The sequence below is a fragment of the Phacochoerus africanus genome, chromosome 11, assembly GCF_016906955.1.
Source record: "Phacochoerus africanus isolate WHEZ1 chromosome 11, ROS_Pafr_v1, whole genome shotgun sequence".
Classification (NCBI taxonomy): Eukaryota; Metazoa; Chordata; class Mammalia; order Artiodactyla; family Suidae; genus Phacochoerus; species Phacochoerus africanus.
Genome location: NC_062554.1, coordinates 125907845 through 125979933, shown reverse-complemented (window position 1 = coordinate 125979933; position 72089 = coordinate 125907845). Strand labels below are relative to the sequence as shown.

At 40.6% G+C, this 72089-nt stretch overlaps 1 long non-coding RNA gene across 1 annotated transcript; it reads right to left on the bottom strand.

Annotated features, from left to right (window-relative positions):
- Positions 1 to 28918: 28918 nt before the first annotated feature.
- On the bottom strand, positions 28919 to 45634 carry LOC125111556 (uncharacterized). Its single transcript, XR_007130887.1, has 4 exons — positions 45560 to 45634; positions 42255 to 42306; positions 41453 to 41629; positions 28919 to 29249 (listed from the first exon to the last, which is right to left on the bottom strand). It is a non-coding gene; the product is annotated as an uncharacterized LOC125111556 (long non-coding RNA).
- Between the last annotated feature and the right edge of the window lie 26455 nt (positions 45635 to 72089).

Here is a 72089-nt window from a genome sequence, read left to right as displayed (position 1 = left end):
AGAGGGGAATTTCTAGCTTTGAATGCTTATGTTAGAAAAGAAGAAACATTTTAAAATAATGATCTAAGCCTCTACTTAAAGAAGCTGGAAAAAATGGGAGTTCCCATGAGCTGAGCTGTGGTGTAGGTCGCAGACGCAGCTCGGATCCCACGTTGCTGTGGCTCTGGCGTAGGCCAGTGGTTACAGCTCCGATTGGACCCCTAGCATGGGAACTTCCATATGCTGCAGGAGTGGCCCTAGAAAAGGCAAAAAGACAAAAAAAAAAAAAGCTGGAAAAAAACAAGCTAATTAAACTCAAATTAGCAAAAAGAAAACATAAAAGAATATAAAATAATTAAAGATAGACAAGCAATAGATGTAATGTAAAAATCAAAAGCTAGATCTTAGAAAAGATTTTTTTTAAAGTGATAAATCCTGTCAAAACTGACGAAGAAATAAAAAGGAAGAAAGAAAGCCCACAAATTACCATATCAGGAATGGAATAAGGTCATCACTAAAGATCTTAAGAAAATAATAAGGGAATATCATGAAAAACTTAATGCCAATAAATTTAATGCAAGTAAATCTTCCAAATTAGATGCCATCAAAATTGATTAAAAATACAAAATGTAATAGAAATAATTTGAATCGCACTATAACTGTTAAAGATGTGTACTTTGTGTGGGAATATTTAAACATTTTCAAAAGGAATCCAAAGCATATCAAGAAACTGAATAAAAAAAATCCAGAAACTGAGAAAATATTTGACACATATATCTGAAAAATGACTTACAACCAAAATATATAAAGAAGTACCACAAATAATAAAGATAACCCAATTTTTTAAATAGGTAAAACTTGAAAACATATTTAACAAAAGAGGAAACACAAGAATGACAAAGAGATACTATCACTCAAACTGATTATAAATATAAATATAAATATTTGAGGAGTTTCCATTGTGGCTCAGTGGTAAGGAATACGACTGGTATCCATGAGGATGTGGGTTTGATCCCTGGTCTTGCTCAGTGGGTTAAGGATCCGGCGTTGCTGTGAGCAGTGGTGTAGATTGCCAACATGGCTTGGATCCTGTGTTGCTGTGGCTCTGGTGTAGGCCAGAGGCTACAGCTCCGATTAGACCCCTAGCCTGGGAACATCCATGTGCCGCAGGAGCAGCCCTAGAAAAGGCAAAAAAAAAAAGACTAAAAATAAATAAATAAATAAATATTTTCAAGGATACAAAAATATTGGAACTCTCACATTACCGGTGGGAGAGAAAAAGGCAGCAACCACATCAGAAAATCGTGGTTTCGGTTCTCTGTAAATCATGAGTGTCCCTATTCCATGGCCCAATAATTCCACTCTTGAGAATTTACCAGACTGAAGGAACAATGTAAATCAAATATACTTTAATAAAAATTTTTTTGAGAATGTGTGCTAGTTACACAAATATAGGATACCGATGGACAATGCTTTTATATGGACATGTACTGATAAATACTATGGCAGAGCTTCATTTGAGAGGAGCTGGACCTCAAGCCTTCAATGCCTCAGGAAATCACTGAGATATATGATGTGGGCCTGTGCTTGAATGTGGTCTACCACTCTGTGAATTTGGTGAAATCGGCAGTCGTACTTCCTCCTCCTCCTATGTAAGAGAATGAAATACTTCTTGACACTGGATATCTTGGCTAAGAGAGTAAAGCTGATGTCTATGGGTTGGCTTCAATGGGGTCTGAGGTTAAACCTTGAAGTTTACTACCTACTATTTGGAGACTGGAGATCTTTAACTTGAAGTTTACCAGAATTTTAATAATTTCTAAATTTCTGGAGATTTTAGAGTAGGTTCAAGTGAACTGACATTTCTCAAATGCAACATACAGCAATGTCTAGGAAGTATTGCCACAGCCTCTCTTTGCGATATGTCATCTCATTTATTAAAATAAATACTCCATTATTTTTAAAAAAAGAATTTACCCAGGACTAATGAAAACACTTCCACACAAAGACTTGTATAAGAATGTTCATGGCAGTTTTATTCGTAATAGCCAAAAACTGGACACTAAAATGTCCATCATTTGGAGTTTCCGCTGCGGTACAATGCGATCAGCAGCATCCCTGCAGTGCCAGGATGCAGGTTCGAGCCCCGGGCTGACACAGTGGGTTAAAGGATCTGGCATTGCTGCAGTTGTGGCATGGGTCGAAACTGTGGCTCGGATTTGATCTCTAGCCTGGGAACTCCATATGCCATGTGGTGGTCCAAAAAACCCGAAAAACAAAAAAACCCACAAATGGTTAAAATGTCCACCAATAGAAGAATGGTTGAACAAATCGAGGTATAATCACCAAATGGAATGTTTCACAGCAATAAAAAAAATAATGAACTGCTAATACCCATAACAACACAAATAAATCTCTAAAACATTTTGAGCAAAAGAATCCAGATACAAGAGAATATTCCATTTATAGAAAGTTCAAGAATAGGCTAAACTAAACCATGGTAATAAACATTAGAACAATGGTTGGGAGGGAGGAAGGAGACGGACTGCAAAGACACATCAGGAAATTTTACAAGTTGTGGAAAGGTTCTACATCTTTATTGGGGTGTGGGTCACGTAGGTGCACACACTTGCCAAAACCCACCCAAACGTACTGTTAACGTCTGTGCACTTTATACATTAATAAATACAAATCTAGTATTTTCAAAACCTTATTTTGGTGAAATATAAGCCAGGTGTGTCCTTTCAAAAATAAATATAAAACAGCTAAATTGGGTTGTGATTGGAGTACACGATGATTTTTGCTCTAAATATTTGCTTGGGAGTTCCTCTTAATAAGATCCCTTCAAGAAAAAAAAGACAAAAAAAAAAAAATGGGAGTTCCCGTCGTGGCGCAGTGGTTAACGAATCCGACTAGGAACCATGAGGTTGCGGGTTCGGTCCCTGCCCTTGCTCAGTGGGTTAACGATCCGGCGTTGCCGTGAGCTGTGGTGTAGGCTGCAGACGTGGCTCAGATCCCGCGTTGCTGTGTCTCTGGCATAGGCCGGTGGCTACAGCTCCGATTCGACCCCTAGCCCGGGAACCTCCATATGCCGTGGGAGCGGCCCAAAGAAATAGCAAAAAAAGACAAAAAAAAAAATCCCTTCATGCACTGAAATCATTAAATTGATACATAGTTTAAAACAGCTTTTAGGGACATATATGCTGCACATAATCAGCTCAAAATTTGGAAACTGTCTCAGTCATTTGGTTCCAAAGAATTTCTCAGGCATTTGACTTAATACTCCCAGGAAGCATAGGTAACTTCAGATCATTTTCCAAGGAAAGAGTCCTCATAGTAGGCATGCCATAACTGGTGAGCTACTTATGTGAGTTTTCTTAGCACACAGGGAAATAAACACATTTCAGAGGATTCAAGAAGTGTTTGCATTTATAAGTCAATCTGGCCACATATGACATTTTCCTGCATGGGCGAAGCATCTTCAGTTTTATCTTGATATATCTATTACCATCTTTCTAAAAGCCGCTTTTGCACATGAAAAATCACTATTTCACAAATAGCAAAACACTTTAAAGTCTCCTTGACATATAAAAAAAAAGTCATATGATCGAGGGAAAATTGGTTGTATTTTTATCATTACTGAGAACTGGTAAAATTAAAGTATAGAACTTTATTTTTATAGTAAATTTACCCATAGCCTTGCCCATTATCTTATTAACTAGGAAGGGTAAATACTGATCAACACATGATAAGTACAGTATAATCAGTATGTTTCCAATTATCTGCTTTCTCCATGAGCTTCTCAAGATTTAAATCCGTCATACCATGGTTCTCATCAAAAGAGAAAAGAGAAGGTCGAAAAGAAATAGTCAAGACTCTGCTTCTTGAAGCAGTGCATTTCCTCCTCAGGAACAGAAAGACATGGCTCTACCAGTGGCTGTCCCTTCCAAAAATCAGTGCGTTTAGGACACTTCTCCTTGGAATTCAGTATAGCTCACTACTGCCACCGGCCCTCCGCCACTGCCATGGCCACTGTCAGAGCTCATGGCCGAGCTTGGACGAAAAGAAGGAAACCAACAGGAGATCCATGAACCTGGCAATAGTCCTGGGCTGAGTTTGGTCAGGCAGTAATACCTGCAGTGCTACTCCCAACAAGTGGAAGGTTTACTCCATAGTTCGCTAAAACTGAGTGGGGGGACAGGGCAAGTGACTTAACCTCACTGAATTAGGACACTACGTTGAAAAATTAGTACTTATTAACAGGTGCATTTGGCATATACGTGGTCCATCTTGGGCCAAATTCAACTTAGTTACTGCAGAATCTAGGGGTGTTTTGTAGGAAATTTCATTGTTAAAAGCAAAGTCACCTACTTGGCCTAAATTCTAAAAGGGAAGTTAGGGAACACTTCAAGCAAGTCCTGACATATAATAGGCTATATTTGTTGAGTGAATGAATGAATAAATGGCTTAGGGCTCTAGTACACTACAAAGCAATCCAAAAATTATGCATAAAGTTAAGCATTATTTACTGGTTTCTTTTGAAAAGGTGTATTTACACAAAATAATCAGAGTAGTTTGTTATCAAGTATCTGCTACATAGCTGGTGGCACAGGGATAATATTTTGAAAATATTAAGCCAGTATATTTGCCTCGCTGCTCCCCATGCAGCAAAATCAAGAACATTTAACACTCTCAGAGGAGAGATAAAGTAGTTATTGTTCAGCTCTAGCTTGCAAATTAGACTCGTTAGTTCCATTTTTAGTTTCGGTCATCAGGTTCTGTTGAGACAGCATGGAATTTTACAAACTCAAAAGGCTTCCTGGAAATACTAAGAACCAGAGCCTGAAAGGTAAAGGAGGGAAACAAAGCCAGGAAGAACAGGATATGCTAGAACTTCCAATTCAGAAGAAGGAAGAAAAAATCTTTGTCATTTGGGAAGCTGAAGATGAGAGGAGGATGAGGTGGGGGGGGGCGAGGACAAAGTTCAGACTCAAGCATCCTGACTCTCCTCTAAGGGTCAGAATCCTGGGGTGGGGGATGCAAGTGGGAAAGAAACACCCAATTAAGCCTAGAGGACTCCAAGAGAGGGACTTATTCCTCATTTCTCAAGAGAACAGCCTTAAAAAACCACAAACTCCTTAAAGAAGATTAGCATTTAACATGCTATTTTCAACACGGTATAGGATTAACAGTGTAGGAATGGTAGAGGACAGTAACTCAAACCATAAAATGTAGAGATAAAACAGATGGAAATTCTAGGCATTCCGGGAAAATTGAAGCCAAGTAGCCTGGAGTCAAGATGAAGGGCTATAATGAGCAGGGACTTTGTATCTGGAGGCTGGAGCAGGACCCAAATTCTTTAGGGGAAGATAACAGCATGATGCCCCAAACAGGCAAGACCAGCCATACTTCAATGGCCACTAGCTGGGGACAAGCACACCAAGTCAGATGGACATCTGAGAAGATACAGCAGACAGCCGAAATGTCATCCCGCCACCAACATGACCTACATTTTCCTCCTGCATTCCAGTTCACATTAGGGAAGGAAAGGCTGCGGGGGGGTGGGGGAGAGCAGGGTGGGTGAGACCCTATGGAAGGGGGAGACAGTTTCATAAGGAGTTTGAGTTTGACACTTATTGCTTTTGTATCTAAAAAATATTACCTATTTAAATTACTTCTTACTAGCAATTTTCAGTCCACCCCCCAACCCACGCCCCACCACCATTAGCAGAAATAACAGTTTGAAAACTAGATTAGAACAGATATACAAAAATAATTTTAGGAGTTCCCACGTAGCACAACAGGATCAGCAGTGTCTCTGCTGTGCTGGGATGTGGGTTCGATCCCTGACCCGGCACAGTGGGTTAAGGATCTGGCATTGCCACAGCTGCAGCATAGGTCACAACTACAGTTCAGATCTGATCCCTGGCCAGGGAACTCCATGTGCTGTGGGGTGGCCAATAATAACAATAATAATAATAATAATAATTTAAAATCCATTTCTTGGTGTCTGAATTATAATAATAATAAATTATGGCCATTATTATATACCAGGCACTATTCTAAGCTCATTTTTTTTTTTGTCTTTCTGCCGTTTGTGGGGCCGCTCCCAGCAGCATATGGAGGTTCCCAGGCTAGGGGTATAATCGGAACTGTAGCCACCGGCCTATACCAGGACCACAGCAACAGGGGATCCGAGCCGCGTCTGCAACCTACACCACAGCTCACAGCAACGCCGGATCCTTAACCCACTGATCAAGGCCAGGGATTGAACCCTGAAACCTCAAGGTTCCTCGTCAGATTCATTAACTACTGAGCCACGACGGGAACTCCCCTAAGCTCATTTATTAATTTGTATTCATCACAGCTATTCTAAGTATATTCTTATACCCATTCTAAAAATGAGGGCATCGAAACACAAAAATCACCCAGTTAGTAGTGACAGAACCTGGACACCTACCAGGCAATCTGGCATCAGAATCAGGATTCCTAACTCCCCTGGTAAAATGCAGGAACATTTGAATAAATTGAACATTGTAAACTCGCAAGCAGTACAGCCAGGGTTTAACTCCGATAAGTCTAACTACCATCATAAGCGTCTCTTTTTATCAGTCTACAGCTGTTTTTCATTTTCTGCTTTGTCTGATAATTGAACCCTTTTCCCTTGGGTACCTACCTCTTTCCATAAAGGGCTTTCAGTCAAGGATCCCCACCCAAACCAGCTTATCAGTGAAGCTCTACTCACCTTAAACAATAATTGGTTACAGGGGTCCACAAAGGACCCAAACAAGGCCAATTAGAATCGTTCTCAGAGTTTGAAACAGGCCCTGGGAGACAGAATCGCCCCTCTTCTGGATGTTAAATGCGGTGGTTGACATTAGCTTATTATTTTTGGTGACCAGCAGCCGAATCACCTTCTTATTGCGAGAAATCCACTGCCTTGGAAGCAGTGCAGAAAAGTCAACTATGCCAGATATCCACTTTCTCAAGCTCCCTTGCAGCTATGGTGCAACCATAAAAGCCAAGCCAAGACAACCAGATATCTAGATGCCAGGTCTGGATTGGAAGCTGATGACCCAAAGAAATGGAGATTGCACAAAATCTAGGCCGAGAAAGGATGACACCTAATAGCCATTACATTCAGTTTCCAGAGAGGGGCTGTTCTAGCCACACTTTGGAGACCCAGCGTTAAACGTTGCTGCCAACAGAGCAAGCTCAGTGACTATGCCCTTGAGGAAACTGGGGCCGTTCTGGGAACCACGTCAGCTGGAAGAGCGTGGTATGACTTCGGCAGGGAGCCTCCAGGGCTTGTGCTCCAGCCCTCTCAGAGATTCTGTGAGCTCTCTGATAAACCTCATTTAATACATCCCCTACTTAAAAGCCATTTAGTTGCTGGTGCTTGAAACGAAGAATCTGCTTTGGATTTCCATTGCTGCTGCAATAAATCACCATAAACGCTGCAGTTTAAGACAACAAAAGATTATTTTCTTACAGTTCTCGAAGTCTGAAGTCCGAAAATCAAAGTATCAGCAGGGCTGCATTCCTTTCTGGAGACTCTAAAGAACCCATTTTCTTGGTTCCAGAGGCATCTCTTTTCTGTCTTTAAAGCCAGCAACATTGCCTCTCTCTAACTATTCGTCCCTTGACACACCTCCCTCTTCCACCTTTAAGGACGCTTGTGATTACACTGGGCCCACCTGCATACGGCCAGACTCATCTCCCTATTTTAAAGTCAGCCCATTATCAACATTAATTCCATCTGCACCCTTAATAATTCTTTGCCATGTAGCTTAACTCATTCACGGGTTCCAGGGATTAGGTCAGAGGTATCTCTGGAGCCAGTGCTCTGCCTGTTCCAGAACCTAAATGAGCAGGAGTTCCCTGGTGGCTCAGTGAGGTAAGGAAAAAGCATTGTCGCTTATGTGGCATGGGTTCAGTCCCTGCTTAGGAACTTCCTCATGCTCATGCCGTGGACATGGCCAAAATGAATAAGTAAATAAAGCTTTTTTTTTTTTTTTTAAAGAACCTAAATGTAGAGATATCTGTGTTAGGGTCACTTACAAGCAAGAGATGCTTAATGAAACAGAGGCAATCTGGAACTTACCATCTGACCTGACTGTAGCTAAAGAGAATAAGAACCCTGTTGGTGTCAATGGTTGGAACTCTGATAGCCCATGGCAGTCAAAGGCCAATGAGTAATCAGATTATTACTGGTGGTCAGCTGGAATGAAAGAACTCATTGAAGCCAGGTTTTGGGAGACCTAACGTCATATGACCATTGTATGAAAGGACTGAAGAAATGCATGGACATTTGATAGCTTAAAGAAAGGGAAGGCTATGCTCAAAGTTAAAAATTACTGTCTAAAAATACAGGCCAACAGTCAGGGGGATTTCTATGATGGTCCTATCTGAATCTCTTATCTCTTGCTTCTACTAGTCTCGTAATAGCCCAAAAACAAACTCGAAGACTGGTCTTAGATGCTGCTAATTTATAATGTTTGTTAAATGTTAAACTTACAGTGTAGGCAAATATCAGGTGAAGCTAAGGGCAGCAGTAGTAAAAGACTAGAACCCCAAGATTTGAGATGAAGACATAGGGGAAGATTCAGATAGACTGACTGAGCTGAGTAGTCTCTTGCCAGCGGAAGCCTCAAATCTCTGTTTAATAAAACTGTCCCTCCCTTGCTTGACAGTCTCATAAGACCTCACCTCGTTACTTTCTATAAGCTAAAGATGGGCTCTGCTGATTTCCGTGATAAGTACCAGGATTCTGGGATCTCAGAGGCTGAGTACTGGTATTTAATGATGAAATTCAAGGTACAAAAATGCAAGATAACATAATGGGCAGAACTGTCTGACATTCAATGGATGATCTTTTTTTGGTGGCTAATGAATTGTGGGTTCCCCTCAGGTTGAAACAGTGGGTAGCCCACTAAGGTCCTACTTGGTGTATTAAGAATTGCAGGTCTGGCAAACAGAGGGCTAATTTAAGCGATTACAATGGGAAACCACTCTCCTCATGCAATTCTCTGGCTGGAATCATTTCACAGACCTAGAAGGAAAGGAAGGACACTTTTGAGGAAGAAATCTGCAAGTACGGGAAAGCAGGTTAGTACATACAACCTCCTTCTAACTTTTCCCATGAAAACTGTGGGACGCAGGACCATTTGACTGGCATTGACCATGTGCAATGAAGAGGGAAATATCCAGTCGTTCCAATCTTTTTTGACATTGGCTCCAAAATGTGCTAATTCCTCAATACCCATCCTGTGGTACACTTTTCATAGTTAGATATTATAATGTCAGATAAGCCCACCTATTCATAGGCTCAGGATGGCCATAAACCTACAGTTCTGGGTATATAGTTTGGGTAGGCATACCCGGAATTGGGCAGACTCTACACATTGGTTTCCTGAACGGTGGAGTATTATGATAGAAATGGGCAAGTAAAAATTCTTGGAACTCCCACTGTTATCACAAAGACTAGTTCCACCATCAAAGACTGGAAAGATGCAGAGGTGGTGATTCTTATCACATCTTTTTTTTTTTTTTGTCTTTTTTGCCATTTCTTGGGCCATTTCACTGAAAGGATGTACCTACTGGGCTATTGGTATGTGATAGGAGAAACCATACCCTGTCCACCATTATATCCAAAATTCTCATGGATTTTGGCATATAGCGGGACTCAATAAATATGTATGGACTGAATAAATTAATGTTGAGGTTGTTTCTCTCTATTTTTTTTTTTTTTGTCCTTTTGTTATTTCTTTGGGCCGCTCCCGCAGGCATATGGAGGTTCCCAGGCTAGGGGTCGAATCGGAGCTGTAGCCACCGGCCTACGCCAGAGCCACAGCAACGCAGGATCCGAAGCCACGTCTGCCACCCACACCACAGCTCATGGCAACGCCGGATCCTTAACCCACTGAGCAAGGGCAGGACCGAACCCGCAACCTCATGGTTCCTAGTCGGATTCGTTAACCACAGCGCCACAAAGGAAACGCCTTCTCTCTATTTTTAGAGAAAAAATTACCTAACATTTTTGTCACTAATCTTTATCAGAATCCTACAGTAATAATTACTTCTTTGGGATAGATTTCTCTAAATATAGACACTAGCTCAAAGAAAAGGCAGATTTTAAGGCATTAATATTTATTTCCACATGAACCAAATGGAATCAATTTACATTCTCACTAGCTAATAAGATTTTCATGAATGCTTATTTCTCCACATACTGACAAAATTAGTATTTCATTAAAAAAATCTTTGCTAATTTCATGTGTTTAAAGGTTATCTAATTTTAGTAGCTATTTTAATTTATTCAGTGACTATTTAGGTTTGTCATTTATATGTTTTTGTTTCATTTGTTATCACTGAGCAATTGTCTATTACTATTATCTATTGTTTTGTGATTGTTCATTAATCAAATAGCCTGTGGGAACTTTTAACCCCAAAACGTTCATCCTATATTCATGCAACAATCCAAAGTTTAGACGGATATTTGTTTTTAATCATTGTTTTTCTACCACCATGTTTAAGTCAGTGCAAAACACGAGAGCTTATTAGCTAAACAATGGACAACATGTTCCAGGATCCAGCAGTCTGGTAGAATCAAATAGCAGAAAGAGAGAAAAAAATGTAATTAAAAGCACTTTTCACAGGTCAAAAGTGTAAGCTTATTAATGTTTTCCTGAGCAGATGGCATTAATGGGTAACCAAAGATGCATGTTCATCATTATTGCTCCACTATTATTTTTTTAGATAAGTGGCTCAGTAAATGCGAGGCACTTAGACAATCAGATTCAATAATTAACATGGTACCTGGTCTCTTTTTCTTACAAAAACATTTAGTGGGGTCCATAAATGAAGATGCACACTATTAAGGAGAAAAAGAAATATTTTTTCACCTTATATAGGAGATAATTTATCACACATTATTTATAATTGCAAAAATATCGGAAACTTCTAACATTATAGTAAATCATTACGTTATGGGACCACATCTAACTACAGAAATTTGCTGCCATTAAAAACCAGATGTTTCAAAACACTGTTAATGACATGGGAACATGTCCACAATATACTGTGAAAATTTTTTAAAAGCTAGACAACCATACATGCACTAAAATTACAATTTTATAAAATAAGTAGAATTATAAATATTCGCATAGATTAAAAAACTAGTAGGAAATACACTAAAATATTTATCTCTAGTGAGATCACGAGTGGTTGGTTTTTTTCGTTTTTTTTCTCTTAGAATGACAACACACTACTTTTTGCACCAGATAAAACAATACCAGAGGCCACTTTTTAAAAGAGAAAGACATGTACAAACTAATAAAAGCAGTCACCTCTATGCAGCAGCAGTGAACCTGGCACAAGTAAACGGAGACTTGCTTTGTACGGTCAGAATCCTTTAACACAAGAGTATACTCTGTTATTTGTATAAGGAAAATAACTTATTTTTTAACAAGAAAGAAATGGTGAAATATATTTTGGACATTTTCTTTATTTAGTTCTTTGCATCTTACATTCCAATGTAAGCCTCCATTTCAACATTGCAATTTAATATTGTGAAAGGCAGTCACTTTACTATCAGAGAAATACTTTGATCTCTAGCCCAGGTCTACCACTTACTAGCTATGTGTTCTCTGGGCTAGTCTCTACACTCTCTTTCCCCAAATCACCATACACAAAATATTAAATAGATACGTTCTTGCCCATCAATATGACATAATTTATAAGTACTTATGAGCCCTAACACTGCTCCTCCAATGCAAAGTGTCATTGGACCCTCATGTAAGTACACTGCCCCTGAAGAGAAAGGAAATTGTTCAAGTGATTTAACTTTGCTTTCTGAACAAGCAGAATTTAAAGAAAAAAGGTGGGAGAATTTAATGAAGCACAATGAAGGAAGCATGGAATTAAGAAGAAAAAGAAGAAAAGCACCCACCTCCCCCACGACAGACTGAAAAAAAGGAAGTGCAGCGAAATAACTTCACTTTGGGAAGTTCCCATGCAAGTGAGATAAAACCCTAGACTCCCGATGTCTCACACACTGAAAGCACCGCGCTGACATGACTGTGCTAGACATTAAAGGTCCACAGTGGACATGAAGCTCTCGTCCACAAAGCCACTGGACAGACGTTAGCTCAACTGCGAAACGGTCAGGCTCACACTCAGCGCAAACCGCGGACTTGACCTCTTTTCACACCAACCCCCATGTATTTACTACCACGTGCTCCTATTACTATGGAAAACCCACCCGAGCTGACGAGCAAAGCCCATCCCCTTAAGTGTGCAGACTAGCTCTATTCCTTTTATGCTTTACTACACAAACCTCATTCCTCGCTGCTATATTTTCCATGTTTTCTTTTCTACTTGATCATTGTCCAACTTGGGAGTGGGGGCGGGGATGCTCTTGACTTCACTTTCTCTTCAGCCATCACTTCATTTTTCTTCTCCTTATTAGAGAAAATCTTTTAAAAAGTTATCTGGGTTTGCTATCTCCAATTTCTTTCTGTCCATCCTCTCTTCACCTCAGGATTTTGGCCCCATGAATTCCCTGGTGCTAAATCCAATGATCATGGGGTTTTGTTTGTTGGTTTGGTTTTTTGCTTTTTTTTAGGGCTGCACCTGCGGCATATGGTAGCTCCCTGGCTAGGGGTCAAATTGGAACTGCAGCTGCCAGCCACAGCCACAGCCACAGCAATGCAGGATCTGAGATGAGTCTGAGGTCTACACCTCAGCTCACAGCAACACTGGGTCCTTAACCCACTGAGCAAAGGCCAGGGATCAAACCCACATCCTCAGGGATACTAGTCAGGTTCATTACCAATGAGCCAGCAGGAACTTCCCAACGATCAGTTCTAAATCTTCATTTCACTTGACCTACCAGCCCCAGATGGCTGCTCATGATGTAATCATTCTCGTCTCATTAATAAACATTCCTCTGTTTTCTCCCAAGACACATTTGTTTGGTTTTGCTCCTACCGCGCTGCCTGCTCCTTTTCAGTATCTCTTGCTGTTTCTCTCCCTTCTCTCTCACCTTCCCTTTCAGTCAGAACACACAGGGCTCAGTCCTTGGGCCTCTCTCCTCTCTGTCCACCATCACACCCCTGGCGATGTCACCGGGAACTTCCAAGTACATACCTCCAGGACACACTCTCTCCTAGACCATAGACTCCAATACCCTACGCCACATCTCTGTTTGGATGTTTAATAGATGCCTCAAACTTCACATTTCCAAAACTGACCTCCTGATCTTCCTCCAAAATCTATTCGCCTCATAGTTTTCCCAGCCTCATGAATAGAAATTTTATTCTTTCGGTTACTTAGGCCAAAAAAATTTTCATCTTTATTTTTATTTAGGAGAGGGAAGGATTTAGGATATACTTCTTGCAGCAAGTAAGAACACCAGGGATCTTTCTCAGAGCCGTGTCTCTTAAATTAATCTTTAGCATCTTTCATTCCCCTACCAAAAAGTCTTGTAGACTCCACCTTCAAATTGTATCCAGAATCTGACTTCTTATCACAACTTTCATTACCACCACTCCCAAACTAAAATCACCTCTGGTCTGGATTATTGCAATAGTTTTCTAACTGGTCTCCCCACTTTCATGCACATACTCAGAACTAGCATACAATTTGAAAAGATCACTCTGGCTGCTATGTTGTAAAGAATTGTAGAGGGGCAAGGGTATTATTTTAAATTTTGCAGATGAAAAAAATAAAGTCTTAGAGAGGTTAAGTAGTTTCTTTAGAATCACATAGCTAATAAATCATTAAAGACTGCTCTTTTTTTTTTTAACCCTATGTTCTCTACAATTATGTGGTATTTCCTCAATATGTAGGCTGCCCATATTTACTGCTTTGCCTGGGGCAGTCCTGTTGTCTTGGCATGATTTAATTGTGCCCTCCTTCCACCCTTAAACATACCCTGATCTGGATCACAAAGTATATGAGATAGACATATGACATACAGCATATTTAATCCTATAAATAAACAGGAGTAAGAGTGTGTGGGTACTAATACAGATCATCCCATTTGTGTCATTAACATCAAGTATTGAGTGAGGTAATATGAGATCAGTAACCGTCAGCTCCCCTAAGCTGCCAAGGAATCATTTAACTCTAGGAGATCAGTTAGAAATGGCCCAGTGCCAAGAGTCAGTGGCTCTTGGTCAATGTTTCACGTCAGAGTCCCCACATCCTCCCCGCTCATGAATCAGTGCTCACACAGTAGATTCCTCAACTCTACCATCACCTTCCTCTTGGCCCAGTTCTTTATTCCTACTGTCTGATGGACGTTGTGAATCAGATTTGCCGCTAAAATCTTAGGATGTCCACAATTGAATACGACCTCACCCCCAAACCTGCCCACCCTTCAGATTTCCTCAGTCATATGAACAAAGCCATGTGTCTCCCAGACTCAGGTTGCAAAGTCATCTTTCACCTCCTCTTTTCCTCTATCCTACCCCATGCATCACCCAGGCTTGTTCATAAATGGACTCTCTTGATCTATGTCACTGGGGAACAGTAATCCCCTCTGTCCCAGTCCCTGAAGGAGTTTTATTTGGAAAACCTCTCACAAGTATGCCTGTAATTACAGCATTCGCTCTTACAAAGAAAGCATCCTCCAGAGTCTAGCCCAGTTCATAACTTCTCCAAAGAGACCTTCCTCCTGCCAAAAGGCATTTCTTCCCTCTTCTGGATAGCCATCAAGCCTCCTATCTCTACCCCTTGCTCAACATGTCAACCACCTGGTACTCTTATCATGTCTCTTTAATTAGAGTATGGCATCCGGAGGGCCAGGATCCTATCTCCCACATTTTAAAAAGATCTCCCTCAAGTCAAACATAGTTCTTGATGCTAAATATTTTCTCTGTTGATAGCAGGGAAGCCGAAGGACAGCTAAATTAGATGAAGTGTACACTGACAGAGCTTCAGTGTCTAAACTAAGATTTGAGGAGGCTTCGAAGGATATCTTTCCAATCTTCCTTAGAAAAGCTATAGAAATAGTCTCTGGATTAGTCAGTAGTCATACCATTTCATCAAACCCCTTCAAGAAGATTTTAATCAATATATCTGAAAAAAAAAATTAGTTTCAAAGATAAATCAGAGATGAGAAAATATGATTCATTTGCCCTAAGCAACACAGCTGGACTTTCTGATCTCCTTGAGTACATTTTTTATTTACCTATATCTTCATTCTTGAAATATTTTCTGAATTTTTTAATTAAAAAAATTTTTTGGCCACACTTGCAGCATATGGAAATTCCGGGACCAGAGATCAAATCTGAGCCTCAGCTGTGACCTATGCCACAGCTGCAGCAACACTGGACCCTTAATCCATTAATCCAGCATGTCAGACCAGGGACTGAACACACGCTGCCACAGTGACATGATTGATCCTTAACCCATTGTGTCACAACAGGAGGTCCTATTTTCTGAATTTTTCTTTCTTCAAAAACAAATGAGAACAATAAGGATTTCCTATATGGCACTAGGAATTATACCCAATATCTTGTAATAACCTATAATGCAATACAATATGCAAAAAAAGCTGAATCAATAAAAATAATGACCCTCTCCTCCAAAAAAAAAAAAAAAAAACCTACACAAGTGGGGATAAATGAGGGAAAATAAATTTATATTTTTGCCATTAAATATACACACAAAGTACTGTGTTCCTTACTGCCTCTATTTCTTTGAAAGAGTCATTTAAGAAGCATTTTGGCAAAGCAGCAAGAGAATTAAATTGCAAAGGATCTGGCCACTCAATATAATATATTCCAGTCTCTCTGTCTAAAACTTACCACCATATACTTTGTTCTAGAGTTCATATTCTGCTTCTTCCAGTCCCTTCCCCACTCCTTTGTGAGAGCAGAAACATTGCATCTGCTTCAAACACTTCTTAGGTAGTAAAACCGAAGCAAACCAACTGGTTTCATTGGGTCTTAGTTTCCTCAGGGATAAATTTTATTTTTTTATTATTATTTTTAATAGTTATTTCCCCAATGCAATTTTTTTTCTACTGTACAGCATGGTGACCCAGTTACACATACATGCACACATTCTATCTTCTCACACCATCGTGCTCCATCATAAGTGACTAGATATAGTTCCCAGTGCTACACAGCAGGATCCCATTGCCAATCCATTCCAAAGGCAACAGTTTGCGTCTATCAACCCCAAGCTCCCCAACCACCCCACTCTCTCCCCCTCCCCCCTGGCAACCACAAGTCTATTCTCCAAGTCCATGAGTTTCTTTTCTGTGGAAAGGTTCACTTGTGCCTTATATTAGATTCCAGATATAAGTGATATCATATGCTATTTGTCTTTCTCTTTCTGACTTACTTCACTCAGTATGAGAGTCTCTAGTTCCATCCACGCTGCTGTAAATGTTCTTTTTTATGGCTGAGTAGTATTCCATCATGTATATATACACCAAATCTTCCTAATCCAATCATCTGTTGCTGGACATTTGGCTTGTTTACATGTCTTGGCTATTGTGACTAATGCTGCAATGAACATACAGGTGCGCATGTCTTTTTTAAGGGAAGTTTTGTCTGGATATATGCCCAAGAGTGGGATTGCTGGGCCATATGGTAGTTCTATGTATAGATTTCTAAGGTATCTCCATACTGATCTCCATAGTGGTTGTACCAGCTTACATCCCCGCCAACAGTGCAGGAGGGTTCCCTTTTTTCCATACCCCCTCCGGCATTTGTTCTTTGTGGCCTTATTAATGATGGCCATTCTGAATGGTGTGAGTTGGTATCTTGTGGTAGTTTTGATTTGCATTTCTCTAACAATCAGGGATGTTGAGTATTTCTTCATGTGCTTGTTGGCCATCTGTATATCTTCCTTGGAAAAATGTCTATTCAGGTCTTTTGCCCATTTTTCCACTGGGTTGTTGGCTTTTTTGCTGTTGAGTTGTATAAGTTGTTTGTATATTTTAGAGATTAAGCCCTTGTCAGTTGCATCCTTTGAAACAATTTTCTCCTATCTGTAAATTGTCTTTTTGTTTTCTTTTTGGTTTCCTTTGCTGTGTAAAAGCTTGTCAGTTTGATAGGTCCCACTGGTTTATTTTTGCTGTTATTTCTGTTGCTTTGGGAGACTTACCTGAGAAAATATTTATAAGGTTGACGTCAGAGAATGTTTTGCCTATGTTCTCTTCCAGGAATTTGATGGTGTCTTGTCTTAAATTTAAGTCTTTCAGCCATTTTGAGTTTATTCTCGTGCATGGTGTGATGGTGTGCTCTAGTTTCATTGATTTGCATGCAGCTGTCCAGGCTTCCCAGCAATACTTGCTGAAAAGACTGTCTTTTTCCCATTTATGTTCTTGCCTCCTTTGTCAAAGATTAATTGACCATAGGTGTCTAGGTTTATTTCTGGGTTCTCTATTCTGTCCTATTGGTCTCTATGTCTGTTTTGGTACCAGTACCATGCTGTCCTGATGACTGTGGTTTTGTAATATTGCCTGAAGTCTGGGAGAGTTATGCCTCCTGCTTGGTTTTTGTTCCTCGGAATTGCTTTGGTGATTCTGGGTCTTTTGTGGTTCCATAGAAATTTTTGGATTGTTTGTTCTAGTTCTGTGAAAAATGTCATGGGTTATTTGATAGGGATTGCATTGAATCTGTAGATTGCTTTGGGTAGTATGGCCACTTTTACAATATGAATTTTTCCAACCCAGGAGCATAGAGTATCTTTCCATTTCTTTACATCTTCTTTAATTTCCTTGATTAATGTTTTACAGTTCTTGGCATATAAGTCCTTTACCTCCTTGGTTAGGTGTATCCCAAAGTATTTGATTTTGGGGGGTGCAATTTTAGAAGGAATTGTATTTTTGTATTCCTTTTCTAATAGTTCATTGTTAGCATACAGAAATGCGCCTGATTTCTGAATGTCAATCTTATATCCTGCTACTTTGATGAATTTGTTGATCAGTTCAGGTAGTTTTGGGGTTGAGTCCTTGGTGTTTTCTATATATAGTATCATGTCATCTGCATTCAGTGACAGTTTTACCTCTTCTCTTCCTATTTGGATGCCTTTTATTTTTTTTTTTGTTTGTCTGACTGCTGTGGCCAGGACTTCCAATACTATGTTGAATAAAAGTGGTGAGACTGGGCATGCTTATCTTGTTCCAGATTTTTGTGGGAAGGCTTTCACTTTTTCTCCATTGAGTATTGTATTTGCTGTGGGTTTGTCATAAATGGCTTTGATTATGTTCAGGAATGTTCCCTCTATACCCACTTTGGTAAGAGTTTTTATCATGAATGGATGTTGGACTTTGTCAGATATTTTCTCTGCATCTATTGAGATGATTATGTGGTTTTTGACTTTTCTTTTGTTAATGTGGTGTATGATGTTGATCGATTTGCATATGTTAAACCAACTAAGTTTAGACGCTTTAAATTTGACTAGGTCTTTAATCTCACTGAGATCCTATTTAATAGACCAAGATAATTTTATTAAATGATCTACAGTGGTTTTAGGTTTTGAGTTATCTTCTTTAAAAAAAAATCTTTTTCAGTATACATATTTTCTATCATTCTGCCCATTTGCAAAAGTAAAGCATTACTTTAGTACATATAGGATTAAGAAAATCAGATAATTAGAAATTTAAGTTTAGAAATAAATTAATGAATGATTACTTACATTGTAAAATACTTCATTCCCATCCTCCATGAAAAAAGTACTTATTGTGTAGTTTTCAACTAATGAGCTATCCCAAAATCTTTAAGGAAGGATTCAATTTGTAAAAAAGAAAATCAACTCAGCAATTGAATGAAACAAGGAGACTATCATAAACCATACTTTTGTTTTAAGTAATAAATTGAAAATGCTGTCCTAAGTGGGGACAATCATGAAAACAGAATGAAGTTTCCCCAGAAAACTAAATATAGAACTACCATATGATCCAGCAATCCCACTCCTGTGCATACACCCAGACAAAATTGTAATTCAAAAAGATACATGCACCTCTATGTTCATTGCAGCACTATTCACAATAGCCAAGACATGTAAACAACCCAAATGTCCATCAACAGATGAGTGGATAAAGAAGATACAGTATGTATATAAAATGGAATACTACTAGACCGTAAAAAGAATGAAATAATGCTATTTGCAGTAACATGGATACAACTAGAGAGTCTCATACCAAGTGAAGTAAGTCAGGAAGAGAAAGACAAATACCATATAATATCACTTATTTGTGGGATCTAAAATATGGCACAAATGAACCTGTCTACAAAACACAAACCTATGGACATAGAGAACAGATTTGTGGTTGCCAAGGGGGAGGAGTGAGGGAGTGGGATGGACTGCAAGTTTGGAGTTAGTAGGTACAAACTACTACATTTAGAATGGATAAGCCAAGAAGTCCTACTGTATAGCACAGTGAACTGTATCCAATCTCTTGGGATAGACCATGATGGAAGATAATATAAGACAAGGAATATATATATTTATGTATTTCTATCAGAAATTAGAACAACATTGTAAATCAACTACAATTTTTTAAAAAGGGGAAGAAAATCACCCTGCCATAACCAAAAGTACCCTCTCATTCCCACCACTTTTCTTCCCTTCTCATTATAGCAAAAACCTCAAAAGAGTAACTATACCTCCTCTCTCCACCAGTAGAACCACTTTGGAAAATGTTTGGCAGTGTATACTAAGCAAACATGCATATACTCCATGACTCACCAATTTTACTCTGAATATATAGCCAACAGATATAAGTACTTATATCTTCCAAAAGACATGTACTAGAACTGTCATGGTGGCTTTATTTTAAAAAGCCAAACAGTTGAATAGATAAATAAATTGTGGTATAATTCATTCAACAAAATGCAACATAGCAATAAAAGAGTAAGCTTTGGTTTCACTAAATAATATGAAATCTCACAGATACCAGTGTGAGAACTAGAATCCCACAATTCCATTTATATGAAGTTTAAACAGGCAAAATTAATCTACAATTATAGAGGTCAGAAAAATGCTTAATTTCAGGAGCTGTTGACTCTAAGGGGGCACAAGAGAACATTCTGTGGTGCTGGAATATTTCTATATGTACTGTCTCTAAATTATTCCTCATCAAAATATTAATATATTTCTATATAATAAAGAGCTGTACTTAGATTCAAGTAAGCAATTCTACAGAATAGAGAAGAACCCAAATAACCACACAAATGAAGATATGAATAGCTTTTGTTTGTACATACACACCATATGGGTAAGTGGCATGGATAAAAGCTAATGAGGTCTAATATTCATAAAAACATGGTGTCAAGAATGAATAATCAGAGTTCCCATCGTGGCTCAGCGGTAACAAACCCAACTAGTATCCATGAGGATGCAGGTTCGATCCCTGACCTCACTCAGTGGGTTAAGGATCCAGTGTTTCCATGAACTATGGTGTAGGTTGCAGACACAGCCCAGATCTGGCATTGCTGTGGCTGTGGCGTAGGCCAGCAGCTGTAGCTCTGATTCAACCCCTAGCCTGGGAACCTCCATATGTTGCCAGTGCAGCCCTTTAGAAAAAAAAAAAAAAGAATGAATGAATAATCCTATGAGGCCTTCTCTGCAATGTTTAGACTACACCCAGGGTACTGAGGTCATTTTCTTCTGCAATGCTTAAGAAGAACATCAACAAATTGGTATGCTTCCAGAGAAAAACAACCATATGTTGAACATCTGAGCAAAGTCTAAAAGAGCTATTTTCAGGCTGGGGAGGAAAAAAAAAAAAAAAAACACTTAAAGGGAAACATATTCTACATGTCCTTAGAAGACTGGAGTTAATAAGTGCAAGTTGTAGGTAGATTAATTTTTTTAAAAATAACGAAGAATTTCCTAAATAATGTAGCTTCCAACAAACTATCCCTAGAGGTAATGAGCTGAAGCAATGACCAGATACCTGCCCGCGTACTTAGAGGGGGTAAATAAGACGTCTCAGTGAGCTAAATAAGATGTCCTCCAAGACCCCTGTTAACTCTGTATTCTGTTATGTTACCAATCAACATTAGCGTATATATTGTGAAAATGTGGCAGTAATTAAGAAAATTCACAAGCATTTTTTTCTGTCCAGAAAGTCACCAATTGTGTCCTTCCACTTAAACAAGAGATGTTTCTCCTCTACAGCCATGAGCTCAGTCACCACTCAAAGACTGTAATACTTAAGAGGAGCTCTCCTAAGTGGATAAAACACATTTCTGAAAATTATAAAATAGGAGAGTCTCTTGACAATGATTTTCTTGATTACCCATAATTTAAGCTATAACATTTTTACATCAATTGCTTTCTTTTTTATTATTATTTCCTGGCGCTATATTCCACAACACAGGTATCAGATGAGTAAAAGGGCACAAAAATCAGTTTTACTATTCTTATTATAATTGAACCAAGTGTACTCCAGAGTCATTGGAGCAACTGAAATGTCACTAGCAACATATGAATATATCTATTCTCCCACACTTCTGCTAGTGTTGGATTTTGCCATTGTAACTAACTTTTTTGCTAATTTAATAAGTAGTAGTAGAGCTCAGAGTTGTTTTAATTAATATTTCTTTGATTATAAAATGAAGCCAGACATTTAAAAGAATCAAAGACTTTTTAAAGAAAAAAAAATGCACTAAGCAATCCCACAGTAATCCTATGCTATTCGGTTTGTCATGCTGCAGTTGGTTGGAGTCCGTTTGAGCCAAACTGTTTACTGCCCTGACAGGGATGTCTTCTGTCCTCATGCAGCCATGTAGTCCCACAGGATGGGGAACATGCCAACAAGTGCCATCTTTCCTTAGTGCTGTTTTCGCATTATGCCAAAGTGTTACCACTTTCTCATTAGCCTGCTATACTTGGTCTCAGGAACAGTTTGTCTCTCCTGGTTCAAGTAATAGCATATTTTATACATAGATCCACAGTAAACAGCACCCCCATGAACAGATCATACAAACTGGTGTGCTCTCCCATGCACTCCAAAGAGAACATTTTATGAACCAAACTGGTCACCCCTGCATGGTAGAATTTGAGGTAACTGTTTTTCCTTTTGTTCTCCTGTATTTTCTAATTTTCCACTGTGAACATGAAGTGCTTATATAATTAAAAAAAATTGTCTTGGTGGGACGGTGACATGTGGGAGGAATATGAATAGAGAAATAAGACATTATATCTCAAAACTGTATTTTCTTTGTTCTTAATTTTTAAAAAGAAAAGACTCCTGTAATAAGCTCCATTACTGCATAAATTGTTAAAAAGCCATAGGTCAAGGTGAAGCAAAGAGTACACACATGGAATTCTACAAAGACTGTTTGGGACTGCAAAGGCACCTGCTTTTCTATGTCAGAAGAAGACAGAGGGAGACGTCCATTTGGGCCCACTTTAAAGCCAATGGATATTGGATATTATACAAACACTTTTCTGTTGTAGTCCTGAAAGGTTCTGAACACCTGGTTTATTGTCCATTACCAGGAAATATTAATGTGTAATCCAACAAAAGGCAGGAAGAGAAAGAAGCCGCAGGCCCTTTGACCTCATTATAGGCTGCTTAATGACTCTTCCCTGTTTACCTTTTCATATATAATTAAGCCACAAGAGAATTTATAACTGGGAAAACAAAAGATCCAAGAATGATCAGTGAGTTACCTTCCCTAAGTTCTGAGAAGTTATTATAGTTCCCAAAGCTTGACCAAAACAACATCCAAGGAAAATACCGTTTCTTCTACTACCATCTCATTAAGGCTGCATTAGTGAAACACTTAAGGCAAAGCCTCCACCCCACCCCTTTAATCCTTCCTCATGCACTTGCAACCAAGCCAGAATGCTGGGCAAAGGGACAATTCCAGTGAACTTTTGTTCTATAATAGGAATATCAGATTTTACTACTGTACAAAGGGATGTAATTATTTGAGTCTACTTCTTTAACTATTATAGCTAAAATTACTTTTAACTGTAATTACTGAAGTAAAAAGATCTGACACATCTCAATTTAAAGTTCAAGATGTACACTTAAAATACTCTGAGTGCTTTTCATAAAAGTCATTTAACTATATATTCACAGAGAGAGAGAGCATGTGCATGTGCATGAGAGAGAGCAGTATTCTTTAAGAAAAATAGTAGATATTTAGAGAGATATTAATTAATTCAGGGTTTCAAGCACTTAGAAAACTGTATATAGAGGATCACATTTTTGAAATAAAAAATATAACTTAAAATACTTTTAAAGAAATCTGATTAATAAGACTCCATGGATGTCCACTCTCACCACTTTTATTCAACAGCATTTTGGAAGTCCTAGCCACCACAATCAGAGAAGAAAAAGAAATAAAAGGAATCTGAATTGGAAAAGAAGAAGCAAAAGTGTTACTGTTTGCAGATGACAGGATACTATACAGAGAAAATCCTAAAGATGCTACCAGAAAACTACTAGCACTAATCAATGAATTCAGTAAAGTTGCAGGATACAAAATTATTACACAGAAATCTCTTGCATTCTTATACACTAACAATGAATGATCAGGAAGAGAAATTAAGGGAACAATCCCATTTACTGTTGAATCAGAAAGAATAAAATACTTACGAATAAAGCTACTTAAGGAGGCAAAAGAACCTTACTCTGAAAATTAAGATGCAGATGAAAGAAATCAAAAATGACACAAACAAATGGAAAGATGTACCATATTCTTGAATTGGAAGAATCAATATTGTCTAAATGGCTATATATAATACCCACAGAAATCTGCAAATTCAATGCAATCCCTATCAAATTACCAATGGCATTTTTCACAGAACTAGAACAAGAAATTTTTAAATTATTATGGAAACACAAAATATCCCGAATAGCCAAAGTAATCCTGAGAAAGAAAAATGGAGCTGGAGGAATCAGGCTCCCTGACTTCAGACTATACTACAAAACTACAGTCATCAAAACAGTGTGATACTAGCACAAAAACAGAAATATAGATAAGTGGAACAGGATGGAAAGCCCAGAAATAAACCCACATACCTATGGTCAGTTACTCTATGACAAAGGAGGCAAGAATATACAATGGAAAAAAAGACAGTCTCTATAATAAGTGCTGCTGGGAAAACTGGACAGCTAGATGTAAAAGAATGAAATTAGAACACTCGCTAGCATCACAAAAAAAAATAAACTCAATTGTATCAGAAACTTAAATGAAGGGCCAGATACTATAAAACTCTTAGAGGAAAACATAGGCAGAGCACTCTTTGACATAAAGTGAAACAATATCTTTTTTGATCCACCTCGTAGAATCATGAAAATGAAAACAAAAATAAACAAATGGGACCTAATTAAGCTTAAAAGTTTCTTTACAGCAAAGGAAACATAAACAAAATGAAAATACTACCACAAAATGGGAGAAAATCTTTGCAAACAAAGCAACCAACAAGGGATTAATCTCCAAAATATACAAATAACTCATGCTGCTCAATATCAAAACAAAGCAAACAGCCCAATAAAAAAAAAATGGGCAGAAGATCTAAACAGACACTTCTCCAAAGAAGACATAGAGATGGCTTCAAAGCACATGAAAAGATTTTCAACTCTTCTAATTATTAGAGAATTGCAAATCAAAACTACAATGAGGTATCACCTCACACTGGTCAGGATAGTCATCATCAAAAATCTAGAAACAATAAATGCTGGAGAGAGTGTGGAGAAAAGGAAACCCTCCTACAGTGTTGGTGGTAATATAAATTAGTACAACCACTATGGAAAACAGTATGAAGGTTCCTGAGAAAATTAAAAAGAGAACGACCATACGCTTCAGCAATCCCACTCCTAGGTATCTATTGGACAATGCTACAATTCAAAAAGATACATGCACTGCCATGTTCACTGCAGCACTGTTTACTTGGCTGTATCCATGGCCAAGCCATGGGAACAACCTAAAGGCCCACTACCAAAGAGTGGATAAAGAAGATGTGGTATGTATATATACAATGGAATCCTACTCAGCCATAAAAAAAAGAATGAAACAATGCCATCTGCAGCAACACGGATGGACCTCGAGATTATCATACTAAATTAGATGGCGAAAGACGAACACCACATGATATCACATATGTGGAATCTAAAAAAATGATAATACAAATGAGCTTATTTACAAAGCAGAAACAGACTCACAGACATCTAAGACAAAAGGGAAAGGTGAGGAGGAAGAGATGAACTGGGAGTTTGGGATTGGCATTTGCACACTATTCTATATAGAATGATTGGTCAATGGGGACCTGCTGTATAGCACAGAGAACTCTGCCCAATATTCTGTGGTAACCAATAGGGGAGAAGAGTCTGAAAAAGAATGGATATGTGTCTATGTATAAGTGAATCACTTTGCTGTACAGCAGAAATTAATACAATATTGTAAATCAACTCTACTTCAATACAAGTTTTTAAAAGACTTCACAGAGTTGGCCTTTAAAATAACTGAGTTGATTTTTTTAAATATCTACATTACAAAATTTATTGCATAAAGGGCCTGAGATATGGCATGAGAACAGGTTTTTTCCACATTTGCCTGGTTCCAGGGCTCAAGCTGTGAAAGAAGACGGAAAGGGACATGCTAATTTGTGTTGGAAAGGTTAGGTGGTGACGTCTTGGAGAGAGAGGAAGGCAGGCTACAGAAGCCAAGGCTTCCCTAGAGAAGAGATTATGCAGATAGAAACAAAAGTCTCAGCTGAGCAGAGTGGACCAGCAGCCTATGGCAATATTAAAAAAAAAAAAAAAAAAAAAGCCTGGCAAGGTCCAAGGACAAAATCCAGAGATTGCTAACTGCCTGGGGGTTCACGTGGCTTCAGGAAAAGCCACCCCAGTGTGCAGCTAAAGAGATAAGCCTGTACCCTGATCAAAATGGACTTTGCTTCTCCAGAAATCTCAGAAGCATAGAGAGAGAGGGAGAGAGAGACATCAGCTGAACCAGTCCAGTCCTAGCTCTGGAGGGCAGGAGTCAGAGTGAAACAGAAGACTTGAGTTACACAGACTTATGCGGAGGGGTTATCAGAGCGGGCCCTGGCCCTTCAGCCACCGACGGGGGCAAAATGAGGGGCTTCGTAATTGTTAACTGGCTCCAAATGAAGGAGGGTAAGAAGAGTTGCAAGGAATCTGTCCCCTGAAATGTCCTCTCAGTAGTAAAGGAAATTTGCACTCAAATCTGCTGATGAAGACAAGCCCATGCATTTCCCTTCTGCGGAGTCAGCTGCATAAGGGCCTGGTGCCCCCGTGCCTGGCAGCACCTGGATGAAGGGAGGGTGGCCCGAGGGAAAGGAAATATGTCTCAATAAGGAGTAAAAGGGGTGGACTTCCAATCCCAAATGGTCCTTCTGGAGACAAGTCCCCTTTGGCTCCTCCAGAGGCAGTTCTGAGAAGCCTGCAGGGGAGCTTTCTGGGTGGGGCCTGCTCTCAAAAGTCTGTTCAGAGCACCTGATGTGTACCAGTCCCTGAAAATGGCAAGCCTTATTTTCATCATCACCTTTGCAAGTTTTTCAAACCTCTTCCTAAGCATGGCTTCTCCTCAAACAAAACCACCCCAAAGCCTTTATTATACCATCTACCCTGTGATTCTGGCTGCATTCGCCAGCCAGTCAGAAACGTGGGTGGTGGAAACCTCTTGCTGCAATGTTTTTCTGCCCCTTTCATGCCTCTGAGTCCTTTCCATCTGTTGCCACTGTCACTTGGGAGCCAGGCCTTCCAGAAGTTCCATGACCAGAATTAGAATGGGAACCTCCCCCTCCCCCTAGATCCAATACAGCTGCACCTCAAGGTGGCCAGAGTAAGCTTCAAAAAACACAAGGCATTTCCACAGAAAAGAAAATCATGGACAATTGTGGCTGCCAAGGGGGAGGGGGAGGGAGTGGGATGGACTGGGAATTTGGGGTTCATAGATACAAACTATTGCCTTTGGAAAGGATAAGCAATGAGATTCTGCTGTATAGCACTGGGAACTGTATCTAGTCACTTATGATGGAGCATGATAATGTGAGAAAAAAGAATGTATATATGTATGTGTGACTGGGTCACCTTGCTGTACAGTAGAAAGTTGACAGAACACTGTAAACCAGCTATAATGGAAAAAAATAAAAATCATTATTGAAAAAAAAGTTCCTAACAAAACAAAACAAACAAACAAACAAAAAACAAACAACAACAGCAACAAAACACAAGGCAGATCTTGTGAATTTCCCCTGTATAAAACACTCCTCTAGCTTCTCATTACTCTCAGAATAAAACCCAAACTCCTGGTCATGGCCTCCAAGCCCCAAATGATCTGAGCCTATGTAGCTTCCCGCCTCCTCCTCCACCTCTCCTTTCTCTCACTCCTCTCATCCACAAAAGGCCTGAATACTCTGTCATCCAAGAGCATGGCTTCCAGTCAAAGACCTAATCATATTTTCTTTTGATTTACTAAACATGTTTAAAGTATGCATTCTTCTTGAATGATTTAACACAGCTCTTAATTGTTTCACAAACATCATCCATAAAGGGAGATGCGGTTCTTTTGACAAGCCTGGATTAAAAATTACTCTTCCAGTCTTGGAAATGATGAAGCTGTGAACCCTGTTACTCAAGTACCTACCACCCCTAAGCTTCAATGACTGTGAGGGGGGGAACACTGTCAGAGCCAAGACCTAGAACACAGACGTTCACACGTCCACAAACATCACCGAGCAGAACGTCTATCCTTGAAAGCCAGGGTTACCTCCACGGCACAGCATCATCACATTGTTTTAACAGAGCACAGCTTTTTCCCTGCTAAAAGGCATTTGGTCCGTAGGATGGTTTGGTTTGGTTTTGTTTTTAATTGCAGCATTTGCAGTTGGGCCCCAGCTCATGGCTGGGTCTTCAAATAGGCGCATTGCCCATTTTGCCAACTGCTGCATTCTCTCACGCAGCCAAGAGAACGCTTTGCTGTTTCAGCATTCCAGGTGAGACGGTGGAAAACACAAACTCCGGGAGCCTACGGCTCGGGCTTCTTCATGTGCTCACAGCATGGGCGCAGCAAGCTTTAAGTGAATCATGATGGAGTTCGGGCTTTAAAATGAGGGGTTGTTGACCCAAGGCCCAGGGATGTAGGAATGCCCTGCCTGCTCCTGGTGAGGGGTGGAAGAGAGACTTCACCTTCTGAAACATTAACACCACTTTTCATCACCGTCCTTTCAGATTTGCTGAGAGCAGCAGACACCTTGCTTGCCAGCTTCTAAGAGCAAGGGAGGTAACAGCCGGGGCAGGTTCCCACAGTGCCCAAACAAGTGAGCTTTCTCTCTAGGCATAGAGCCATACTATGGCCCTTAGGGGGGATCAGCCCCTTTCCAGAGCCTCTTTTCAGACTCTGGGTTGCTTCCTCTGAAATTGGCAGTGTATGGAAGTATAGGTAACATGAGAGTTATTTAAAGTGTCTGCGGGGCCTGTTACATTTAAACCTGGCTTACCCAGCCCCAACTGGAGAAAATGATTGTCCCACAGTCACTTTTGACCTGATGGCTGTGACTCCCCCCACACTTCTTACTTTTGCTCCCCCACTCCATTCCACCGCTCCCAGGCTTCCATCTCTTCCCTTCCGTTTCCCACTGACCCCAGGATGTCATCACTGAGTGTAATCCCCAGCCCCCCATGACTCTTGGTCCTCTCTAGAGCACAGTTAATGTTCCCTATCTCTTTCCCCTCTTGATCTGTTTCACTAACTCACCCCACTCCTTTCCAGGTGTGGTCTCCAGCCCACCTACAAGTGGCCCCAGAAAAGAAGTCCAGCCATTAGGACTTTGACAAAGGATGTAACTTGCCAGCTCCACCAACTCTAAAGGCTAAATAAACCTCCAGTCCTTCCTTTCGCACATTGTCCCATCCCACATCTCCATTTTTTTGCACCTGAAAGTCAACATCTTACAATCACCTTTATCTTTTTTCTAAAGCTAGACTTCTTCTGGGTGATTTCTCACCTTCTGTTCTTTATGCTGTCATTTCCCCCTCACGCACAAATTTCACTCCTCTTTTCAACTCAGAGTTGTCCCACAAGCCATTCCTTTTGCGTGGAGTACTCTTATCTTCCTTCACACCTGCCTAACTCCAACTCAACACTCGAGTCTCACCTTAGCATCCCCAAACCCTTCCCAAGTGCTTATTTCCACTGGAACCTATTTACCTGTGTGATTAGGCACCACGTGTTGGTAAAGCTGCATTGCCCAGTCCAGTAGGCACGAGCCATGGGAGGATGTTGAGCATTTAACATGTGGCTGGTCCAAACTGAGAGGTGCTGTAAGTATAAAATATGTAGCAAATTTTGAAGACTTAGTACAATTAAGAAATGTAAACTATCACATTAATAACTTTTATGTTGGTTACATGTTGGCATGATGATAGATATATTGAGTAAAGTGAAATATAGTAATAAAATTTATTTCATCTGCTTGCTTCTTTTTACCCTTTTTTTTTTTTTCTTTTTATGGCTGTATCTGTGGCATAAGGAAGTTTGGGCCAGGGGTCAAATCAGATCTGTAGCTGGGTCCTATGCCATAGCCACAGCAACACGGGGTCTGAGCAGCTACTGCAACCTATGCCACAGTTTGTGGCAACTCCAGATCTTTCACCCACGGAGCAAGGCCAGGAATTGAAACCACATACTCACAGAGACCACACTGGGTCCTTAACCTGCTGAGCCACAATAGGAACTCCATTTCTACCTTTTGAAATGTAGCTACTAGAAAATGTTAAGTCACATGTGCACACATTATATTTCTATTGGGCTGTGCTGCTGGAGATCTTAAGTTCCATGAGATCAAGGCCATCTTGTTCATGAGTGTATTCCCAGCTATACTGGCACAACACCTGGCAGATAGGAACAAGATTAATAAATACATTTGAAAGAATAAAGATTTCTAGACAATAGGGATTTATGTGTAGGAGTCTTCTTTATAGAAAAAGAGGAATCAAAGACAATCAGCTGGCAATAAGGGAGTCGAGCCGCTCACCTCTCCAGCACTACATGTTCTCTGCCCACCATGGGCCTCAGAGCTCCCTTCAGCTTGCACATTTAGTTATGAAATAGGGTCTAAACTGGATCAAATGAGCAGCATATCCATCTAAAACTGAATAGTTAGGAGTTCCAGTAGTGGCACAGTGGTTAACGAATCCGACTAGGAACCATGAGGTTGCGAGTTCAATCCCTGGCCTTGCTCAGCGGGTTAAGGATCCGGCGTTGCCGTGAGCTGTGGTGTAGGTCACAGACGCGGCTTGGATTTCCGCGTTGCTATGGCTGTGGCGTAGGCCAGCAGCTGTAGCTCCGATTCGACCCCTAGCCTGGGAACCTCCATATGCTGTGGAAGCAGCCCAAGAAATGGCAAAAAGACGAAAAAAAAAAAAAAGAAACAGAAAATACTGAAGAAAAGAATCTACATGCATAGCAAGAAATGATTCAAGGGCTATTAATTTGATCTAAACCACTCTCACCAAGATGATCTCATGGCGAATATCTCATTTACTTATCTCAATCCTTGGTATCAGAAAATTCTTCTTGACTGAACTTGGATTTGTGATTTGGCAAAACATTTAACACAAATGCAGCAAAGACTGGAGCGTCTAAAATGTCTAGTAATATCCTTAAAGACCATTTTGCTTCCATGCCGCTCACTCTCATTCACAGGCATAGACATCACTGTGAAGTGAGTCAGCGATTCCAAGTATCTGTATTGCATTACACCAAGTTCCCCAGAGTTGGCATTAGCAGTACATTGCTGGAGGGAGGAAGAAGCCAAGCTGTCCTGTGATCCCTGAAGACTAATCCAGCAAGAGACGTGCTGGTTAGTCATGGACAAGAACACAGGGATTAGAAGCTATTCAGCCAGTTGTATCAGGTGACAACAAGAAGGCAGCTGAGTGAGAGCTAAGCAAGTGGTGAGAAGGTGATCCAACACCATGGCCCTTGACACAAACACCCATTTTATCCAAGGCACAAAGCACTCCTTAATTGGCAGTATCACTCCTTTCCCCAATGAAAACGGTCGCTTTAGTAAAGTTTACACACCCCCAGGAAGCTACCTCTCTTTCCATCTTTCCTTGTGTTTCAAAATCCACAGAGCTGAGACCACCACATGGTATATCCTCAGAAGTGCCATAGTCAGCTGCAAGCTCGCTCAAGAACACAGAAATAGTACTGGGCTGGAAATGAGAACTTGGGACTCCTGCTCTTCTATCAGGTATTAATTTCAGGATCTTTGAGATGACATGTGTTATGCTGTTGCCCATAGCTGCAATCAAAGCATCACTTGGGACCCTGCTCACAGCAAACAAATTAGCAACAACCATATGACTCAAAGCACTCAGTTTCCCTATCTCCAAGGCTTCTTCCACCTTAAAGAAGTCTTGGAAGGTCTCAACACCCAACAGGACACTTTAGCTTCTATGAGACTTTACCAACCCTATGTCCATCTCATCTGACATACCCAATAGAAACATACACACTTTTAGAATAAAACTAGAGGAAGGAAAAAACCCAAATAAATTTTGCTTTAAAAGGCCAGAAGTGTGTAGAAATGAGTCAATGGTACTGAGCCAGAACTCTTTGAGCAACAAAACAAATAATAATAGTACTGGATTATAACCCATAGAGTAAAATAAATGAGTCTACACCGAAACAAAGAAATAAATAAACTGAGGAGAAAAGAAATTCTCCCTTACAGAAAAATTCTAATTAATAAAAGTGAAAGAAACAAGGGAAATAGAAAGTCACCGTTAGAATACCACAGCAATAATTACCATAGGCAGAACCCACAGACAGATGCTAATATTAGTGGGTGAAGTTTGAGGGGAAACAGGATATTTGCAAGGTCTCAAAATATCTCCCCCAAGATACTTATTAATAACAAAGGAAAAAATAGTAACTTTGTAGAAGAAAATCCCAGCAGATACCATCCTAACCAAGTGTTCTTAGTTAATATGACCGCTAATGGGATACTGCCTCATGAATCACACGTTAGGATGCACTGAGAAGGGTGCTGACATTACGTTTGCTGGTTTCTTTCTTTTTTTTTTTTTTTTGTCTTTTTAGGGCCACACCCGTGGCATATGGAGGTTCCCAGGCTAGGGGTCCAACCAGAGCTGTAGCTGCCAGCCTACACCACAGCCACAGCAAGGCCGGATCCCCAACCCATTGAGCAAGGCCAGGGATCAAACCCACGTCCTCATGGATGCTAGCTGGGTTCATTAACCACTGAGCCACGACGAGAATTCCTTCTGCTGTATTCTCGCCAAAATTATGTAACCTCAATTTGTTCATGAGAAATCATCAGACAAACCAAATAGAGGGAGCCTCTGCCCAATAACAGACCAGTTCTCCTCAAAGGTGTCAGTGAGTGTCCTAAAAGACAAGCAGAGCCTGAGGAACTGTTAGAGCTCAGAAAGGAGAGGGGACAATTAAATGAGATGAAGGGTCGTGACCTAGGTCCTGGAACAGACACAGAACGTCAGTGGAAAACTAATGAAATACAAATAGAATAGATAGTTAACAGTATCTCACCAATGTCAGTATTTTTGTTTTGACAATTGCACTACGGTTGTGGTTGGGCAAGATGTTAATATTTGGAGAAGCTGAGTGAGGAGTACATCATAGGAACTCTCTACACTATATTTGCAGCTTTAATCACAAATCATTTCAAAGGAAAAAGTCAAAAACTAGAAATTAAAAAAGTCTGAAGGAGGGTGGAATTCTTTTTGTTTGGCCTCAGCAGCAGCATATGGAAGTTCCTGGCCAGAGACTCGAACTTCAGGGGCAACCTATGCCACATCTGTGGCAATGCCAGCTCTTTATCCCACTGAGCCACAGCGGGAACTCCAAGGATTGAATTCTAAACTCAAAAATGACAGAAGATATTAAAAATTTTTAAGATCAACATATTCAACGAAATAAAATTTCAGCACTTTGAACATGTGAACTTTAAAGATAAATGTGTAAATATCTGAGAAAAATATGTACAGCAAATACAAAATCCTAGGGCTGTTTAATATCTTTATATAGGAGATAAATTTTATATAAATTGATATAAATTATTAAAATAGTAGAAGACAAATCATTAGATAAAATTAAAAAACTGAAACCTCACAAGATAAAATTTTTTTAAAAAGCAAAAATATGGAACTAAAATGCATCCTTATTTGTAATTAAAGAAAATCAAATTAAAATAAGATAGTATCATTTTTACCTGACAACTAGCCAAAATGTCCATAATAGTAATAATACCAAATAATGATGACCACCCAGAAAAAAACAGGTACCCATAAATTTCAGTGTCAGTACTGCTTGTTTGACAAGGCCTTTGATGTACATATTTTTTCACTGCCTTTCTGGACATCCCAAATTCTGTCCAAGCCTGATTTAGGCCCTATCCATGGTTCAACTTTACTACTTCTGGATAATTTTTTAAAAGCTTTCAAAATATGGTCCCACAAAACCAACAAAAATGTAGCTTCCATCAAGCCATTTAATTAATTTCAAATATATCCATTTAATCTTTAAATATTTTTCCAGGGAGTTCCTGCTGTGGCACAGTGGAAATGAATCCAACTATTATCCATGAGGATGTGAGTTCAATCCCTGGCCTTGCTCAGTGGGTCAGGGATCTGGCATTGCCATGAGCTGTGGTGTAGGTCACAGATGTGGTCAGATCCCCTGTTGCTGTGGCTATAGCGTAGGCCAGCAGCTGCAGCTCCAATTTGACCCCTAGCCTGGGAACTTCCATATACCCCAGGTGTGGCCCTAAAAAAAAGAAAGAAAGAAAGAAAGAAAGAAAGAAAGAAAGAAAGAAAGAAAGAAAGAAAGAAAGAAAGAAAGAAAGAAAGAAAGAAAAAAAGTATAAAAAAAATTTCCAGTGTTTACTCTTTACCAGTATTTTTCTAGATGCCAAGAGTAAAACAGAAAACAAAACGCATTAAAAAGTCCCTCATTTCATGGAGTCTACATTCCAGTGTTGCAAGAATGATAATTTTAAAATAAATGAGCAACTTGTATTAGCATTTTGAAAGGTGATAGGGTTATAGAGAAAAAAGAAAGCAGAAAGGGGGGACATAGGGACGGTCAAGGGCATCAGGGAAGATTTTGCTAAAGAAGGGATGCTTGAGTTAATGCCTGAAGGTGGTGAGTAAATAAGTGTTAGTCAGGTGGGAAGAAAGCATTCCAGGCAGAAAGAGTAGCCTGTGCAGAGCCAGGAACACGGCTGGTGTGTGTGAAGAACAAGCAGACCTGCATGACTAAGAACAGAGCAAGACAGGACTCAACAACAGGAGGGCAGAGGAAGAGTGTTACAGGCAGATAAAGAATTTGCACCAGAATGGAAATAGATGCATTGCTCCCTTCACTGAGAGAGTCCTTTAAGAACAAAACAAATCAAACAGTGACATAGTTCATTCGCATTCTGGCACAAGCTCCTCACGGACTAGTGACAGTTTATAGACAGACACAGGTGCTATGGCCCATTATAATGTCTTTGGCTTTTAGTTAATGACATAGAGTGACTGTTTGAGAGTTTTGAGCCAAAGAGTGATTTAGTCGGACATAGTTTTTGCAGGATCACTCCGACTCCTGCATGGAAAAATGCCAATGACTTGGACCAAACCCAGAAACAGTGGAGGTGGCGTAAAGTGGCTGGATTCTAGGCATATGTTGAAGGTAGAGTCAAAAGAATTTCCTGACAGATTGAATGGGCAAGAGAAAGAAAGGGATGAAGGATACCTTCAAAGTTTTTGCTCATTACACCTAGAAGGAGAGATGGAGTTGCCATTAATTGAGATTCAAAGACCAAGAGTGAGTTTGTGGGAAAAAAAAAAAAAAAGAATAGGATTTGGTTTTGAATATATTAAGTCTGAAAAGCCTATTGGACCCCTGTCAGGAGAAAATCAAGAAGGTAGTTGGACATAGAGTCTGGAGTTCAGGAACTTCCTCTACCACCTCTTTCTCTTCCTTATCCTCGAGCCTCTGCAGACTAGACCTAGGTTTGGGTTTGCCCAAGTCATTTCTCATAGTAACTAAAACATGGAAATTTTAAAACTATTGCTGGATGGAAATTACTAGGAGTTGCTTTACACTGGCTTTTTATTTTAATCATCACAATTCAGCTGGTTAAATACTATTATCTCCATTATCAGATAAGGACACTGAGGCTTAGGGAAGCCAAATAATTTGCACAAGATCACACAGTCATGAAGTGACAAAATGATGATTTGAGAACAACTCTGCCTACCACCAAGTCCCTGCTTCTCAGGGTACCTCACTGTGCAAACACGTGCTGGGGACACAGTCAAGGGGTCTCCTAGCCACATGGGCACTTCAACTGGGTGAGACCAAATGACTCAGATGCTTCCCAACTTTACAACATGAGGTTTCTATAAAATTTATTTTGGTATTGGAATGCTTTAGGGAATTTTTCATGTCTTTCTTCTGAAAAAAATCTCAGTAAGAAGGAAAGAGTTTCCAGTTCAGAAAGGGAATTAGGGGCTTCAAAATTAGTATAGACAACAAATGGATCTCCCCTTTCCAACTCTAGCTTCAATCCAAAGACCTTTCAAGTGAAGACTTTGTTAAAAGTACAATGATATTATTCCCATTACCTGAAGTAAACATTCACCAACACCCAACAACCTTCTCACAAAGCAAAGACTCAGAAAATGAGGACAGCTCATATTTGGATAAAAAACATAAACTCACCACAGGCATATTCCCGAATACCACTGTTCCATTACTGTTCTCATTCTTTCCCTACCACCTTCCCACCAAGTAGCTCTTAATGATCCTCTCACTGTTCTGCCCACCAAAAATGGCTTTTGAGGGTAGGAAGATATCAGAGGGTCCCTGCTGAGCTGCCAGCTGGGGAAGGGTCACAGGTCACTAAACTCCAAAAGGAGCTGTCTCCAAAGCAAAAGGTGCCTTTCCCTTGGACCAACTTCAAGGGGATCACACACCACGGGGTGGGGGTGGGGGGCAGGGGTTGCTCCTTTTGTATTCCACTTTGATTAAACTGGGAGTTGTTCTGTGCTCAGGGCTGCTGAAAATACCAGGCGGCAGATTCTGGAGATACAGCGTTATACGGATCCTTTGTTAGAAACAGCCCTCCTGTACCCATTCAATGTTTGAGCACAAGTCTAGGAGCTTCCCAGAGACAACCAACAAAACTTAGTCCCGACTCACTCTAGGCAAACAGTTGCTGCTGGTGACTAAACATAGTCTAGCCACTGACTAAAAATGAAAGAAACTAAAAAATGAATATTTTTGATAAAAGTGAACTAAAGCAAAAAAAAGTAAAAAGAACTGTGTACAGGATTCAGTAGTGATTGATTTTCGAAGAGCCTGGATGTCAGAAAAAATGAACTGATTTATCCTCTTGACAATCAAGTCCTTGAGGACCAGCACGGTATCCTGTGCAGCATTGTTTCCCCAGTGATGCTACAGCATTCACGGAAGATATCTTCATTGTTATTATAAATGCAATAATGAGAACAAATATTTAATAAGCACTTCTCGGTAACTACGTTAGTTTCTATTGCTGCATAACCATTTGCCACAAACCTAGTGGCTAAAAACACGGGGCCGTTATTTCAGTTCTGTCGTCGAGAACTCCAGGCATGTTGACTGGGTTCTCTGCCCAGTGTCTCACAAGGCTGAGGTCAAGATATCCGCCAGCTGGGCTCTAATTAGGAGGTTCTGGGAAGAAATCACTTCTAAACTCATTTGTGCTGTTGGCTGAATTTAGTTCCCTGCAGCGGTAGGACTGAGGTCCACATTTCCTTGCTGGCTGTCAGCCCAGGGTCCCTGTTAACTCCTTAAGGATGCCCACATTCCTTCTCACGGGGGTTGCTCCATTGTCAACGATGCCCACAGCGTCTTAAGTCCTTCTCACACTTGAATCTCTCTGACTTCCTCTTCCAGCTTTAGCTGGAGAAAGCTCTCTACCTTTTAGGGTCTTGTTTGATTAGATTAGGTCCACCAGATCATCCTCCTGCCTCAGGTCAAAGGTGCCTATATAACATGATCACGGCAGTGATGCTTCCTCCTGGCCACAGGTGCTAGGGACCAGGATAGGACATCTTTGAGGGCCATTTGAGAAGTCCAACCTGCATTGACAGTCATGGTACCAAGTATTTTACACTCATCAATCTTCACAGCAACCCTAAGACGTAGGTTCTATCATCATATCCATTCTATTTTTATTTATTTATTTCTGGCCACACCCTCAGCATAGGGAAGATCCTGGACCAGGAATCGAACCTGAGCAGTAATCTGAGCCACCACAGTGACAATGCCAAGTCCTTAACCATTAACGCCACCAGAGAACTCCCTATCATGTTCATTTTAAAGATGAGGCACAGAGAGATTAAGTTATTAGCCAAGATCACCCTGCTAGTTAATGGCAGCAGGATTTGGATTTCCATGCAGGCAGCCTGGCTTCAGAATCCTGTTCTCTATCTGCTTTTCCACACTGCTCCTCAGTTTACTTTCTAGGAATTAATGGACATGTGAATAATTTCATTAGGATGAGACTAACAGGCAATGTTGCAGTGGATAAATTCCTTGATTTGTGTAGAAAATCCTGTAGATAAATCCTTTTGCTAATTTTCTGTTTAGTGGATCCACAGTCTCAAAGATAGAAACCTTAGAGAGCTCCACATATTTGAGAATCTCCTACAGTAAAATTCCCTGCCTTTTCAAAACTGAATTAAAACATGAATTGTAGGAGTTCCTGCTGTGGCTCAGCAGGAACAAACCCAACTAGTATCCATGAGGATGCAGGTTCGATCCCTGGCCCTGCTCAGTGGGTTAAGGATCCGGCACTACCATGAGCTGCAGCTATAGGTCACAGATGTAGCTCCAATCTGGCCTTGCTGTGGTTGTGGTGTAGGCTGGCAGTTCCCTCCTAGTCTGCGAACTTCCAAATGCTATATATGCGGCCCTAAAAAATTATTTTTTAATGTGAATTGTAAACATTTGATGCCAACATGTACATGGTACGACTCCTTTTGACCTCGTGGCAACATTACAGATACTCCTTTGTTCTCAGTGCCTTTCTTCCATACCAAGCATGGCTATGCCCCAGGGCGAATAGTAATGGGCATGCAGGACAATGCCAATATTCTGACTTGGATTATGGGAAAGTATGTTTGAGGGGAAAAAAATCACTAGAGCCAAAAATTAGAGTTTGAAGCAGCACAAGGAAAAAGACTGACCAAAAATTGAAATCATTGCTCATATCTGATTTTTTTTTTTTTTACATGTACCTGGGTCTTTCTATGCTTCTATGTCCTCTTGCTGTCTAGCTGAGGTGAGGGAGAAATAGCACTGGATTTGAAGTCAGACACTGGAGTGCTAGTCCTGGCTCTGTTTCTTATGTGACCTTGAACAAATATTTAACTTCCTGAATCCTACTCATTCCATCTGTAAAAAGGAAGTCATAATATCAGCTACCTCACAGAACTTTGAAAAGAATCAAATAAGATAGTCTTATTCCATTTGGGCTTCTGTACCAGAATACCAGACAAGGTGGCTTATAAACAATAGAAATTTATTCCTCAAAGTTCTGGAGGCTGGGAAGCTCAAGGTCATGGCTAAGAGTACCTGCATGCAACATACACACATACACTCCTCCCACCCAAGGTGACCATCTCAAGGGCAGAAACTGCTTTAACATCTTATAATACTCTAATACCAGCTGCTATTGAGGTGAACAAAGCTTAATGATACTTACTGGCATCATATGTAAAGCCCCTTGGGATGATAAGGTTAAATATTTCCATAAGCATCTTTAATCCATTTAACTACTCCTACCTCATGTTAATAATATAGACAACTACATATTTGTTCATATGACTTTAAGCTGTTGAAAAGAAAAGCTAAATCGGAAAGGTTAAAAAAAGAGAGGCAGAGGCCTGCCGAAAGAAAAGTCCACATGGCATGGAGTCCTTGAAGACGTGAAGATGCGGGGGACAGCAGGGTGCCAGGGTGAAAAGAACTCGCTCTGTGATGCTCTGGGGCCACATGGACCTGAGTTCAAATTTTTCTTAACTCAAGAGCTGGGTAACCTAAAGGCAAGTCCTTACCTTTCTGAAATTCAGTTTCCTGCCATGAAAATGACAATAACAGAACGTGAGAGCGGCCACAAGAATTCCCTGAGACAGAGCCACAGCGGGCCTCACGCAAGGGCAGCACACACTGGGTGCTGAGTAGACTCCAGATGTTTCTTTGGCCTCCTCGTCATATACTGAGAATCCCTGCCCCTCCCCCCGCAGCCCCCGCAGTGCTCATTTATCACTGATGGGAATTTGGCTGGCCAGAAAGAAGAGCCCTATAAGGATATCATTCACCAGAAGGAAAAAAAAAAAAAGATACTTCCTACTTCCCTATATCTACAAGGGCCAGGAGAAGAGGAAGTAAGTGATGTTTGAAAACCTAGCTTTACTCTTCACTAACTGGTGACCTTGGACAAGCTATGTAACTGATTTGAACCTCAACTTCCTCAACTGTAAAATGAGGTTAATGATCACATTTATCTCATAGAGTTGATATGAGGATTAAATGAACAAATAGATGTTAAGTACTAACAGCAGTGCTGGCATAAGGTGAGCACTCAGTAAATGCCAGCTATTATTATTAAGTGTCTTTATTACTCACAGCAGCCTTATATGTGCCATACCTTCAGGAGGATGAAGAAGGCTGGTATCTGGCATGAGGCAGAACTGTGCAGAAAAGGGCATGGCAGCAACAGCAGGCTAGACTCTAGGGGGCAGAGCCGGTGGGCAATGGAAAAATGAGCCAAAAAAGAATAATCAACACGTATATCATGTTTACTACAGGCCAGGCAGTACGCTAAGTATTTTATATATATATATAAATAATTTATATATATAAATTTACTTGATCCTCTTAACCCTAAAGTTATTAATTCATTTAATCCTCAAAACAAGCCTATGAGGCAAAAACAATTGTTCCATTTTTAGGACAAAAAAACCCCTGAGGAACAGAGAACAGAAAAGTTAGGTAACTTCATCAAGGTCACACAGTAAGTGACAGAAATCAGAACTCGATCCCAGGCAGTCTTGCTCCAAAGTCTGGAGCATTCTCCATTACATCATTTATGTTGACAATCAGCTATAAGGTAGACTCACTAACATACCCGCCCTCTGTCCTCTAAGAGCGATGGGACATTTTTGGTGTTCTTCCAGTGCCTGATGAGATCTCAAGCCATTTTTTAAAAAATTAGTCAAAGAAAGCTTGAGGACATGCAAGCGAGAGACATTGTGTGGGGAAAAAAAATAGATGGCTACAGATAGTTTGATGGGAAGATTTTCTGAGATATGTCTCTATTAACATCAGAAGAAATTAAATAAATGAGGTCGGCTGTAAAAATTAATATTAAAAATGATGTACTATAAAATGTTACTTAATTTTTATTTAAATTAGTAATGGAGTACATTTAAAACTTGGCTCTCTAGACTCCCAGCCCAATTTTCTTTTTACTTGAAGCAACAATTAGGCAAGCAATCTAGCTTGAAATATTGTCTCTTGCCTCACAATTACATTGAAATTAGACTCAGTCCTAAAATAGGAAGACAGGTCCCCAGTGATACAGACATGCTTAAGAAATGCATACACCAAGAATTTCATCTCTTTTCCAATCCCAAGAAAAGAGCCAGTTGACCCCAGGGAAGACCCAACACCCCAGGCATCAGGCCATGCTCCTCAAGTCTCTCCCCAGGGAGCTGGGATGGAACTGCGAACTGGTGTGAGGCCAAGGGAGGGGGGAGGAGGGGGGGGAGGGGAAAGAGGGGGAGGGGGAGATGTTTCACTTGCTGGGGAATCACAGCCCAGTTCTTGAAACACACGGCCTTTGGAATACCTAAGACTGAAAAGGAAGCTCCACAGAAGAGCTGCGTCATGACTATTAAAACAAGCAAATCGAATTTGCTTAGAACAGGTTGTGAAGGACCAGGCTGTCTCCCAAAGTGAGATTTCCCAATTCTGCGGATTTTTTTAAGGTACGAAACTTTACAATGGTGGAAGACAACAACCGATTCTGGAAAGAACACAGAGAAAGGCAATACCAGTGAAGAATGTCTTCCTACAAACCATGAGGGGAAATGGAAACAGGGCTTCAGGAGGGAGGGAAGATGATGAGTAAGCTTTACTTCTGTCAACAGTTGCAACTTCTTTGCACTCCCATTTGTGCCAGAAGCAGAGACTTAACACACTCAACACAAAACTGGGGAAGGAGTGGAAAACAGCATCTCCTGCAGCAGCTTCCTAACTGGTCTGACTCTCAGCTTCATGCCACCCACCAGCATCCTCCCCACCATCCACACCAGCCCCGTGCTAGAAAATGAACCTGACTCTCTTCTTCCTCCTCTAAAAGTCTCCAATTAGTTGCCATTAGAGGAAATGAATCAAAAATCATTAGCAAGGACTACATGCCCTTCTTAACCTACCCTCCCTTGAAAATTTGTCTTGTCCTGTACTTTGCATGGCGCACTGGGAGAGAAGAAGGCGGTTCATGGCACCGGCAGAGTCCTCTTGGCAGACTCCGATGTCTCTGAATCAGCTTCCTAATCTTAATCTAGAGAGGATTTAGTTCAAGGAGTCAAAAGAGTCAAATGGGAATACACCTGACAGGAAGAAAAAAAAAAAAGCAGAGACCATGTATTAAATCTTAAAACACATTCGTGAAAGTTTTTTCAAGCTCTCTCAAATCAGCAATATCAATTCTCTTGCAAGCACATATTGTAGATGAAGGAACGTATCTCTTAACACGTAAACATTTTAATCATGGCTCACCTGCCACTAAGCGTCCTCTTTGTTATCAGTGAAAATATGGGTCCACGCCCCCCCCATTTTTTAGCATCATGTCAAGTAGGGCTTAGTGTAGAAAATGGAATTCTCTGTTATAAGAATTAACATAAGTACTTAATATAAAATACGTTTATATATTGTATTTAATATATGTTTCGTTGAAACTAGTTATTTGTATGATTTAATGAATACCTGGGCAAAAAGTATCGCTGCAGTTACAAACTCCCTGAAAGCTCAGAAGAGGCTAATTCCATTTAGAAAATATTAACTAACACTAAACTTCTTGGAACTGTATTTAGCACAGTGGTGACACCCCAAGCGCTCCCCACCAAAGCACACAAATTTTGCCTTCAGCGTCTCAGCCTTGGCAGCGGGGAGTGTGACAGTGGTGAGAAAGGCCTCTCACGCCACCTGAAGAATCGATCAAATTTTATCACAAACCTCAGACGTGACATTTTGTTTCTTCTCCATGCATCACAGAGCCATTTCACACCTGCAGGTGAAAAGAGTGTGCCTGTAAATACCATTTTTCAAAGGAAGATTAGAAATCAACTCCGAAGCAACTGTAAATAACACCCATCTGCCACAATTACTCTACTGCCAACAGTACCCTGGTCTCAGGCCCATCAAGGTAAAGGAAATCAAATTAAAAAGAGAAAAAGAAAGCAAAATGGGTTATTATCATCAAGTCTCTCTAGATTTGATTCTTATAATTAATCCTGTTGGCGAATTCCATTGTTAATTAATATTTTCAAAGATGTTTTAAGACACGGAGAAAACAAGAAATGCTTTATTACATGAATACATAGTCCATTCACTCATTTATACATGCATGCATGCATTTATTCATTTTAAGTCCTAGGAAGGTAGGAATTTTTGTTCACTGTTCTATCCCCAGCTCCTAGAACAGTGCCTGGCACAAGGTAAGAGCTCCATGCATGTTTGTTGAATAAATTCATTCACTGAACATGTATTGAGTGCCTACTGTGTACCAGGCCATGTGATAGGGCCCAGATATAGAAAGATTTGCTCATAGTTTCTAAAGAACACCCTTCTCAGCTCCAAATTCATGTATCTGACTGTTCCCTTTTCAAACCTGACATGGCCAACACAGAACTTTTTCTTTTTTCCTACAACTCCCTCCCACCTCCTTTTGCCCCAAATGATTCTTAGCCTTGCCCTGCCTGTCTCGGGTAGTGATACTGTCATCCACTCTATTGTTGAAGCCACAAAAACAGAGTCAACTTCTCTTCTGCCTTCAGTTCTTCCAGCTCTAACCCATCCCTTCACCATTAGCTCCTCATCCAAGCCCCCTTCACCTCTACCTGAGGCACAGCCTCCCCCTGGTCTCCCAGCGGCCACTCCTGCCAGTACGCAAGCCAGCAAGAGTCATCTCTTTGAAACATGAACCAGATTGGTTCACTGCCCAACTTAATCCTCCTTCCCTTATTCTGAGGTCAGCTAACTCCCTAGCACAGCCACGGACCTATGAGGCCTGCCTCTGGTGCTCCTTCCCGGTCTTGCATTGGGCCCCTCTTCCCTCCTGTCCACTGGCCATCTTGGGTTTTCTTAACACCTGCAAGTATGTCCTCACTCCAAGGTCTTGCACATGCTCTTCTCTCTCTGAATGTTCTCCAAAGTGATTCAGTTTCTCTTCACATGTCACCTTCTGGGAGAAGTTTTCCGTGACCACCTACCCACATTTCTAACTCTATTTACCACCGCAGCTTACTTTGTCCTGGGTAAACTACTAAGAGGCCTCTAAACAGAGCCAAGCCTGAGCCTCTCCTTCCATCCCCAGCATCCCTGAGAGGTAGAGGGATTCCTCCCCTGGCATCTAACGGACCCCCTTCCCTCACTTTAGGCTTGGCTGCTTTTCTCCACAACCAAAGACCCAGACAACTGTGACCCCACCCACATGTGGGTCGGCTTCACTTTGACGTTCCTGCTCAGAGATGGAATCCCTTCGAGGTGAGACTCTGTGGGTCCTGCTGTGCTCTACCAGGTGCTGTCACGTCACTGAAGAGAACTTCTCTTTCCAAATAAAAAAAAAAAAAAAAGAAGAGGAAGAGGCCCAACCATTCAACACCTATGTGCACATCCACAGAAATGCACCTTAGGAAATAGATGAGAACGTTCGTATCAGCTCTATTCATAATACTCAAAAATTAGAAACCACCCAAATATGCATCAAAAGCAGACTAGATTATGCATTCCCATCGTGGCTCAGCAGTAACAAACCCGACTAGTATCCATGAGAATGTGGGTTCAATCCCTGGTCTCACTCAGTGGATGAAGGATTCAGCATTGCCACGAGCTGTGGTGTAATCACAGATGCGGCTCAAATCCTGCTTTGTTGTGGCTGTGGTGTAGACTGGCAGCTGTAGCTCTGATTTGACCTCTAGCCTGGGAACCTCCATATGCGGCAGATTCAACCTGAAAAGACAAAAAAAAAAAAAAAGCAGACTGGATGAATAAGTTTTGTCATACTTGTGCAATAGAATTCATTTAGCAATGAATACCACACATAACAATATGAATGAATTTTACAAATAAATGTTGGACAAAGAAATCAAATTTACAAAAACACATCTTTATATAGTTTTTTAAAGAGCCAGAAATGGCTCAACAATAGTTAGGCTACTTAGGAATAATGCAGAGGTCGAACTGCAAGGAAATGTAAGGAGGCGACCGCCACAAAATTTAGATGAGAGTTGGTCTTTGGGGTGGAGAAAGGGGGTAGGAATAGGAATGAGGTACAGGGGATGGCTCTGGGGGATGCTGACAATGTTTTGTGTCTTGACCAGGGAGATGGTTACACTGGTGTTCATTGCATAATTTGATGACCTGTATATTTATATTGTGTACATTTTTCTCTATATATGTTTTATTTGGGAGAAATTTAAAAAAATTAAAGCATATCCTTGCTAGGTGGAAAGAACTCCCCTGGGACATCTTAACAGCAAGTAAATCCCCATCTATCATCACTTGATAACAAATAAATTCCAGTCTACTTAAACACTGTTGTAAGGTTTTCACTATGTACATGCAAACACAATCCTAGCTGACACAGCATTCAGAGGGCGGATGGAAGATGAGGGGCAACAAAGGAAACAAATAAACAAATAGGTGTTGTTAGAGTTAATAAGAGAACCAGGAAGGCAGATTTGATAGAATGGTCAAGTTGGGACCAAGAGGCTACCACAAAGTGGCCAAATAGGAAGAAAACCTTAAAAAGGCCAAGTTCCCATCATGGCTCAGCGGTTAGCAAACCCAACTAGCATCCATGAGGATGCAGGTTTGATCCCTGGCCTTGCTCAGTAGGTTAGGGATCTGGCATTGCCATGAACTGTGGTATAGGACACAGACTCGGCTCAGATCTGGAGTTGCTGTGGCTGTGGTGTAGGCTGGTGGCTACAGCTCCAATTAGACCCCTAGCCGGGGAACCTCCGTCTGCTGTGGGTGTGGTCCTAAAAAGACAAAAAAAAAAAAAAACCCACGAAATTTTACCTGGCCATTAGATTTTCTCCAGCAGGAGTAGAAAAAAGAAATCTAGATTAATGTGCACTCCTATTCTATTCACAGCAATAGTATAGCTGTACTTTATTGACTTATGAAATTTGCACACACTCAAAAAGCTTTTTGTACAATATTTCTTAAATGGCCAAGAGAATCATGTATTAACATATTTCAAATATAGCAAAGAACCTGAGTTAGCCTTTAAAGGTGCAGGGAAAATGACTTACCATGATCCCTCTCACCAATATTGTCCCAACCAGAAGCCAAGCTAATAGATTCTTCCCCACAGGATGGAAGATTCTGTAAGAAAAGGAGAAAAGAAGGAGGCAGAAGAGGAAAAGGGGTGGGGGAGAGATGGAGGGAAGGAAAGAAGAAGGGAAGGAAAGGAGAAGGAATGCATTTAGTACTATAACAGACTGAGCATAACAAGCAATGGACATGTACACAGAAGAGTCAGGGAAGACTTCTCTGGAGTTGTTCACAAACTGATACCTAAGGAATTAGCCAGAATAAAATGAGAGAGAGTCCGCCAGGGCCAGATCAGAAAGGACCATGGGAAGTATATCAAGCATGTCTTCATCATCTGAAGCATCTCTCTTGAGGTTTCTTTTCATCAGGGGGCTTATACTTAACAGGTAAGCCATGATTTTGAACTATGTCAACTTGATTTGTCTGGTATTTTGAAATATTTGACCATCACCCAACAGTCACTAACTGGATTTTGCCTGTAGCTTCCTAGGTTCCAGATCATATAACCGTTCTAGAACAAGGTCCCTTGCTATTATAACCTTTGGTATCATTCACTGGGCTTATCAGTGTATGCAGAAAAGAACAAACTCCAACACTCTCCCACTCACTGATTTGGGCAGAGGTGTTCAGCCTCACACAAAATACCACCTCAGCAGGTGCTGAAGCAGCCCCAGGCACTTCCTGTATCATTTAATGCTAAGGGGACCCTCCAAACCGGCTGAGATTTACAAGTAAATTCCTATGCTTTTACAAGAAAAACTCTATGCTTGCCTCTGTCTTAATATGGAACTGAAAAGTGATGAGGGTAGGCAAAATTCCCTTTTTAACATTGCCTTTATTCTTCCAGTTTAAACATCATTAGGGATTAGTGCAATGTGAAAGCAATATTATGCACTTGGAGTTCTCAGCCATTTACTCCCTGGTAATAGCTAAACAAGATGAGGCTATGGGAGAATTTGATTAGGACACAAAAAAAATTACCTTGCAATTTTTTTTTTTTTTTTGTCATTTGTCTTTTTAGTGCTGCACTCGCGTCATATGGAGGTTCCCAGGCTAGGGGTCGAATCAGAGCTGTAGCCGCCAGCCTACGCCAGAGTCACAGCAACGCCAGATCCAAGCCATGTCTGCGACCTACACCGCAGCTCATGGCAACACCAGATCCTTAACCCACTGAGCAAGGCCAGGGATCAAACCCACAACCTCATGGTTCCTAGTCGGATTCATTTCCACTGTGCCACAACAGGAATTCCTACCTGTGTTCTTTTTTTTTTTTTTTCCACTTTTTTAAATTACTCAAATGAATTTATCACATGTGTAGTTGTATAATGATCATAACAATCTGATTCCACAGGATTTCCATCCCACAGCCCAGGCACATCCCCCCACCCCCTAAATTGTTTCCTCCGGATACCATAAGTTTTTCAATGTCTGTGAGTCAGCATCTGTTCTGCAAAGAAGTTCCGTCTGTCCTTTTTTCAGATTCCACATGTCAGTGAAAGCATTTGATGTTGATGTCTCATTGTATGGCTGACTTCACTTAGCGTGATAGTTTCTAGGTCCATCCATGTTGCTAAAAATGCTGGTATTTCGTTCTTTTTAATGGCTGAGTAATATTCCATTGTGTATATGTACCACATCTTCTGGATCCACTCCTCTGTCGATGGACATTTAGGTTGTCTCCATGTCTTGGCTATTGTAAATAGTGCTGCAATGAACACTGGAGTACATGTGTCTTTGCGAGTCATGGTTTTCTCTGGGTAGATGCCCAGGAGTGGGGTTGCTGGATCCAATGGTAGTTCTATGTTTAGTTTTCTGAGGAATCTCCATACTGCTTTCCACAGTGGTTGCACCAATTTCCAATCCCACCAACAGTGTACGAGGGTTCCTTTTTCTCCACACCCTCTCCAGCACTTATTGTTTGTAGACTTTTTGATGGTGGCCATTCTGGCTGGTGTAAGGTGGTACCTCAGAGTGGTTTTGATTTGCATTTCTCTAATAATGAGTGACGCTGAACATCTTTTCATGTGTTTCTCGGCCATCTGTATGTCTTCTTTGGAGAACTGTCTGTTTAGATCTTCTGCCCATTTTTGGATGGGGTTGTTTGTTTTTTTGGTATGGAGCTGCAGAACTTGTTTATAAATTTTGGAGATTAATCCCTTGTCAGTGGATTCACTTGCAAAGATTTTTTCCCATTCTGTGGGTTGTCTTTTTGTGTTGTTTAGGGTTTCCTTTGCTGTGCAGAAACTTTGAAGTTTGAGTAGGTCCCATTTGTTTATTTTTCTTTTTATTGTCAGTACTCTGATAGGTGGATCTGAGAAGATGTTGCTGTCGTTTATGTCAGAGAGGGTTTGGCCTATGTTTTCCTCTAGGAGTTTGATAGTGTCTGGTCTTATATCTAGGTCTTTAATCCATTTGGAGTTTATTTTTGTGTATGGTGTTAGGACGTGTTCTAATTTCATTCTTTTCCATGTGGCTGTCCAGTTTTCCCAGCACCACTTATTGAACAAGCTGTCCTTTCTCCATTGTATATTCTTGCCTCCTTTGTCATAGATGAGTTGGCTGTAGGTGCGTGGGTTTAATTCTGGGCTTTCTATCCTGGTGTTCTTGAGCGGGAAACTTTAAAGGGCTTGACACGGATTACCATTACTAATAGAGTCATGACAAACAGGACTTTCCATCTAAATCCTCATACCACACGAAGAAAACCTAAAGGGATGAAATCAATTCCTTGGGCTTAAACTACAAAGAGAGGAAATTTAAGCATGCAAACTTGGATTACTGTGTTTCACAAGATATATCTAGTTACCAAAGTTTTTATGAGCTTTTCATAAAGTTAAGTCCCCAAATATGCATTTGATAAGTTAATCAGAGAATCAATGGATGGAAGGAAGAGAAGAAAGGAAATTCAACTGAAATAATTAATGAGCTATAAATATGCTTTGAGGATTAGACATTCAATATAGTTTAAGTAAGATAACTGATGGCTGGGAAATGAGTGATCATCTCAATGAAACTGTTAAGGTTAGTGACAGGAAACCAGATTATAACACAATATCCTTTCTCCTTCTTTATTCCCACACGCTTTCCCTCTACTCCTTTCTCTTGCCTGTTCTCCCACCCCACAGTTCCCTAATCCCTGGCCCTTTCAGAAAATGTTTCTCAAAATTTCCAAAATGGGAAAGGCCCTTCATTCCCTTCATACTAGTAATAGCTACGCCTTCAGCTGGCTGAGGCTGTTCAATTGTCTGTTCATCACTGAATTTATTTAATAGCAAATTACTGTGTCACTAGTAGCTGCAGACACTGTGCTGGACCTGGAGCCCAAGAGAGTCAAGAAGATACACTTGGTCTCACCCTCAGGCTGCTTAGAGTCTTTGGGGGGATAGAAATGAGTAAACAACCAATTAGAACAAAGAGACTTATATTTGGGGCTCTGGGAACACATAGCCTAACACTGGAACTTACAATCTAGTTGAGGAGAAATTTGAAATTTGAAGGAAGTGAATATTGGTGTACAGTTCAAAAGAAACACTCAACTATGTAGTAAGAGGCATACTGGAGAAAGTGAAGGCTAAGATGGAATCTGAAGAGGAGGAAGCCTAGCCAGATAGAAAGTTTGGGGAAAAATAAAGGGACAGTTCCAAAGTAGAGGTGACTGCACGTGTGAAGTCCCTGTGATGGATTAATATTCCTAAGATAGGAGTTCCACCTGGCTCAGCAGAAACAAATCTGACTAGCATCCACGAGGACGCAGGTTCAATCGCTGTCCTCGCTCAGTGGGTTAAGGATCCAGCATCACTGTGAGCTGTGATGCAGGTCGCAGACGAGGCTCAGATCTGATGTTGCCATGGCCGTGCTGTAGGCATTTGACCCCTAGACTGGGAGCCTCCATATGCCATGGGTGTGGTCATAAAAAAACAATAAAAAAAAATCTGAGTTTATGTTTCTATACAGGACTTTGCTTTATGGAAAATAGGAAAACTGGCCACTTTTCTAAGTGACGCTGTGCTTTTCCATCTCCGCACCAGCGGCCTCATGGGAATATCCTTCCCACCCTGCCCCTTGTCCTACTCTTTCTTCTAAGCACAACTTGGCAGTTCACCATGTCTTACTTTAAAATCTTACATTTATATAGCTCCTTCCGGTTTTCAAACATCACCTATATGCCCTGTCAATGCTTGTAACATCTGTACTGTTTCAAATGCCCCTTCTCCTCAAGAGGATGTGTGTAATTCCTTAAGAGCAGCCTCTGATTGTCAGTGTCTTTCTTCCTGGCACAGTCTTTGACAGGAGCCATGCTTGCTATTCATTAATTGCTTAGTATCATGGTTTAAGTGGTCAAAGGAAAACACAATTTTCACCCAGAGCTACCTAGTTATCAGAGTTCTTGACTTTTCTTAAGGGGAAAATGGGCAAGACTAAATTTTCTTGGTGTTACAAATCCCTTGGCACAAGGATCCAGTGTGCTGAGAAATTACCTCAGTGGTTCCTGCTTTATCAGCACAACAAATTTGATCCAGGAGTTCAAATAGTTAAGTCAGCACGACACTGAAACCATTTTTACTTCAAGAATAATTCTGGCTACAGGTCCAATATTTGTCCTCTTTTCTGAGATCTGCTGACACCTGTGTCTCCAGGACCCTGCATTTCCACAGAGCAAAGCACGGGTCTGCTCCATGACCAGTTGAAAAAAAAGATATACTTGGGGCAAGTGCCAGTAAGTTTCCAAAAGACTGGTCGCCAGAAGCTAAAAGACAAATGTCTAATAATAAAAGGATACATGTTGCCAACTCCCTTGGATAAGATTTTTGAGACAAAAACAAAACAAAAAAAAACCTTTAACTTTGAGAGAGATTAATTTCCTAAGGCAGCACCAGAGAACTTTGTGCATTTACTCAGTTCAGTGGTTTACAAAGTTGCGGCTGTGTCTAGTTCAAAACAAGGACCAGTTCCCTGTGTGAGCTGCCCAGTGGCGAGAACACCCATTCCAAGGCTCCTACGTGTCCTTTCATTAAGTGGAAAATTCCACTAAAAGTGAAAAATGATACTATCATACCAGCATACATGTGGGGATTAAGCGACATCTCAAGTGTCCTTCCACGTCTGGGGACCACCTAGCGCCATCAGGGAGCTACAGGTGATAGTGTTTGCCTGATAATACCAGCTGCAAGTTTTGCCACCTAGGACTTAAAGCTGACTTACTTATAGTGGAAGCCTAGGCTGCCTGTGCTACTCACTATTATTGCTTTGAGAAGCTTGTACTTTTTTTAAAGTTAACTCACAAAATACTTACTCAGCACATACTAGGTTCTAAGCACTGAACTGGGGCAGAGGCAATAAAAATCACCTCGCCTTTACAAACTAACATTCTAGTGTCGAAGACCAACATGTAATGATTTTGCTAAACTGATAACTTCAACAATAAAATTAGGAAAGGAATACACTTGATTCAAGAGAAGCAGAGAAGAATACCAATCATTCTGACAAATGTTAGACTGTTGGAAGGGACATCCGCAGTGCTACCATCATTCTTCAATTGCTTTTCTGAAAAAGGCAGTTTAAAACTACTAATGTGGAGTTCCCGTCATGGCGCAGTGGTTAAAGAAACCGACTAGGAACCATGAGGTTGCGGGTTCGGTCCCTGCCCTTGCTCAGTGGGTTAACGATCCGGCGTTGCCGTGAGCTGTGGTGTAGGTTGCAGACGCGGCTCGGATCCCACGTTGCTGTGGCTCTGGCGTAGGCCGGTGGCTACAGCTCCGATTCGACCCCTAGCCTGGGAACCTCCATATGCCGTGGGAGCGGCCCAAAGAAATAGCAAAAAGACCAAAAAAAAAAAAAAAATCTACTAATGTTTCTTTCAGGAACTTAGTGGGTAATTCCACGGATCATAAGACTGCAAAAAAAATTTTTTTAAAGAGAGAGAGTGTCACAAACCTCACCAGTTTCAGGTAACCCAACTACCCACCCACCTGCCTTCAAAATCGGGGTCAACCCTGCTTGAGTTTACAGGGTTCAAGATCACCCCAAATAACCCAGAGAAGCTCATGTGACTATGGTTGCCTCCTCTGGTTGCCTCTGATCAGAAAAGCAAGTGAAGACCCAGTAAACTTCCAAATGCAACCTCGGACACAGCTAGAGTTCTTTGTGCATCCAAGGCCCTCCAAGTTTACCTTCTCACCTACCTTGCGGGCCAGGTACCTGAACAGTCTCCCATCCCCTCATTGGTTGCCCTCTACCATTTAGCCAATGTTCCCCAGGTATTCTCTAGCTCACTAATCAAGTAACTTTTTTATAGAGCGTCTTGCACATCACATAATAGCTCAGATTTGTGAAGCAATTGGTTTTTCAACTTCTATTCATTCTATCACATTGCTCCATGGCAACTGCTATTTCCATGTCCTTCCTCTCCCACCACCAATCTCTGCCCACCTCTCCCCCCACCATATCTATCTGCTAAAGGAACAGTTGAAGGGAGATGGTATAGAAGGAAGGACACAGATTCTGGAATTAGACATCGCTGATCCACATTCTGACAATATCACCTTAAGTCACTTGATATCTGTGACCCCAGGTTCTCCTCTGCTAAATGAGAATAATCCCTCCTAGTACGCAATGCTTTTGTGAGGAAAAACTGGATGTGTGTAAAGTTCCTGGTATGCTGAGGAGTTTGGCACTCAGCATGCTATAAATGCTAGTTTCTTTTCTTTCTTAAGACCCAACTCAAATCCCTGCTATTCTGAGAATCCTCTCAGCTTATCTACTGAGATCTGTCTCTTCTAGAGCCTAGCAGCCTTTCCTCAGTCTCTGAATGTCTCTATGATAAGAAAATCTGCAGTTGAGAAACTATAGTCATAGAGGAAAGAAAATCAAGAAACAGAGGACATTATTAAACGTGAACCTCCGGAAATTTAGTAAAATGAAACCATAATCCAACTTGCTAAATAAAAACAATGTCAATGACTTTTGGACCTTATAATTAGCCATGGTGACTCCTGTGGTCTTATTTTCCATTTACCACTCCTTGCTCATTAGAAAACTTCTAAAGAATCTCTACCTATAAATAATAAATCTGCTTGTAAATTCATTTTGCTCTGAGGCAGATAAGCCAGGAACTGTTCAGGAGCTGTGTTTTTATCTGCCTCCAAGTGTTTGGTGCCTTACAGCTTAGTGCTGTTGACTCTGAGTCTCAAGTTCCAACACAAAAGATGGAAGCACAGAGATGCTTGAGAGGATAAAAGCTTTAGATAAGCTCTGATAAACCACTGTGTATTACCAAGAGAACATTCTACCATCTCCCTTCAGGTACTCAGGTCCACCTGCCTCTCTTGGGTCCATGATAATCTCATGCCCAAAGGCTTTCTAGCCCCAACCACCCAAGGATGCAATTCCACAGTCTGAAAATTGACCCTTTTTTCAGTCCCATCTGGTAGCTTCCCCAGGCTTCTTTTCCCCTTATCTCTTGTTCTTAATACCCTTTTTTGTGTCATTAAACATTTGATGCCTGCACTACCAGTGGCTACTGGCTACTTCCATGTAAAAAAGCAAAAAAAAAAAACAAAAAACCTAACATTTATGTGCCAGGCCCCATGCCATTCCAAGCACTTCAAATGTATTAACTCATTTAACATTCACAACAAAATTACGAGATAGCTACTATTAATATCCCCACTTTACAGGTAAGGAAACTGAAGGCTCGGAAAGGTTATAGGCAGGATTCAAATTTGGGCAGTGTGTGGGTCCAACAGCCAAGACTTGCTAGATTTCCTTGATTCCTTGCTCAAAACTTCAGGCCACATGGAGTGTCTATTTTTGCTTTTGTATAAAGTGTGTTTTCAGGTGAAATAAACTCTTGTGAAATCACAGCCTATTTGCTTCTCTTTTCTTTATCCTCTTTCCTCTTCTTTACATTGCCTGATATCAAATAAATATTGCTTGATTATAGCCCCAAAGTGTCACCATAATTGGTTAGATTCTCAGAAAAGAAATGCCAGGAGTTCCCTCTGTGGCTCAGTGGATTAAGGACCTAATGTTGTCTGCATGAGGAGCGGGTTTGATCCCTGGACTTGCTCAGTGGGTTAAGGATCCAGTGTTGCTACAAGTTGCGGCATAGGTCACAGATGCTGCTTGGATCGAGTGTTGCTGTGGCTGTGGTGTAGGCCTACAGCGACAGCTCTAATTCAGCCCCTGGCCTAGGAACTTTGATATGCCCCAGGTGCATGGCCATAAGAAGAAAAAAAACGAAAAGAAATTCCTCCATGCCATGTCCCAAAGTATCCCTCTGTCTTATCCAATCTCTAACTGAGAGATGTGCCCTCTCTCTGGGGTCTCCAATAAAGATGTGACACAGAAAAATTTAAAAACATTATTCTGGATCAGATCTCAAACTACTCTGTACGGTATTCTGCTTTCAGACAATGGACATTTTGTAAAAGACATCTACCGCTGCATGTCACAATGCTGACTGCTTTTTAATGAATTTTATTGGGTTCATCACTCACTAATATTTCATGCCTTTGTGAGCCAATTAATACTATCAAAGTGGAAACTTCTATAGATGTTCTATAATATTATGTCTAATGAACATGAAAACATAACTTTTAGTGTCAATATACATCCTCTACTTCTGACATGATTCTCTGACTCACTGAATAAGCTATGTTTGTTATATTCAGTCACTCAGCAAACATTTGCTGAGCTCTGGGATACCATGGCAACCAAGACAGACCATATCACTTCCTTCCTGGTGCTTAAACACTAGCATGGGACATACAGTAAACACACAAGCGTTTAAATGCTGATGATGATGGGTGCTGTGAAGAAAATCAGATGAAATGATGTGTGAGAAAGTGAAGTGGGTCTAGGAGAAGTTAACTTAGATTGGGTTATCAAGGAGGGCCTCTCTGAGAAGGTGACATTTAGCTAAGACCTGAATACAGAGAAGCAAGCATGCACATTCAAGGACAATCAAGGCAAACAGTGAATGCAAAGTCTGCAGTTGGGAAAAAGACCCAGGCACTCCTGCCCTTGGAGAGCTCTGCATTGTGAATGCTTCTTCATGGCTATAAACTTTATACATAAATTCCATCAACCTTAATTGTTGTGAACTAAAAAAATGCAAACTGTCTCTAAGATAAGTTTCCGTCCCCCTTTCACCACAGGTGACAAATTTCCAGGACTATTGTATCTTAATGCACTCCCATCAGGATCAGCTGCAAATATCCAGTAATATTTGTTGATAATTAACACCACAGACCATGGAAAACAGATTTTGACAATCAGTCAGCCATAAAATTGTTGTTAGACAAGGCTGTGGGAGATTTAGCCCAGTTCTTGGGGAGCTGAGCCATTCATTCCTGCATAACACCCACCTTGTTCAACCCTTCACCCCATCTCACCCTGTCCCCTGGAGCCTAAATGGCTGTGCTGAGTGATAACATTTCTTTATCGGAGGAAAACCAATAGTTAACCACTGAGGATTGTTTTTCTCATTGCTTTATGTTGAAACACTGCTCATACCTCCAAGCTTGCACCTAGAACCAGGTTAGTCATTTAGTAAAAGTTATAAAACTTCACTCGATAAAGAGATAGTTCACAAAGATAGTTTAAAAAAAGATAAACTTAACTCAGCATTCCTGATGCGTGAACATCCTAAGCTTTAAAAGCATTCTAAAGTTTAAAACAGACTGAATCCCTATGATAATTACATCCTGATGTTGGGAGTACACATACTCCTTTAGCATTTAACCCATTCGCTGTTCACACAGGTGAATTTATTAGGCCTGAACAGCACCACTGTCTGAGACTATTTTGCCCTAAGCTGATCTAAGGGTTCACATTTTCAAGGCTTTGGGGAGCTACCTCCTTGGGATCACCCTTGCTAACATCAGGGTGTGACATGCTCCCTCATTCACATCTTCACTTGCCACATTATTCAAGAAGTTAAAAGAAAGTGGTATGATTGTTACATAGAGACCTGAGAGATATAAAAGGACTCAAATGAAACTTCTACAGATGTAGCAACATAATGCGTGAGATGAAAGATACATCAGAAGGGATTAACCACAGATTAAACACAGTAGAAGTAATGATTACTAAACTTGAAAACAGCAATAGAAATGATTAAAAGGGGAGTTCCCATCGTGGTGCAGTGGTTAACGAATCCGACTAGGAACCATGAGGTTGCAGGCTCGATCCCTGGCCTTGCTCAGTGGGTTAAGCGTCCGGCATTGCCGTGAGCTGTGGTGTAGGTTGCAGAAGTGGCTTGGATCCCACGTTGCTGTGGCTCTGGCATAGGCCGGCAGCTACAGCTCCGATTAGACCCCTAGTCTGGGAATCTTCATATGCCGCAGGAGCGGCCCAAGAAATAGAAAAAAAAAAAAAAAAAGAAAGAAAGAAAAAAAAATTTGAAATAATCAAAAAGGATGCTCAGAGAAAAAAGAGACTGAGGAAAAAATGAGCAGAGCATCAGTGAGCTGTGGGACAACTTCAAGCTGCCTAATATTTATGCGAATGGAAAGGTGAAGGAGCAAAAAATTATTTAAAGAAATAATTTTCCAAAGTTTCCAAATTTGATGAAAATGAAAACTGCAGAGTCAAGAAACTCAAAACACTCCAAGTATAAGAAATATAAATAAAACTACACCAAGTCACATCATTATCAAATCACTTAAAATCAATGATTAAAAAAATTTTTTTGGCCACACCTGTGGCATGCAGGAGTCCTGGGGCCAGGGATTAAACCCATGCCTCAGCTGTGACCCAAGCCACAGCACTTGACAACACTGGATCCTTAACCTGCTGCACCACCAAGGCAACTCCAAGGGAAAAATATGAAAAAGCCAGTAAAAAAAAAAAAAAATTAAGCACAGAGGAACAAAGATAAAAATGACAGCAGACTTCTTGTTGTAAACAATGAAACCAAGAGACAATGGGGTAATATCTTTAGAGCACTGAAAGACAAAAAACAGTCAACACAGAATTCTATACTCAGTAAAAAGAGCTTTCAAAAATGAAGGTGAAATGAAGACTTACTGAGACATACAAAAGCTGAAAGTAAACTTGCCCTACAGGAAATGTTAAAGGAAATCCTTTGAGCAGAGGGAAAATAACACCAAAAATTTAGATCTATCCAAGAAAGGAAGAGGACCAAAACTATAACTATGTGGGTTCTAGAGAGAAACTTCTCCATTATTACCTTCCTTCCACCACTGTTCAGTCCACGTCTTACTTAGAAATACAACTGAATGCAGTGCAATTCCCTATGCACAATTTATATACACATCATATATGGTAAATTGTGTTCATTCAGTAGTCATCCAACAAATACTCATTGGCCCTGTACTATATTTCAGACACTGGGGATAAACTCGCTAAAACAACATGCCCCTTTAACAAGCCCATTGGGCTTACCCTCACGCATTTGATCCTCTTATTCACAGACATGAGAATACAGCATCATAGTCACGCCACAATTTTTTTTTCTGTCTTTTTGCCATTTGCTTGGGCCGCTCCCACGGCATATGGAGGTTCTCAGGCTGGTTGTCAAATTGGAGCTGTAGCCGCCGGCCTACACCAGAGCCACAGCAACGCGGGATCCAAGCTGTGTCTGCAACCTACACCACAGCTCACAGAAACACCGGATTCTTAAACCACTGAGCAAGGCCAGGGATCAAACCCGTAACCTCATGGTTCCTAGTTGGATTTGTTAACCACTGAGCCATGACGGGAACTCCCGCACTCCACAATTTGATGGTATTGTTTTATTTACATTTTTTTAATTCCCTCCAAACTGCAAAAACTTCAGTTTGGTTAATTTGTCTTTGTAGTTCAGCAATCCAATACAATTCAATATTAATAAAAGACCTCTAAATATGGTCGGTACTGTAGTTACTTAGGCCTAGACCATAATGCAACCTAAACGAAGTAACTTTATTATTTTTCACTATGTCAAATTTTTATTAGGCTGCTGGAATTGGGACAGGAAGAAAAGGGAAAGGGGGACAAAGAAGCCATTTAGGACTAAAGTTCTCTTTCTATTATAATCCATATATTTTAAAAAGGATGTGAAGGTGTTCACCGCAGACATACACAATAATGTAAATAAAATGTGAATGAGGGAGTTCCCATTGTGGACCAGCAGATTAAGTACCCAACTAGTATCCACGAAGATGCAGGTTTGATACCTGGCCTCACTCAGTGGGTTAAGGATCCAGCATTGCCACAAGCTTTGGTGTAGGTCGCAGATGCAGCTCAGATCTAGCATTGCTATGGCTGTGGTGTGGGCCGGTGGCTACAGCTCCTATTTAACCCCTAACCTGGGAATGTCCATATGCCACAGGTGTGGCCTTAAAAAAGAAAAAAAAATGTGAATAAAAATGCATGAACATCTGGAAGCCATGAGTATCTGGAAGAAGAAAATACACTGGCCCCAAGTGCTTATTTTATTACTGAAATTTTTAATAAACATGGCTTGGAGCTTCCTGGCAGCCATAGCAAAAAGGGAAACACAATTGGTAAGAAAGTTTACGTTGTGTTATGGAGAAAAACATTATTATTGCACGAATACTCACTGCCTTCTACTTCTTTCCCCCTAGATGTTTTCAAGTACCACTTTTCCAAGCCAGAATTTTGATAGACACTACAGCTGGTGGGGAGTGGGGAGAAAACAAGGATATATACTAGGAAACTCAAGCCTTCTACATCACTATCTGAGGGGAAATCATATAATTTTGTACTTGACAATTTTTATGAAAGTCATTCTCACCCAGGAAACAGGTTACCCCTTCGAGAGCTTATGAAAATCTTATCCCATCGTTTTTCACAGGTTAAATGCTTCACTTATGTTTGCCAATGAACAGACAAGCAAGTGCTCTTCTGTAAAACTCTCAATAATTGGGAGCCAGAGTAGTGAAATGCTGAAATCATCATCTTCAAATTAGCAATGGCTATTTTTATGTCAGGTTTTGCTTTGAGGAGAAAGGAAAAAAAATATATTCTAATCCACTTCCTAGGAACAGCTGTAATCAGCAGATGTCTGCAATGATAAAACTCAAGTAATTAAACTTCTTCATTTAAAAATCTGTTTAGGGGTTCCTGTCATGGCTCAGTGGTTAACGAATCCGACTAGGAACTATGAAGTTGCGGTTTCGATTCCTGGCCTTGCTCAGTGGGTTAAGAATCTAGCATTACCATGAGCTGTGGTGTAGGTTGAAGATGTGGCTTGGATCCCGCGTTGCTGTGGCCCTGGTGTAGGCCGACGGCTACAGCCCTGATTAGACCCCTAGCCTGGGAACCTCTACGTGCCGCGGGAGCAGCCCTAGAAAAGGCAAAAAGACAAAAAAAAAATCTGTTTAACAGCAACAACAGAAAAGGCATCAGTGAATTGTCACTTGTCAAACCTCTGGAAAATGGCCTAGCTCTAAATGGACTGACCTTAATTTTTATAAGTTACATGATTAGGCAAACAAACATAAAACAAAGAGGGAGAAAAAAAAGGAAGACATTTATCATCTTGAAAGAGAATGTTTTGTAGTTGTCTTGTTTCTTTTATAGTCTTAATGTATAGAATGAAATGCTACTATAGAAATACCAGTTTATCTCTTTCTGCTTTTTATGTTATTGTCAAATCCCACAGAATGCAAGATGGCACTAGAACACCGCTGTTTCCCTCTGATTCATTCCATTTCGTTAAGAGCCTGAACTCATTGTTAAAATTTCATTTCGCTTCCTTCTGAGTCCTCTTGCTGGACCCTCTGACAAATAGGTGAATAAGTTACCGGGAAACATTCTCATCAGTCATTAATTCCCTAAACTAATATTTATTGGCTCTCCTATGGGCCAAACAGCATTCTAAGCAGTGAACAAAATAGACTAAAATCCCAGGCTTCACAGAGTTTATACCCTAGTGGAGGAAGAAGGATGATAAAACAAATAAGCAGAGACTAAGTCAAATGATGATAAGACTGACAGAGAAAAACAAATCAGGACAAAGGAATAGGAAATGCTTCCAGGGAGGGCAGGCATTTTTCAAGCCAGAGAAACGTCTCTCTGAGAGAGTGGCGTTTGAGCCAAAACTTAAAGGTATGGAGGAAAGAGTCTTGTAAACAACTGCAGAAAGAATATTCCAGACAGAAGGAACAGGCTTGGCAGGATTAGGAAACAGCAAAGAGGCCAGTGGAGCAGAAGGGATGAGCAGGGCATGTCAGGCCAGTGACAGAAGGGACAGGCAGCAGGGCAGATCAGGGAGGCCAAGGAGGTCATTGTTAGGACTTTGGTTTTCACTCTGAAACAGATCAAAAGTCATGGGGGTTTGGATTAAGAACAACCAAGAAACGACACATATATTTTAAGTGAGCACATTGGCTATTGCATCGAGCACAAACATCAGAGGATTAAGTTGGGGTAGACTCTACAGAAAGCTATTGCAGTGGTCCAGACAAGACAGGATGGAGGCTCAGGCCAGGGGGTTGCAGCATCCTTGCTGATGGCTGACCACCTAGCAGTTCTGGCAAATGGGTCCCAGGGGTTGACAGTCATATTTTCTTAGAAAAGCCTTTAATAAATATATCAGAGGGAGTTCCCTTGTGGCACAGTGGGTTAAGGATCAGGCATTTCCCCAAATGTGATGCAGGCTGCAACTGTGGTACAGGTTGGATCCCTGGCCCAGAAACTGCTACATGTCATGGTTGTAGCCAAAAGAAACAAACAAAAAGTATGAGAACGTTTTGAAAGCCAACAATCAACATTTACATGTGGGTGACTAATATGAAAGGGTTCTTGCTAGTGAAACTGGGAACACAATACCCCTATATCTAGGGGCTGATGTTTATTCATTGACGTTTTTGCTCAGATAACAATTAAATAGGAAAGCTTATTTGTTTCTACCCTTACAATGGAAAATGCTTTCTTAATATAACCAACTTTCTTCCTTGCCTTAGTAAATGCTGTATAATGAACAAAATTAAATTAACTCAGTTTTTGATGATTGAAGATTTGCTTTACTTCAGTATACTAATTCTTGCCAATAATTCATATTAAATAGACATCTGGATATAGAAGTACATGATTCACGAGACTGGCCTGAATTTATACTGAATCCTAGGATACACTCTGGAAATTTTATAATTGTTTTTAAACGCCTTGTGTGTTTGTTTTTTGTTATCATACATTTTTCTCCTAAGAGCAGACTGCAAATGAACTCTGGCTAATTAATTATGGCTAATCAAGATGTGTTTTTTCCCCCTGGGATCTCAGTCTCTAAGGGCTACAGAGCACATCATTCACTGACGCTACAACTGATTATAATACACACCAAATAATGACAGGAATTCATCATCTTGTTCCTGAAATAAACATGTTACTAGCTCAACCATGTTATTCAAAATATAGATCAAAACAGCCCCTTCTGTGAAAGTCTGAACTTTTATAACCTTCTCTGCTATTCTCTCTCCCGCAGCATTTTTCTGGACTGACAGGACTGTTAACTAGATTTTCAAAACAAGGGTTATTTACATCCTTTAGTACATTTCAGTGAAATTCATTTGAACTGTCCTTTTTTGCCAGCTTCTCAATAAATCTTGCTGGCAGCTTAAATAAAAACATCATCAAACCAGACCAGCTTGTGGCAAAAATCACCACTGTTAAATGTGCATGGATAAGGGAAAAACAGAGACCATTTCAATAAATATGAAGACAACAGACAACAGAAAATATGTGAAACTTCGCAGTGTGTGGATAACAACAAAATCCCAAAGGAATGTTGCAAACACACATTAGTTTGCTAGAGCTGCCCCAACAAAGTACCACCGACTGGGTGACTTAGACAACACACGTTCATTTCTGATTGTTCTGGAGGTTAGGAATCTGAGGTCACGGTGTCAAGTCTGATTTCTTCTGAGGTCTCTCTCCTAGGTTTGTACAGGTCGCTCTCCATCTTCACACGGCATTCTCCCCCCAGGTTGTGTCTGGGTCCTGATCTCCTTTTCCTATAAGGACACCAGTCTATTGGATTACGGCCCACCCTAATGACTTCTTTTTTATTTAATTCATTCTTTAAAGCCCATATCTCCAAACACAAGCACAGTCTGAAGTACTGAATGGATGGGGGGGGGGGCACGTACATAATTCAGCCAATAACACACTCTCTGTAGGAAAGGCACATGGTAAAAACCTGTTGTAATCTATTAACTGCTTAATGAACCATGATTTTTGATTCTTTGAATGTGTTAAGCCCAGAATATAGTGTTTGACAGTCTCACTCCACGTTTGCAGAAGGACCACCAAGTTTCCGGGTGACCCACAAACTCATGGCAGAGACAGAAAGTGCTCAGAGGCCCTGGAGTTTGGCCCCCTTTCTGTTCAGCAGCCAGCTCTGCTCTCAGGTGACAGCCATCAGCCAGGCACAGTACATGTTTTCTGTAGACTCTGTCTTTGCCAGGTATCTCAATATTTTGCATAATTCACAAAGACAGATAAAAAGAATTGCTTTGTTGTTGTTTTTTCATCTGGCTGGTTTCAATTGTGTTTTTTTCTTTTTTTATAATAAATCTTACTGGACTATAACTGATTTACAACGTTGTGATGGTTTCAGGTGTACAGCAAAATGAATTAGTTATATATATACAACTAATATATATTATATACTATAATATATAATGAACTAATACATATCACATAATATACTAATATTATAACACTGTACAATATACAATATTGTAATATAATATACAACAAACTAATATATATTATGTATTATAATATATATTTATATTACACATATAAATACATATTTCCCTGTGCTATAGGGGAAACCCTGGGGGATAGGATAATTTGGAAGGTTGGGATTGGCATGCACACTAAACCATATACTACTACATACAAAAATAAGTAACCAGACCTACTGTATAGCACAGAGAACTCTATTCAATACTCTATGATAGCCTATGTGGGGAAAGAATCTGAAAGAGAATGGATATATACATGTTTTGCATTTTCTGAAAGACACTTACCACAGAATAAGACATCCCTTTATTTTTCCCAGCCACATCCGTAACACTGCAGCTTCCCATGGGGGCCAGAGAGATGGAGTCCAGTCCATATCGGGGCTAGCATTGGGTAGGTATCCATGGTGACCATCATTTCTCCACTCTCAAGAACCTGGACCTCGTTTCAGAACCCTTCTCAACTCAGCAGAGCCACCACCGTGGCTGGGATTGATGTTAACACTTAAAACTTAGCATCCCCAACCCAAGCAAAGTGAGCTGCCAGAAGCTACAGCTTCTTCAGCCAGGGGTTTCCAATTACCAATTCAGTCTTAATTCTTAACTGGCCAGTGCAGGATTGGGCTCTGTGTTAGCAAGAATCTTTCTAAAAGGGCAGGAGTGAATCCAGGCTTTGTGGAGCCTCAAGTTTATACAATGTGGGGGGAGAGAATTCCCTTTAAGGAAAAGAGTGTAAAATTATACATAAAAAATGGTAAAGTCTCTCCTAGGGCCTTGGAAGTGTCCCATGCAAGTGAGATGGCAACAGAATGGACAAGTTAGGAGATGCAAGACTGCGGTTGAGCTGAAGAAGCACCAGGCCACAGAGAATACTGTTGTCCTGTTTAGAAAGAAGCATGTATGTGCTTACACTGGTTCTGAGATTAAGCACAGATCACATTTTTAGTGAATTAGAGACTCCAGGATTTAGCAGATAAGGACCAGCTATCCCTTTCTCACACTGCTGAGAAGTCAGTATGGAGGTTTCTGGAAGCAAGGTGTCCAATTTAAATAAAAAATCTGAAACCTTCTAAGGAAAAGGAACCAAGATTACTATATATTTTCCCAGAGATGTAAAGTTATAAAAACTAATGCCACAGACTGTGTTAGCTTTGTCCAAGGTTGGATGCCAAAAAAGGCAAATGAGGCCCTTGAGAGAAGACGACATCAAAACAGTTGACTGAATCAGATGACTTGTCCCTGTCCTAAGACAATTGGAGGGGACACTGGTTCTGGATCTCCAAGGTGAATGACACCACCTGGACTCCACTGAGACAACGCTGGCATTCTCTCCAAAGAGAGTTGTAACTTGGGGAGCACAGACCTTCCTTAGCGCAGAGTGTTCAGAGCTGAACCTAAAATGACGGTAGAGGAACACTTTTACACACTTACCTTCCCCTTTCCCTAGTGCACATCCTCACACACCTCACTCAGTTTCCGCAGCACTTTCCGGAGGACCCATGAGCACCTGACTCCAATTCTTCCCACGAGGGCAGTGGCAGTAGGTTTGGTGGCAGTAGCATGTCTGGGATTCTGCTGCATTCCTCGTATCCAGGGACCCCTGACAAGCCCTATATTAAGGCAACTTTTCAGCCTAGTGGAAAAGGTACAGATTTGGGAGTGAGCGACCTAGGTTTGAATTCTAGCTCTAACACATTCCAGTTGTATGACCTTAAGCAAGTTGACTTGGCTCTGTAAATCTCAGTTCCTTTCTCTGTTAGCTGAAGGTATTGTGAGCCACAAGTGAGTAGATCTGTCTAAAATACATAGTATAGTATCTAGCATAGCATGACCTCCGTAAGCATTGGTTCTGTGCCTTTGCACTCCCAAGGACTGGCCTAGCAATATTTGGCTAATGGGAAGTTTGGGGGTTTTTTGTTTGGGGGTTATTTTATTTTATTTTATGGACATGCCCATGGCATGCAGAAGTTCCTGGGCCAGGGATCAAACCCGTGCCACAGCAGTGACAACATCAGGTCCTTAATCAGCTCAGCCACAAGGGAACTCCTAATAGAAAGCTTTAATTTGGAGTATGGAATCAAGTGGTGCTCAAAACAAGCCCTCTAGAAGTTCCTGTTGTGGCTCAGCAAGTTAAGAAAACAACTAGTATCCACAAGGATGCAGGTTTGATCGTTGGCCTCACTCAGTGGGTTAACAATCTGGCATTGCCATGAGCTTCCATGTAGGTTGCAGATGCAGCTCAGATCTGGCATTGCTGTGGCTGTGGCATAGGCCAGCAGCTACGGCTCCAGTTCGACTCCTAGCCCAGGAACTTCCATATGCCACAGGTGCACCCCCCTAAAAAAAAGCCCTCTAATTATCACCATCACCTGTACATCACCACTGTAATCCTGCTGCAAGCTATGGTCCCACCAATGCAAGAATACATGGAGAATAAAAAGACCGATCACAAACTGGCCTTAAGTTTAACACTATAGAAACAGCAGGAAACAGGAAGCAAGAAAACTAGGCATCAGTCAGCTTGGACTGGATGACAAACCCATCAAAATGTAGATATGCTGATGATGTGGATAAAGAACAAAATGCCCAGAACCTAAAATAACTTGCTTCGGAGCAAACAGGAAAATAAACGAACTGGCTTTAAGAAAACTTCCTGGAAAACCACACCTGAAATAAGTCACTTGCTCACTGTGAATTCTCCCCACCTTTAAATATATAGGTGGGGCTGCCTCACCACACACTTATCTGTATCCACAAGCCATTTTATGCTACAGGTTTTATCTCCTTAATTTTTTTTTTTTTTTGGTCTTTTTGCTATTTCTTTGGGCCGCTCCCACGGCATATGGAGGTTCCCAGGCTAGGGGTCAAATCAGAGCTGTAGCTGCCAGCCTACGCCGGAGCCACAGCAACGCGGGATCCAAGCCGCATCTGCAACCTACACCACAGCTCACGGCAACGCCGGATCGTTAACCCACTGAGCAAGGGCAGGGATCGAACCCGCAACCTCATGGTTCCTAGTCAGATTTGTTAACCACTGCGCCACGACGGGAACTCCATATCTCCTTAAATTTATTGTCAGCTCTCCCTGGGAGGAAATCATAGTTTCTACTTCTTTTGTATACTCCCCCTGGGTAGGGACACAAGAAACAAAGAGGAAAAGATAAATAAAAAGAAAGGAAGGAAGCAGCGAGGAAGGAAGATGAATAAAGCAGAAAGGACAGCTGAACTTTGTGGTGAAGCATCCTGTGGTGAAATACCCCTTGCTGGGAACACTGGCCATCGGCAAACTGTTTGCTCTTTCCTGTTCTACGGAACTTGAGGTGTCCATCCTGTAAAAGATGCTTGGAGAATGTAGCATAAGGAACCATCTGCCATGCTTGACCTGAAGTATCAACAATAGGCAAAGAACACATTTATAGCCCATATTGGTCATTCGTGATTAATAAAATGTGGGAAGCAAATGCAACACTTTCCAGAACACCTGTCCTTGACAGAGACAAGGCAGCAGAAATTACTGTACAACTGGTTTTACAAAGAACTGTGTCTATGAATCCAAATCCAGATGTTTTCCTAGGATAACAGTACCTAAAACAAGGAATAAGTAATACTGGCATAAGAACTTGAAAGCGAAGCGTACTGAAGTTCACGTCAGCCCTACCCATTATGATGGATTGGGGATCATTACACCTGCCCAAACATGCTGCCTTCTGGAAAGAACCCCTCCCAGCTCTCTGGGTTCCCTTAGTGCTTACATCATCACTGCACTGGATTATCATCCTTTGGATTCATGTCTTTTTATTCTACCACCTGTAGATTCTTTTTTTTTTTTTTATGACCCCACCTGTGGCATATGGCAGTTCCCAGGCTGGTGGCAGGGGAGAGGGGGGGCAAGCCAGAGCTCCAGCTGCCAGCCTACACCACAGCCACAGAAACGCAGGATCCCAGCTCTATCTGCAACCTATGCAGCAGCTTGAGGCAACGCCGGATCCTTAACACACTGAGTGATGTTAGGGATCAAACCCACATTCTCAGGGACAATATGTCCAGTTCTTAACCCACTCAGCCACAATGGGAATTCCGCAACCTATAGATAACTTTGCCACATTCAGCTGGAACCTTATGTAAGACTAAACTTAGAGCCTTTTCCCGAGCCTACAATGAAAAAACATTGTTATAAATAAAATTCTTGTAATTTTTTTTTGTCTTTTTAGGGCCGCACCTGCAGCATATGGAGGTTCCCAGACTAGGGGTCTAATCGGAGCTGTAGCTGCCAGCCTAAGCCACAGCTCATGGCAGTGCCGGATCCTTAACCCACGGAGCCAGGCCAGGGATCCAACCCTCAACTTCATGGTTCCTAGTCGGATTGTTTCTGCTGCACCATGACAAGAACTCCAAATTCTTGTAATTTTGTTGGAAATTTGTTATCGACTTCTTCACTTGGGCTTGAGCCCCCGAATCCAGTAACTTTGCTAAACAAACACAAAGTGGCATGATGGAAAAGCAGAAACATGAGGAGGAGGTCAGGAGATGAGGTCTAACTCTGGTGGTTTTTCTAAATATAAAAGTAAACCTTGGTACGTCACCTATCTTTTTTATACCTCAATTACTTCATCTATAAAATGAGAGAAAAGATTATCCATCCTGCAAAGAAATAGGGAAGGGAAGAGACATTTATTGGGTGCCTATTATATGCCAGACACCGAGCTAGGTGCACATACATGAATTACCTTACAAAGTCTCATAACAATTTTGCATTTTTATATTCCTTTTCTAATATTTCACTGTTAGTATACAGAAATGCAACCAGTTTCTGAAGGTTAATCTTATATCCTGCTACTTTGCTGAATTCGTTGATCAGTTCGAGTAGTTTTGTATGGAGTCCTTAGGGTTTTCTACATATAGGATCATGTCATCTTCTCTTCCTATTTGGATGTCTTTTATTTCTTTTGTTTGTCTGATTGCTGTGGCCAGGACTTCCAGTACTATGTTAAATAACAGTGGTGAGAGCGGACATCCTTGTCTTGTTCCAGATTTTAATGGGAAGGCTTTCAGCTTGTCTCCATTGAGTATTATATTTGCTTTGGGTTTGTCATAAATGGCTTTGATTGTGTTAAGGTGTGTTCCCTCTATACCCACTTTGGTTAAGAGTTTTGATCATGAATGGATGTTGGACCTTGTCAAATTCTTTTTCTGCAACTATTGATATGATCATGTGGTTTTTGACTTTTGTTAATGTGGTGTATGGTGTTGATTGATTTGCATATGTTAAACCATCCTTGTAAACCTGGGATGAATCCCACCTGGTCGTGGTGTGTGATCTTTTCTATATATTGTTGGATTCGGTTGGCTAAATTTTGTTGAGAATTTTTGCATCTATGTTCATCAAAGATATTGGCCTATAATTTTCTTTTTTGTTGATATCTTTGTCTGGTTTTGGAATTAGGGTGGCATCACAGAATGTCTTTGGGAGTGTTCCTTCTTCTTCAATCTTTTGGAAAAGCTTAAGAAGGATCAATATAAGCTCCTCTTTGTATATTTGGTAGAATTCGCCTGTGAAGCCATCTGGTCCTGGACTTTTGTTTGTAGGGAGTGTTTTCATTACGTATTCAATTTCAACTCTAGTGATCAGTCTGTTCAATTGATCTATATTTTCTTGATTAAGTTTTGGTGGGCTGTAAGTCTCCAGCAAGTTGTTCATTTCTTCTAGGTTGCCAAGTTTGTTGGCATATAATTGTTCATTGTATTCTGTTATGGTTTTTTGTATTTCTGTAGTATCCATTGAGATTTCTCCTTTTTCATTTTTTATTTTGTTGGCTGAAGCACTATTTACAATAGCCAAGGCATGGAAACAACCTAAACGTCCAACATCAGATGAATGGATTAAGAAGATATGGTACATATACACAATGGAATACTACTCGGCCCCGTAACAAGGACAAAATAGTGCCATTTGCAGCAACATGGATGGAATTTGTGACTCGCACACTAAGTGAATTAAGTCAGAAAGAGAAAGACAGCAGAAACTGACAGAACACTGTAAATCAACTATAATAAAATTCTTTTTAATTTTGCCTTAGTTTCCCAGCTTTGCAAATGAAGAGACTTAGACTGAAGGAAAGTAATTAGCAAAAGTCAGTCAGCCAGTTATTGGCAAAGTGAAAACACAGACTCAAAGAATCTAACTCCAAAGCTGTTCAGGACCAGCCATTTGACACTTAGTGCAAGCCACTGAGCTGGCACATGATGGTTGCCGAGGCTATAGAGGTGAACTAAACAGAAGACTGAGTGTCTACAAGTGGATGAAAGCACATAAACAAATAACTGTAACAGAGTACGCATGTAGGGTTCCTCCCACTAGTCTTGCTCCTTTTAATGAGGCTGTGAAAAAAAATAATTGAAGAGGTCAAAAGGTGTATTTTTAAATGCCTAAGGCTAGTATCACAGTTCTTGCACCAGGAAAGATAGTTTAAGTAAATAACTTTTGATCTTTGTCCTCAAGGAGCTTATAGCTTATTAAAGAAAATATCAGTGCTTCACTCACCTAGAAAATTCACTCACATGGAACCATACAGTCTATTAAAATAATAGACAAAAATTGGTAATTTTGCTTTTGAGCTTGATAACTATTGCCAAGTGTCAATGAACACAGCTTATTAAAGAAAATATCAGTGCTTCACTTATCTAGAAAATTCACTCACATGGAACCATATAGTTTATTAAAATAATAGACAAAAATTGGTAATTTTGCTTTTGAGCTTGATAACTATTGCCAAGTGTCTTTGCAATACAATGAACACAGTTTCATCATGCATCAGGGACTTCAACTTTCTGAATGCTATGTCAACTAATCACAATTAATTGATAATCTCCAGATTTCAACACCCTTGTTTACTGTGCCTGTCATGGTAGCCTTCCATAACTGACTCTCCTCCCAGCACCTTCTTACGTTTTTAGTTGGGGATGGATTTAAGGTGTGGCCTTCTATTTCAGGTGAGGGCTTCAGGCATGTTGGCTAGTTATTTAGTTTTCCGGGTATCTCCCATGTATATGTGTTATTAAATTTTGTTTGATTTTTCTGTTTTTAATAAATATCCTTTAAAAAGAAAAAAAGAATGAACAGAACTTCAATAACCTATGGAAGAATATACAGATATGTAAAATGTATGTAATTGGAGTCCTAGAATAAAAGTAAGGAAAATAATAGTAACCCCCAAGTTTCAGTATTTTTTTTTGTCTTTTTTTACGGCCTCACTCACAGCATATGGAGGTTCCCAGGCTATGAGTCCAATCGGAACTGCAGCCACTGGCCTACATCACAGCCATAGCAACATCAGATCCAAGCCGTGTTTGCGACCTACACCACAGCTCACGGCAATGCCAGATCCTCAACCCACTGAGCGAGGCCAGGGATCGAACCCGCAACCTCATGGTTCCTAGTCAGGTTCATTTCCACTGTGCCACAACGGGAACTCCCTTAGTAGGTTTATAACAGGAAATAAACAGGAAATATTCTACCATCCTTATTCTAGCTTTGACCATTTATCCCTCTGTAATTAAAAGTACTTTTTGATTAAACAATATTTTCAAATTTTAATAGTTCTTCTTACTTGAAATAGTAATATTAACTTTTATTCATAAAATCCTCCTCATGTACCCAAAAACTGTGACTACTACACATGAAAGCAAAACATCAAAATACATAAAGGAAATTTCAAAAGAAAGTCAAGCCAAAAAAATGGGATCATTAACTTGTAATTATATGAGGGTCACTTTGCTGTACAGTAGAAAATGACAGAACACGGTAAACCAACTACAACAGAAAAAATAAGAATCATCAAAAAAAAGAAGAAAGAAACAAGAAAAGTCAATGAGTTGTGGAAGGATATTTTATATTATTTTTCCTTCAGTAGCTCTTACTTTTGTATCATTATGGGTCTTTTACCAGCAGAATTTTCTTGGACTTCTTACTTTGTTATTGAAGCAGTGTTCAAAGCATGTACACATAATCTATAGGCTTACATTCAGTGACTCATTGTTATTATATATTCATTGTGTTAAAACAAATACGCAGTTTCAGAATGCTCCTCCCTATCACATATTACAAAGGATTACATTTTTAATCCTTCCATACAAGTTAGAACTCCTGATTATTTCTTCATTCAAATAAGCATTTAGAGGGAAAAACCACAAACGCCAAAAGGTGGAAACACACTTCTTAAACATTGATTGAAGCATACCTACCTCTCTCTGCTGAACCAAAGGATTCCTATTCCTAGTGCAATGAGGGCATATTTAATATTTCACAATTGTCCTAAAGCCAACAATCTCTCTAGGACTGCCTTGAAATCTCTTCAGGCATCAATAAACGCCTAAGTTAGGAATTTACTGGGAGATCAATACCCCCATATTTTGGTGATCATGTAGGAAAGTCCGTTGCTTAGTGGAAGGAACCACAAAAGAATAAGGGACTAAGTTAGGAAAGGTCAAATGCTAGAGGACGTGAAGGCTCTAAGTGCTCCATCTTTCCCCAGTAGAGCTATTTGCTGCTAAGGGGAGGTAGCTGTGGTTTCTCCTCCCACTCATTGATTTTGGCTGAGAAGTCTCATGGGAGTAAAAAGCCTGGGACCCATATTCCCTCCAATGAGAATCACAGGGCTTACCCCAAAGGATGCCAGGCCTTCAGAGCAAAGGGAGGAAAACAGACTTTCCAAGTGGAACTTCACCATATGGCAGATGAGGGTTTCATATTCACCAGGCATAGTGTCACAGACACAGTATGCAGAGGCTGCCAGAGCTTGTCAAATATTATCCTCCAATTAAGTGCCTTGGAGAAAGTGTCTGTGTATAAACTGAAAGAGCTGTTGTGTTAAAGTGCTCACTGGGGGCTCGATACCCTTCTTTGGGGATTCTTCTGCCTGAGCCTGATGTGGAGAAGGAATATGACCTTTTTCTCACCATGGACACCTGGGCACATCTACATTAGGGTCAGAGGGAACCACGAAGCAAATAAGATGTAAAGACCTGCAGGTGGGTCAGTTCACCAAGAAACATTCATTAACTTCGTCTCCCACCCCCATCAGCAAGGTGGTAGCAAAGAAGCATTGAAAGCATTAATTCTTGGCTACAACATGCATTAAAGGGAACCGTACAAATACTTACAGCAGGTAATCACCAAGAAAGATGAAACACTCCTGTGAATAAAAGGACTGGAGCCATGGTAAGTTGTATAATAAACAGCAGCTAAGCGTTATTGGGCCCTTTTCATAAAGCAAGCATTGTGTTCCACATATATCATTTAATCTTCAAACCAAGCCCATGAAGTACGTACATAATTACTTCCATCCAACAAATGAGGAAAATGAGGCTTAATCAAGATCACACAGCTGGCAACAATCAGATTCCAGAAACTATGCTTTCCACGTGTGCTCTCTGGTATAGTAACCACTAGTCACATGTGACCATTTAAATTTTAATTAAAATTAAATGAAGTTAAATTGCTATTTTCCCAGTTATACGAGCTACATTTTAAGTGTTCAATGGCCACATCTGGCTAGTGGCTACTGCATCAGACAGTGCCCATGACAGAACATTTCCATCGCTGCAGAAAATTCTATTTGGCAGTGCTATTTTAACTACTACACAAGTCTCAGGAAGGTTAAAGAAACCAAGGAACTTAAACACACACACACTTTCCCCTCACTGCCTGTCTAGCGATTTTCGTGAGATGAGCGTCATCTCAGCCAAGGACGATGGGAGAGAAACAGAACGAGGGTCAACAGGATCACCACTG